This window comes from Sebastes umbrosus, chromosome 15 (genome assembly GCF_015220745.1).
Source record: "Sebastes umbrosus isolate fSebUmb1 chromosome 15, fSebUmb1.pri, whole genome shotgun sequence".
NCBI lineage: Eukaryota > Metazoa > Chordata > Actinopteri > Perciformes > Sebastidae > Sebastes > Sebastes umbrosus.
In genome coordinates this window covers 16,201,878-16,265,411 of record NC_051283.1, presented here as the reverse complement: position 1 = coordinate 16,265,411, position 63,534 = coordinate 16,201,878, and the positions used below count along the sequence as shown (strand labels likewise).

General features: G+C 40.2%; 3 protein-coding genes across 3 annotated transcripts; 2 read left to right on the top strand and 1 right to left on the bottom strand.

The window, feature by feature from the left end:
* Nucleotides 1–3,535: 3,535 nt before the first annotated feature.
* dync1li1 (dynein, cytoplasmic 1, light intermediate chain 1) lies at nt 3,536–14,266 on the bottom strand. Its single transcript, XM_037795399.1, has 13 exons — nt 14,062–14,266; nt 13,763–13,836; nt 11,044–11,160; nt 10,689–10,919; nt 10,287–10,441; nt 9,380–9,473; nt 8,089–8,224; nt 7,891–8,002; nt 7,621–7,680; nt 7,435–7,479; nt 7,244–7,331; nt 7,038–7,160; nt 3,536–4,972 (listed from the first exon to the last, which is right to left on the bottom strand). Exons 1-13 carry the CDS (start codon nt 14,163–14,165, stop codon nt 4,854–4,856), a joined length of 1,458 nt encoding a protein of 485 aa, XP_037651327.1. The 5' UTR covers nt 14,166–14,266; the 3' UTR covers nt 3,536–4,853.
* A 5,077-nt stretch (nt 14,267–19,343) lies between these two features.
* Nucleotides 19,344–45,618, top strand: cpne4b (copine IVb). The gene is made up of 16 exons (XM_037795571.1): nt 19,344–19,633; nt 23,516–23,706; nt 26,753–26,932; nt 30,101–30,172; nt 31,509–31,583; nt 32,121–32,204; nt 32,285–32,374; nt 34,078–34,176; nt 34,490–34,576; nt 35,952–36,011; nt 36,117–36,250; nt 36,408–36,462; nt 36,672–36,723; nt 38,490–38,623; nt 39,044–39,280; nt 44,665–45,618. The coding sequence occupies exons 2-16, from the start codon at nt 23,536–23,538 to the stop codon at nt 44,794–44,796; spliced, it is 1,662 nt and encodes a 553-aa protein (XP_037651499.1). The 5' UTR covers nt 19,344–19,633; nt 23,516–23,535; the 3' UTR covers nt 44,797–45,618.
* A 3,371-nt stretch (nt 45,619–48,989) lies between these two features.
* mrpl3 (mitochondrial ribosomal protein L3) lies at nt 48,990–63,129 on the top strand. The gene is made up of 10 exons (XM_037795914.1): nt 48,990–49,063; nt 52,400–52,581; nt 52,678–52,769; nt 53,711–53,809; nt 57,699–57,798; nt 58,492–58,552; nt 58,783–58,894; nt 59,042–59,119; nt 59,244–59,321; nt 62,909–63,129. The coding sequence occupies exons 1-10, from the start codon at nt 48,990–48,992 to the stop codon at nt 63,056–63,058; spliced, it is 1,026 nt and encodes a 341-aa protein (XP_037651842.1). The 3' UTR covers nt 63,059–63,129.
* The last annotated feature ends 405 nt before the right edge of the window (nt 63,130–63,534 follow it).

Genomic DNA, 63,534 nt, shown 5'->3' with positions numbered 1-63,534 from the left:
TACCCAATTTATGCAATTCCAAGACTGTTTAGGGACCCCAGTATGCAAAAATATTGAAACACAATTTTTAGAATAGGCGAAAATAACACATTTATACTGTATGAAAGAAAAACTGCATGGTTTCTGCCCAAAACTGCATGTGATTATCATAAAGTGGGCATGTCTGTAAAGGGGAGACTCGTGGGTACCAACAGAACCCATTTTCATTCATAAATGTTGAGGTCAGAGGTCAAGGGACCCCTTTGCAAATGCCCATGCCAGTTTTTCCTCGCCAAAATTTAGCCCAAATTTGAAGCGTTATTTAGCCTCCTTCCTGACAAAGCATGAAATGGTTGGTACCAATGGATTCTTTAGGTTTTCTAGTTTCATATGATATCAGTACCTTCACTCTAACTCTAAAACTGAACCTGCTACAGCCAATGTTAATCTTCTTTGTATTAAATAAACACAAGCATCGCAACAATTCCAGTTAACCGATAGGAAAGCTTGATTTGACCTATTATTATAGCTATATGAAAAGAAAATGTATTGATATTGAATGGAAACAATCAAAAGGGAAAGTGTCACACACAGTGCATGTTCACGTGTCTGATACGTGCCATAGAGTGGAAAAGGTCAAAGTCCAAAGTGTCATAGGGAAGCATATTGGCCTCACTGCAGGAAATAGAAAAGAAAACGATCAGTTGTTTTACTACAGTAATCATGTGGAACATTTTCTATTCATATCATCTCTCAAACTGTGACAGAAATGTGTAGCAGGCTAATAAAAACATCCAGTCACATGCCTGCAAGGGGTATGAATAATATCAGAGTGAGGAAGAGTAATAACAGACCACATGCTACCAGAGCAAATGGAAGTGTGACAATATATTTTGTTCATTCACTGCTTGAACTGAATCTATCATAAGGTGATGACATTTATTTCCGCGACTGCTTATGGATTTTCATTATTTTCTGCTTCTTTTGTCAGCATATAGGACTAACATCAAACCCTCGGAATAAAACTATATGGAGCTCATCCACCGTCTCCAACTGTGGCGGACAGAGGAGCTATTTAATTTACCCTAGTAATGACACATACAGCCTGGTAAATACAAGAGACAATATAAAGCACAGCTATGTCTGCAGCAAAGTACCATCAGAAAATTAGACTGGCCATCAGGAACGTCATACAAATCATATACCCAGATTTATTTATAAAACAATGATGCGAACCTTTTCTTACACATCATTTTATTTATCTTTAGTTGCACTTATTCCTTGCAATCGGTCATGCAAGTGCACATTAGATTTGAGCTTATGGCATTCCAGTATTCTAATGATAATGATCTGAAATATGTATCTGCTTAGAGCTCATGAAAATACACTGCTTTAAAAAATTAGTAGCCTGCTGGAGGTCATTTTGTAAGGCTCTGGCACTGCTCCTCCTGTTCCTCCTCACACAAAGGAGCAGATACCGGTCCTGCTGCTGGGTTGATGCCCATCTACAGCCCTGTCCAGCCCTCCTCGTGTAACGGCCGGTGTCTTGGTATCTCCTCCATGCTCTTGAGACACAGCAAACCTTCTTGCGACCGCCCGTATGGATGTGCCATCCTGGAGGAGCTGGACTACCTGTGCAACCTGATTGGGCTGCAGGTACCACCTCATGCTCCAAGTAATGACAAGACAAGGACACTATAGCAGAACACAAAACTAGAGAAGAATCAGTCAGGAAGGATGAGGAGAGAGCAATTGTCTGTGGTCACCACATGCAAAACCATTCCCTTTTTCGGGGGTTGTCCTGCCGTTGCCTCTCCATTGCACCTGTTGTCACTTTCATTTGCACCAAAGCAGGTGAAAGTGATTCACAATCACTTGTGCTTCCTAAATGGACAGATTGATATCACTGAAGTTTAACTGACTTGGAGTTATACTGTGAGGATTAAGTGTTCCCTTCATTTTTTTGAGCAGTGTACATGCAGAATGATGCCCATAAACAATATTATTATGAAGATATCATGAGAAATCATTCAGATACGAGGCACTGGTGTCACAGACTGGCTCAAAGTCTGCAACAAAGAGGGAGACAGACACAAAGCGGCGGCAAAAGAACACTTGATTTATTTTACAAAACACAAAAGTAAGTCAAAATAACGTGTGGAAATCAGTAAAGCAGTGGTGCGGAGCATGTATAGCTGTGTGTGTGTGGTGGAAAAAACAAAAAAGAACTTTATGTCTGTGCCATGATGCTGAGGGTGTTGAGTCTTCCAGACAGAGAGCCAGACTGCAGACTGAGGCAGCTATTTGAAGGGGAGAGCACACCAGGCCCCGGTGTGTCTCATCCCACTAACAACCCTCCTTCCTGCAGGGCAGAAGGAGGAGCAGCAACAAGCAAAAGGGAGGAGGGGTCGTCACACTGGATGATTGTACTGTACACTCAGTATAGATAATAGAAATCAGCTCAGCCCACCTTCAGAGCGGTTAGAGACCAGAATCTGCTAGACAGCAGCCGCTACAGTGCCTACACAGGGTGCACAAAATAACTTTTACCACTTAAAACTACCAATAGCCCTGCAGCAAAGAGTGGTGTGGCTCATAAATTTGAAAATGCCAATTTAATTGAATCAAGAGTCAATAAAAAGCATAAGCAACCTTGCAGAACAACTGCATTTTAAGGTATTTCTGTTACTTTGTTCCCCAAATGTCCTGTCCTCCATTACCCTTTTGTTTCTGCCTGAGGAAAAGCACTCCACTCAAGTGCCTCTACGACACTATCTTTTTGCCATATTTCAGTCATTCATGTGTGCATTTTTTTATTTAATCTTTGTAAACAAGAAAATTCAGTGTCTTGCACAAGGTCACGAAAGCAGGTGGATGCTTACCAACATGGACTCGATCCCAGTTATCTAACTCAGTGGTTCTCAACCTTTTCGAGATGCGATCCCTCAGAATAATCAGGTTTGCGTTCACGAACCCCTGCCCGGGCGTAAACAGCTGTTTCTCCGTGCCTGATTTTGAGTGATTATTGATAATGTTGATTAATAAATGTAGGCTAAATAACTAATGCTTTGTCTGTGATGGCATTTTTGTTTAGCTTGAAGAGCTATCACCTACGCGTTGTCCAATGTGCTGCAGACGCTGTGGATTTTTGATGCGTTTCGTGACTTCTTCTCTCCCCGACCTGCTGGAACTCCTCCGTCAGAAACTCATGTACATGCACACTTTGACTCTCACAAACACACTCAATAAAATCTACTCAGGGGCTAATTTGATCACTGGTACAGGTGATGTAATGTACAAAACATTCCCCAGTTTAAAATATGTTATTCTATTTTTAATGTTATTTTAATTCTTTCACTGCAACCATCTGGTGACCCCTAGAAATGATCTCTCGACCCCCTTGAGGGTCCTGACCCTGAGGTTGAGAACCACTGATCTAACTGAAGGAATTTCAACTCTAAGCAGCTTTTGTTCTTCGTAACAATTCCCCATCACAACATATAACTTTTTATTCAGAGTGAGGAATGACAAAAACAAAAACCAAAGGGAAGCCAGGTGGATGAATCCGAATAAATACACCTTTTATTTGACTGATTAACAGATCTGATTATACAAACGCCAACACAGAGCTCTGAAATAACAGGACCAATCAGCGAGACAATGACTGTACATTCGTGGTGTGACCCTCCCTTGTTCTGACCCTCCCTTTCCCACCCACCACCCCGCCCGCGGTAACTATGGAACTGAATCACTAGTGCTTTTTTCTGTACAAGTAAAGCTCAGCTACCCACCCACCCACCCACCTACCCTCTACAACCCTCTACCCCCTCCCTTTTCAGTGCACTGTCTGTTATCTACAGGTCTGAGCAGTATCTACCGTGAGGGGAAGTTTGGCCAATTGAACTGGGTGCCATGATGGACCTTAGGTGGCCCTCTACACTGGACTAATGCTTGAGTTTGTTTCTGAAGTCTATCTTTTTTGTTTGGTTTGTGTAGTCTAGCAGACAGTGCTGCTGTAACAATAGTGTATGCACTGTTTTAAGAGCTTGTAGTGTAAAAGCATAGTAATGTTTTTGCCTTTTGGTTGAAATGCAAACAGCCAAAAATCCTTCGACATACAGATCTAGGTTGAAAGTAACGTCCTTAATTCTCTCAATCTGCCTCTCACTCTCTCTCTCTCTCCCACACACACACACGCACGCACACGCACACACACAAATACTGGTATGTTTGTCCCTTCATCTTAAAAAAAAAAAAAACAAGACCGTTTGCAATTTTGTTTCAGGCATTTTTTTTTTTGTTCTCAATCTCTTCCTCTGGCCAAGCGTGACTTGCCCCACATACTTTAAACACACAATCATCCCTATAGTAGCCTAAGTGCCGTTTCTTCAACATGCACCCTTCAGCAGTTCCTACAGTAAAAACACCAACTGTACCATCACAAGAAATGGATGGATAAAACACCCTCGCTTTCATTCCTGTAATCAATCTCATTCAACCCACCTCTATCACTTCTTCTCATCTCGACCTCCACACCCCGCGTTGGTCCCCCGTACCCATTTACTCTCATGTAACAGACAGTCTTGTATGTAACAGTGACAGATACTCGCCCGCAGCGCAACAGCCAGGAGGAGAAAAGAGAGAGGGGGGGGGAGGGGAGGGAGAAAAAGGTGCAGGAGAAGGGGTTAAGGGAAGAGAGGGTGCGTTCTTCTCCTTGAGGAGAAAGTGAAAGACGATGGGGAGGGAAAACTGTGTGTCTACATCCCTCTTTCTCCCCGCATCTTTGTGATGGAGCAGAGGAAAGGAGGACAAGGGAGGTGGAGGGTGACTGAGGTGGAAAGGGGGAAGGAGAGCAGGGTGACGTGTGTTGGTCTTCATGTGTCCTGGCCGTCGGTGGCAGGAGTGTCGTTGGCATTGGGCAAGTCCGAGTCAGCCTCCCGGCTGGATATGCGGTCCAGCTCCGCCTGTACGTCGCTCAGACCCAGCTTCGAACCTGCATCAAGTGTGGGTAGATGCATGCATAGTTAGTACTATATCACAGCAAACAAGCATTGTAACCAGTGCAATAAATGACACAGCTTTGAGTGGTTAAGGCACAATGCAATAGGCACAAAGGCAATTACACATGGTTAAAATAAGAGCTGGGTGAAATAAGAATATTAGCTAAACATTCACAATAGTATTATTGGGGTAATATTAACAGGGATTTAGTATCGTTGTTATTATCTTTTCAATCTAAGGTTAAAAATCTCAGAAGACATGACTGGTTTCAGCTCAAACTCATCTCATTTGAGAGAGAAAGAACAGCTGCAAGACGACTTAGTTAACGGACATAGGAGTGATAGAGAGGTGGTAAAATAGTTTGACTTTATCTTGTTGATTGGATTAGTTTTTGTTAATGTTTATTAATGTCATATGATGTTTAGATAGTATGGAACAATTTGTGTACATCGATGTTTATTGCAATAATTTATATTTTATATTGCAGTAATACAAATGTGATCATATTGTATTCTACCTCCTCTTCCTGCTTATCTTGTACAATAAGACCTTTAGTAATACTGAATGTATTTTAATTTATTTGCATATTAGTTGTTATTGCACTAAATATGTCAAAAAGTGTCCTTATTGCAAGAGACAAATGTTGTGTCTGTTAACCATTGTATGACAGGCCTGCAAATGAATCAGTATGCTGTATGTTAATCTATTTTTTTCTATCTATTTATAATCATTTCACAGAGAATAAATTAATATTGGGTATACAGTATATAGTATATGGCCAATACATTGAAAAGTATCGAGATATATATTTGTCCCATATCATCCACTCTTAGTTAGAATCATGTGTAATGTTTGTGGCAGATGTTAGTTATGAGAAATGCAATGCAGCATGCCCAACAAAGATGTAGTGGAGCAGAATGGAGACAGGGTGTTAAGACGGGAAACATTAGGGGGTGCAAATATCATTAAATCATCAGTCAATCAAATAAAATGATCCTGGCATGACTGGCACTGTCCCCGGCCAAATAGGTGTAAAGAAAAGAGTGCAGCTCTGAGACATGTTGGCCTTTCTGTGGATGTTTTTTTACATAGATCTGGATCTTGCCACTAATATGAAATTAATACACCTATTCTGAAACAAACTATAAGAACTGAAACACTCATGTTAACAGCAAAATTCAGGCAAACGGAGCAAAAGTAATTCAATAGCCATGGGATCATCTCCTGAACCACAATTTCAGTTCTCAGAAGTTCCTGATTTAACATAATAATCTAATCCAATAATCTAAATAAAAAAAGTTAAAAAGGGAAATTTTGCAGATTTTCCACCGGCTATTACCAGCGCCCGGAGCTCCCCGCTCACCCGCCGCTCATTTGAGCGCCGGACGCCGGTAACAAGGGAAGCCGAACATCTTTTATTTGCACATACCACCTACAATGCAATGATACAAAGCCGGTTGAAAATCTGCAAAGTTTCCCTTTAACATAAGTTATAGCCCACAGAAAAGTCCATGTGTTTTTGTACAAGGAAGTAAATGGGTGATACAGGAAGCTTGATCCTGGCATTGTTCCTTCTCGGATGCTGGAGAAAGCTGGAGGCTCAGGGGAGGGAAAGGATCAAAAGGAAATATAGGGATGAACAGTGACATACACAAGCAATAATAAACGAGGAATATCTCTCTGACACACACCTTAGCGTGGCCAGCATCCTCTGACTAGTGCATTACACACACACACACACACATGATGAGTGATGTTAACAGTGAGATTGCACAACACAGTTAATGAATGTCGCACAGAGCTACGGACAAAGATGATGAGTGTTTGTTTGGACTCAGACCCCTTTTATGATTTTCTCTACCATGTGTTATGTTCATGTCTGGAGCACAGGACAGGAGAGCAAAGACATGAGAAAACGAAGGATGGCAGACGGGAGGTTGAAACCAAAAAGAAGCTGAGTAATGAGGAGTAACTGAAAAGGATTGAATAAATGAGCACTTTTTCCTCTATCCAACAAAACAATGTAACAACCTCTACCACCTAGTGTGTATTCTCACCTGACTTGCGTACTGTTCCCGGAGTATTGTTACCGCCACCTGGCGTCCCGGGCCCCCCTGTCCCTGCTTTCTTTGTCAGTAGACTGTTGAAGAAGTTGGCCAACACACCCTCATTGGTCTGACCTGCAGCACACACAGACTAGAGTTAAAAAACATGCACCGACCGAGCAGCGCTCATGTGTGGGGCGATGGAATGCATGACGTACCCGACTGTGGCATTGCGTTTGCTACGTTGGCCGCTGCGGAGCGGTTACTCGTCCTGGGGGAGCCGGTGGGTGCTCTACTGGTGGTGTCCTGTGAACGACGACAGTTTGTTTCACACATACGGACACTGGAGGGAGATTTTCTTTATCTTATGAGCCTAAACTAGAAGAGAAAAAAAAAAAGGAGCACTCACCACTGGCCGCCCTGCTGTCACAGCGGGCTGTTTGGCGAGCAGCGACTGCAAATTAGAGCACAATATGCACACTCGCTCCAATTAGTATTTAATTAACATATCAGGACCCTCAAGTCGGATTTAATTGGGGTGTACCGACAAGCAGCAATCCAACTGGCATTAACACAACAGGAATGTTTTTCTGACCTGCAGTTTTACCAGAAACACTTGGTCATCTTCTGCTTGAATCTCCTTTTCGTGTACAATCTGGTGACAGGCAAGAAAAAATAAACAATTGTTTTTAAATCGCCCACAGTCCTTCCTTATAGCGCTACAACAGCTAATAAAATTAGATTGGATAAAACTCTCATGATGCTTGCGGGGATATTGGGTAATCACAGCAGTAATCAATCTGTAAGCTTGGCTTGCTTAAGAAGATCTTTCAAAGTTAGATGTCTTTTTAGCGGGAGCCGGTACCTTTCTGACTGGCGGTTTGACTATTACTTCCTCAAAGATGTCGTCTGCTTTTACTGTCTGGAAGTTCTCGTGGAGTATGGCAATCTTCTTCTCATTGTCCCATCCTGATGGACTGAGAGAGCAGAGGAAGGGTTACGAACAGGTGTCCCCCCACAGTCTTAGTAGTACGTATACACACACACACAGAGGCAGGCTTACATGAAGACGGCGTCTCTTTCCACCACTTGTGCCGGGCAATGGAAGGGAAAGCCGTAGAGTCTGTGGACCAGATATTTGTACAGGATGTCCAGGTTTTTCATCTCCTTCACTGATGTGTAAACCAGAGACGCACCGTCTGACGTGGCTGTCAAGGATGTTTTCAACACCACTGTTTCTAAATACAGGAGCAAAAATAAAACTAACAGTACGGTGACAGAAAACCTCTTAATAACAGTAGCACTACAGAAATACACATTCTAGCTTTGACTAATTGGGACCAGCACTCAACAACAATTACCCATTTGTGCCATCAACTGATATTTTCTATTTCCTTTGGCGGAAGTCTTCTCTGGGCTTGCCTTTAAGCACAAATGTGAAGAAACTTTCAAAATCAGTCAAACCGTTTGGCTGAAAGGTTACTTTTTCTATTCTCTACTACTGTTTTTGCAATCGACTCCATTATATTTTAGGAAAAAACAGTAGTCCCATATGCCCAAATACTAGATATATAGTATGATAAGAAATTGTCTGTATCACAATCAAGTATTTAGTATCTATGAACTCATAACAAGTTGAATATCAAAGATATGCACACATAGGCAGCGTAAACAAAAAATATCATATGAAAAACATTCAACGTTTCAAAGTTGTACTGTTAGATACTTGTCCAAACTATGCCCAAATTTCAAGACTTTTGACCAATCAGAACAAATGTTGTGGCATTTTTCCTTATCATACTAAAAATAGTCTTTGGGCACAAATGGATTAAAGAACTAACACAGTGTGCAATCTTTGCTATTTCAAGTGCAATAACCCCTTGGAAATCCAATAGCATTTCCACTCAGCACTGACTGGAGAAATGATTCTGAAAAACAAACTACTTCAAGCAGTACTAGGTAATCTACAGTTTGACTTTTATGGAACTCTCTTTGCACCAAAGCAATTATCAACAACAACAACGGTTCCTGAACAGCTTACAGTGGCCAAAATACTGCAATAACAATACGGCTGGGAACTCTGCTTTTGGCCTGAGAACAAAACACCTTGTACTGTATCACCATCCTTCATCACTGGACAGTTAGGAGAGTACAGGCCAAACTGTGAATGAACGCCTTAAATTTCAGCATCTGACGGGAAAACTGCAGAGTCAGTGGTATTGATCAACAGCCCCATTAAAATTCCTGCGTATACGGTTCGGTGACCAATACTTTCGTTTTGTTTTCTGACACTATTAATATTTTGTTTGTGCACTTCTTGGCTCACGGCAGGAACAATGTTCAGTGAAGGATACACTGCAGACAGAAACGTCTGATGTGAGACTGGATGAGGTCCAGGTGTTCGTCTCTGTAGTCGTGCTCCTTCTCCAATGTGCTGATGGCATCACACTGAGGACAGAGAAGTAGGGGGTCAGACACAGGTGAAAGTGTATAGGTAGATGCAAAAAATGCAAAACAAAACAAAGACCATTCTATTTTGAAATTATTTAAAAATTCAACATATGTCTCATAAGTCCCAGAATAATGTACAGCACACAGAGAACCGAGTACACTTAAAGGTAGGGTTGGTAAAGATTTTGGATTTTTTTTTTGTTATATTTGTTGAAATTCTCATTCTACATCCCGACAGCAAAAGTAAAATGCTCTGAAAAAAATAAATAAACAAGTCCTGTCTCAGAACTGTAATAAGCCTGTCCAATCATTTCTTTTGGCTTGAATGTAAGGATTGGACGGGCGATTTGCATGTCTACCTACCTGCCTGCGTGCACTCTGCCTGTGCACTCATTGCACATCACCGGAGTGTTCCACAAGCTGCTAGCTTGACAGCTGTGAGTACTAACAATGGCCATTTACATTCATTATGATATGTTTATGTTTGTTATGATAATAGTGGGGGAGTGGCTTTGGAGGGAGACCTGAAGTGACGAACTGTCAGTGTTGCCGACTGTATCTCTAGATGTAGTGACTTTTGGAGTTAGTGCTGCTAGCTACATGGATTGGAAAAGAGTTGGCAACACTGGGTTCGGTTTTTCGGTTGGATCATTTTTTTTTTTTTTTTTAATCTAGCGTACTCTTGCTAGTTTCTCAAGATCGCCCACCCAGCCTTTAAAATATTAAGGTAAAAGGAAAATATGTTTCCACACATAAGCTATGTTCATAAGCCAGCAGTGAGTGTGTGTGTGTGTGTGTGTGTGTGTTTACCTTAGTGCAGACCACCACCATTGGTATTCCCAGGTTGTGTGTGAGTGCGTTGTCTCCTAACGGCAGCAGCACACTCTCCTCGTCTTCGCTCCTCCTCTGCGGGGTGCCATCCTCCCCACTGCCTGGCTCTGTGTACTCCTGGAACTGTTTTACAACTACACACACACGCACAAATAACATTAACGCACACAATAATGAGCAAATGACATGGGTTACAATTTTAAACATGTGTGGCATTATCATTCTCATAACTTGACCTAATAAAAAAACCCTTAAAGAGTTAGTGCTCCAATGTAAAGCTTTTAACAAAAGGCTTTGATAATATTGTCATACTGCTGAGAGCATTTCCATGAAGAAAAATTGGATATACTTGAATGGCTGACTGCTGTCAGTATGACTCACGTCTGTGCTCCAGCTCCCGCAGCGTTTCCGGGGCGACCCGGAGTTTGTCAATGTGTTCCCTAGCGACGGCCGCCCACTTCTGGAGGGAGTCCAGGGCGTTCCACGGCCGCGACATGTCAACCGTTATCAGAAGCAACGTGTTGCCGATGGAGTCCACTGGCACAGCTACTCCCTGCAGACCTTTGTGGTAAAGGTCTCCGTCTAACACCCAGGCGTTACACCTAGTTTGGTCTAAACATACACACACACACACAAAACGCATCAAGATAAATGCATTACTTTAGAGGTACTCTGTAGTGGAAAAAAAGACAAGATTACATGGACATTTATTGGTTCATTAACTGCAACTGGTTACCATCAATGTCGTCGTCATGGACACTGAAGTAGAGGTATTCCAGGCCCCGCCCTTTCATGAACTCTTCAACCCCCTGCAGCTTCGCAACCAAGGCTGTCTTCCCCGAACCCACCTCACCTAAACACACAAACACAAAATCAGTAAAAAACACAATTATGCATAGTAGACAAATTATGGCTAGTAGCCTTGTCAATGCCAGCATCCACCGCTATGATAATAATGTTGTAGTTTAGTACTTAAACCATAAATGCTTTCAGTTTGAATAAGAGGGAGCAGGAATTCAAATTGGGCAAAAGCATGTTAAGTGGCATACATGTACTAACTGAAGACAACACAGCACACCGCTGCTGAAGGTGTACGATTTACTGTCTATGCTATATGAGCTGTACTAGTAACACACTACAGGGTTAATGGAAAGGATATGGTGTGCAAAAGTGTGCACCACACACTATCCAAAGTTAGGAATGCACAAAACTGCACAAATACATGGCTGCAACAACATTTTTTCATATGAATTAATCTGCACATTATCTTGTTGATTAATTTATTAATCATTTGGTTTAGAAAATGCCAGAAAATATTGACAATTCCCCATCCCACTAGACCAAAACCCAAAGATATTCAGTTTACTGTCACCAGGGACAAAGAGAAGCATCAGATCATACCCAATTAGGGCTGGATGGTATGAGGAAAATCAAATATCACGATAATTTTGACCAAATACCTTGATATCGATATTTCGACGATATTGTATAATTGACTATTGGTGCTTTCACAAAATATTTCCACAACAAGATTTTTGATAAATAATCATCAGTAATGTGGATATATTATGACTAAGTGGGTAGAGGCAAATAATAGAACAGCTAGAACAGCCTGCTATGTTCAGAAAATCACTTTACTGTAATGCAGCCTTTAAAACCAGGAAAAGACTATGCCATATTACGATATCCAAAATCTAAGATGATATCTATTCTCATATCACAATACTGATATAATATTGATATATTGCCCAGCATCAATTGAGAAGCTGGAACTGGGAAATGTTTGGCATTTTTGTTGGAAAAATAACTTTAGTGTTTAATTGATTAGCAAAATAGTTGCAGATATATTATCTGTCAATCATCTAATTAATTAATCAACTAATCACTTCAGCACTAATCAAATATCAATGTGTAGCACACGAGGGATGTACCAATACTGGATCGGATATCGGGCCAATACTGACTCATATAGCTGGATTGGTGACAATGGGGCTGATCATTTAAATTCTATGTTTATATACTGTACAGATTATATACTGGAATTTTAATTGCTGTTTAAGTTTTGAATAAAAAGGTTTACACTTGAATTGTAATACCTGTTCATTTTGAAGATTTTTTTTACCAAGTTGCTGGTGTAGGATTTATCATTTTAATAATAAATTACAATTCAGTAAATTTACATCTATGTATTCATTTTGTTTTACAAAGTTAGGAAAGCCATTTTTAAGTCAAGCCTGATCCAATCCCTTCCACACAGTGAGGCATACAGCTTATTAATGAAACACTGGCATCTGATCGGTACTTGGAATCGGTCGATATACCCAAAGCCCAGCTATCGGTATCGGTATCAGGACTGAAAAAGTTGGATCGGTGCATCCCTATATACCACGTTATAGACTGCACATATGTACATCTTACATTTATTTATTGTACATATTACATGTATTTATTGCACATACTACATTTATTTATTGACAGACTGTACATACTATGTTCACCCATTCACTCTGTATCTTTTATATCTCTATTATTATTTTTATAATTGTTAATAATACCTTTACCTCTCCTGTGTTTCACTCTGTTTGCTGATGTTGATGCTTTGACACCTGAATTTCCCTCCAGGGATTAATAAAGGTTCATCTTATCTTATCTTATCTTATCTCTATAGCACACATATACTGTAAACAATCCACTTGACTACAGCCATGCAGCTCCATTATAGAGAGTTTGCAGTTTTCATGAAGGATAAAGCGCCCTAATATACTATAAATATCTACTGACAATGGCCTGCATCTGCATTTGTCCTGGCATTATTGCAAACCTCAATGCTGACAAGCATGACATTATTATTGTTATTGTGCATGCTATATAAAGGTCAAGGCTGCATCCATTCCTGCACCATGCCATATTATGTCGACAGGGGGGGGACTCAATCAATGCATCATAAAGCAGAGCTTGCTGATGTTGTCATGGGATAGTATACACAGGCTGTTAAAGCCACACGTCGGGTAACCAAATCGCTGATTAGCTGGAATGGGTTGCAGGCTGCGGATTATCTCAGGCTGGACGTGCAGTGTAGACAGAGAGTGTGTGTGTGTGTGTGGAGGCACCCTCTCCCTCTCTCTCTCTCTCTGCTAAAAAACACACACAGGCTGATGGTTTGTCTGGTCCCCTCAGCATCATCATCTCCACCACCACCTATAGCTGCTACTAGCATCACTGGATGCTAGAATGACTTGCAGTGTTTCATAGCAAATGATGAGGCTGTATGTGTAGGCGCTCAGTAAAACACATTTGTCTCTCTCTGCTAGCACGCTTTGAACACAAAAGCACCATCAGTCCAGAGAGCAGGCTCATATTATAAGAGTAAACCAGGCTGAGATGAAGCTAAGGATGCTTATTGGCTAGCCACAGGAGAGACTGCAGACATACACAGACACAGAGATGATACCCACCCATGACCAGGACATTTTTCCCAGACGGTAGCTTAGATCTTGAATGGGTCGACACTTCACTCAGGATGGTGGACCTGCAGACACACAGCCTCCAGTTATACAACACAACCAAAACAAAGGCTTCTTCATTCATTAACAAAAACAATGTGGATGCTCAGTCAAGTCTGGTGCTGATGCTAGCTAGCCTCGTTAGCTTGCTAGCTAGCTGTCAAACCCATCCTCATCCACACACAAAAGGAGCCTCTTCGTCCACAACTATCCGCTCACTATAACACATGTTAACTACACGTTTCGCCCACCACAAGTCCTGTCCGTCTTCCTCCTCCTGGTTGGAGTTCTCCAGGCTGCTCTTAGGTCCAGTCGAGGTGGAGGATAATAAAGCACTCCTCCCTGAAGTCGCCATCTTCGCAGAGGCTTGTATGTAAAACCCCGAGCAGAGCAGAGCGCCCGGATGTTGTTGCTATGCTAACCTAGTAGCCTGCTGTACTGCTACGCAACGCACAGCACGCGGGGGCCGGGGCGTGGTCCGGTCGCCCCGCAACAAAGATGAGGGGTCTACCTCACTCTGCTCCACATGACCTCATCCACATAGTGACAGACCATCCAACATAAAGTTATATGCACAGGAAGAGAGACTGAGTCTGTTGTGAATGCATCAAAAATAAATGGTATAATAAGGGTACATCAATTAACAGTTCAATTACTGTTAATTACCTGTTAATTAAGGCTTATTAATGCATTAACTAATGTTAATTAATGCACCCTCATTGCTACAGATATATGACATGATCTCATCCATAACACTTTACAATGAGGGTACATTAATTAACATTAGTTAATGCATTAATAACGTATTTTAAAGCATTAAATAATGTATAAATTGTTTCAAATATTTGTATTAGGAAGCATGTGCATGTCAGTGATACAGACTTCTGTTGGGTGTGTATCATGCCTCATTTTTGATATATAGCAACAAAAACAGACTAAGGGCAAACAAAAATGGAGACAAGCAAATACAGAGAACATAAGTAGTTAAAGGACCCTCAGCTAGTTTAAAGGACCCTCACTGCTCCAGATATATGACATGATCTCATCCATAACACTTTACAATGAGGGTACATTAATTAACATTAGTTAATGCATTAATAAGCCTTAATTCATACTTAATTAAGGCTTATTAATGCATTAATAACGTCTTTTAAAGCATTAAATAATGTATAAATTGTTTCAAATATTTTTATTAAGAAGCATGTGCATGTCAGTGATATAGATTTCTGTTGGGTGTGTATCATGCCTCATTTTTGATATATATCAACAAAAACAGACAATACTAGGAACTAAGGGTAAAAAAATGGAGACAAGCAAATACAAAGAACAAAAGTAATTAAAGGACCCTCAGCTAGTTTAAAGGACCCTCAGCTTTGTTGCGGGGCGGACCACGCCCCGCAACAAAGCTGAGGGTCCCTCACTGCTCCAGATATATGACATGATCTCATCTGCATAGTGACAGATCTTTACTGACCATCCAACATAAAAGTTATGTGTACAGGAAGAGAGACTGAGTCTGTTATGAATGCATCAAAAATAAATGGTAACACTTTATAATAAGGGTACATCAATTAACAGTTCAATTACTGTTAATTCACTGTTAATTAAGGCTTATTAATGCATTAACTAATGTTAATTAATGTACCCTCACTGCTCCAGATATATGACATGATCTCATCCATAACACTTTACAATGAGGGTACATTAATTAATATTAGTTAATGCATTAATAACGTATTTTAAAGCATTAAATAATGTATAAATTGTTTCAAATATTTGTATTAGGAAGCATGTGCATGTCAGTGATATAGATTTCTGTTGGGTGTGTATCATGCCTCATTTTTGATATATATCAACAAAAACAGACAATACTAGGAACTAAGGGCAAATAAAAATGGAGACAAGCAAATACAAAGAACATAAGTAGTTAAAGGACCCTCAGCTTTGTTGCAGGGCGTGGTCCGCCCCGCAACAAAGCTGAGGGTCCCTCACTGCTCCAGATATATGACATGATCTCATCTGCATAGTGACAGATTTTTACTGACCATCCAACATAAAAGTTATATGTACAGGAAGAGAGACTGAGTATGTTTTGAATGTATCAAAATAAATGGTAACACTTTACAATAAGGGTACATCAATTAACAATAGTTAGTGCATTAATAAGCCTTAATTAACAGTTAATTAACAGTAACTAAAGTGGTTACATTAATTAACATTAGTTAATGCGTTAATAAGCCTTAATTAACAGTTAATTAACAGTAACTAAAGTGTCCAATAAGCATTTACTAACGGTGTTCATGTTCAATTAAATTTTCAATTAAATTCAATTTATTTTTATATAGTGTCAAATCATAACAGAAGTTATCTCGAGACACTTTATATATAGAGCAGGTCTTAGACCGTGCGCCATAGTTTAGAGACCCAACAGATTATGTTAACTAAGGTATTAATTTATACATTATTTACTGATTTAAAAGACGTTATTAATGCATTAATAAGGCTTAATTAACAGTTAATTAACAGTAACTAAAGCATCTAATAAGCATTTACTAACGGTGTTCATGTTAACTAAGGTATTAATTTATACATTATTTAATGCTTTAAAAGATGTTATTAATGTATTAATAAGCCTTAATTAACAGTTAATAATTCCTAAATCCGGATCATGATGCGGATCGCCACCAAAATCTAACGGATTGTTCATTGTGCCACACCCCACCCCTCCAAAAAATTTATTCCAATCCATTGCGGACTTTTGGAGTAATCCTGCTAACGGACAAACAAACAAACCAACGCCGGTGAAAACAAGCCTCCTTCCAAGGCCTTTGGCCTTGGTGGAGGTAATTAATTCAGATTTTGATTCTCACTAACTGTCGTTTTGGTCACATGAGGTTGGCACGGGTTACCATGGTTACACGTCTTGAACCAGCAACGAGGCTCTGCTCAGTGCGTCCGAAAAGATACATACTACTGCTTATTCACACAAAAGTATGTTGAAGGATAGTACACATATTGAGCATGTAGTGCATAGTATGAGATTCCGGACGAAGCCTGCAACTGGAAATAATCTGGGACATATTCAGAATGTTTACAGTTAAAACTGTGAAATGTCTAAATATTGCAGAGTTGTGACATCACAAAGTTACAGATATCCCGACAGCTTGTTTGAAAGGTGCAGTTTCTGAATATGGGCTGTGTATATTTCTCCATGGATTGAGCATTTTGATGCTTTCACAGTATTTATAGGGCACTTAAACCTGCTTTATAATAAAAAAAAAAAAGACATATAAATCTCACATTTTACAATATGGGACCTTTCACATGATTATGTATCATATTTGTTTAAATTGGGACTGCATGAATGAAATAATCTGGTGTTACAAATCACAGGGTACAATGACAATTATAGGCTTTTATAAAATATTTTGCTACAGCGTATGCTTGTCCTGGTCGATTTATCAGAGTAAATTATCAGGATAAATGGGCTTACAAATCCGTTTCAGACTAAATATCCTCTTAAAATCGTTGCCTCATAAGTCAGTGCCTTGATTTGTGAATAATATGGCACCAGGCCTAAGCCCATGGATGGAGATAAAACTGTAATACCATGCAGGAATTGGATACACTTCAAATTGACTATTATGCATAGACTATGTAAAGTGATTTTACAACAGATTTAGAGAATATGATAATAACACAAGTAAAAAGAAGTTAAAAATCTAAAGTAAGTCATGTAGCCCTATTAGAAATCTAAAGTAGGGCTACAGTTAAATACACTTAGATTTGAGTATATGCAGTGCACGTTCATCACAGATAGAAAGAATCAATCAATATATGTGTATAGCACCCTTCATACAGGTTGGTGCAATTCCAAGTACTTTACAGGTGGCTGATAAGCTGATGATTGGAAACCAATGTAGTGCCTATAACCTACATGAAAATATGAATGATAAAACCAACAAAATGATTAAAAAACATTTCAAAAAGCACATATAGAACCTAATATTGTTTGATTATTTACATTTTTCTGTTTATTTCTGATGCTTCACACACTGCGCTCAAACGATTTCAATCCATCTGAACCAATGAATCCGGTGGGCACAGCGTGAACTTTAATTTAACCAGCAACCAAGTGGGTCTCAGGTGTGCGGTCATCGCTTATTATAAAACCGCTGAAGCACATCGCAGCCAATCAAAGCTGAGAACCGGAAAATCAGTTTTTTTTTTATACTTTATTTTGTATTGCTTTTCCATAACAGAAAGACAACATACACATAGAAACATGAAAGGACAACAAAAAACATGAAAGGATATAGATTGCCCTGCCTCTACAAAGTTTTCTTATTGCTATGACTATATTCAATGGTTCATTCCCTCATCTTGTCGTTGACATGTAAACATTGTCCATTTCTCCCACTTCTCTCCACATTGCTCCTCTTGTGTTCTTATCCTTATGGGTTAACAGTTCCACATCATATATTTAATTCACAATTTTCAGCCATCCATCTTGTGTCGGTGGTTCTGCCTTTACACCATCTTTTCGTAATGGCCTTCTTACAGACAGCCAACAACACTTTTCAGCAGGTATCTGTCTTCTCTACACATAGTATTTCCAGTCATATTACCGAAATACAGTACTATACACCTCCATACCATTATTAACACACAGTACACCTGAACTGAATGGACTGTAATGCTGTTGCAATATGCTGCCTTCCACTGTGTAATTGTCTGAAATATATTAATTATTTCTTTTTAAGATATTTTTGAGAGTTACAAGTTATTTTAACATGGTCATGGAGCATATATACTGTATATTTGTATTCTGGGGGTATCGTTCCTATGCAGAGGGTAGTTTCATTTATTTATTGACTACACTGAGGGCGTTTTATATATATAATTATTATATATTTTAATTATTTATTTATTTATTGTGTTGAGTTGAATATGCTACTTATTTTGTACTGTAATAATTACCTTGTGCCTTTTCTACCTTTTTTCCTTCCTTAAAGCTGACTCGGTGTAAACTGCTCAAGAAATATTTTTAGAATTCCATGAAATTCTTTTTTTCTAACAAAAAATAATTGTTAAAATATAGTCATAAACCTAAGAAAAAACAGAATCATTATCTTTAAAAATGATCAATTACGATTGTGATTACAAAAAATACTGTAAATCTAAGACCATTTACATATAAATTACAAATGAAACATGTAATTTTTACATTTTTTTCTGTCATTTTGAAATACAGACACAAATTTAAAATTTCTTGAAAAAAACAAAAAAAACAGGGTTTTTTTTACAGTGTAGCCCAGAATTTTGCAAATAACTTTCTGACCAATTTCCCCATGCAGGAAAATCAGTTTCTTTTTATACCAAACGTGGTGTCAGTTCACTGTACCGACCACCAGATGGCGCTGACGCACTGCGCCACCGGAGCGCACTGTGGTCCCTCTGGTGTAGCAGCACGGTGGAGCCCAGCGGATTACAAACTCTAGTTAAGTGGCGCACCGTCCTCCTCCTCCTCTTCCTCTCCATCTTTCACCCAGAGTGAACCAGGAGCCTCTCCGTGCTCTCACCCTGTGGGAATTAGAGAGCAGCTCTGTGTTTGGCTGTCAGCACCCGAAACCTCTGCAAGCTCTGCAGCAGCGTTAGTGGAGTGGAGGAGACTGAGAGGAGAACATCACATCACATACAAGACACAGAGTGAGGAGAGAGGGAGATGGGTCCGGAGGCGGTGAGGCATCCGTGATTGTCAAGTGGGCTAAACGGCGGTGAAGTTGTTCGACTCTGCTCGGATCTTTTCTCCAGGTCGTTGAGGTGAGTTTTCATCTCTGCAGCCTGGACGGTGCATGTTTTACCCTGCTGCATGCATGAGAGGTGTAGCAGAGGCTATACTCCTATAACTGGACATTTTTGTGTATTTTCTTATAAATAAAAGATGATGTTTATAGCCTGATATATCACATTATATTGTTTAACAGCTTGTGAGACTTTTCATCTTTAGAGTGAAATAAACTATGTATGAGGCAATAACATATTATTCTAAGGAAATTCACAGTGTCTTGAGAGATTCTCTCTTTGGAGGAAACCTTCTTGGAAAGCCTCTGCTTTAATTTATTTCAGCTGGAGTGCTATAAAACAAGATAAGCCCTATGGGAGGGGAAGATCTGCTTCGTTCTCTATCTCTCTCTTTTTTTTCCTCACCATCCCCATTCATTCCTCTCACTTGTCTGCCTTTCTCCAGTTTTTTTCTCTCTAATCCCTTCTCTCACAACCTCTGGCTGCCTCACTCCCATCCCTCTCTGTGTCAGCTCTAATAACACTGTGAGTTCAGCAGACTGCTTCACTTCTGATACTCTGTCTTTTTCTTCCCTGTGTCCACTCTTTTGAGTTCGAGCATGTCACCTGTCATGATTACATGCATAACATGCCACATTCTTTAGCTTTTGCTGCCTGTGTATACTGTGTCTGGATGGGCGATGTCACTCCTCTGTGTCTGATAATCAATATGTGGCCCGAGAAATTACAGTATGGACCTTACTGTGGCTGAATCATTAATGTCACATCTGCCACATGCACACGAGAAGGTGAACGGTCACACTGTATATACACATTTCGCACAAACACACACATAAGTCAAGGGTCATGGCAATTGAGCTCTTGAGCCGTGATTGATTGTCACAGTGTGGAGAGCTGACAGTGAGGAGCCTTCGAATGACTTTTAGACATCTTACACCGCCCCGGCAATCAATCACTACGCTTCTGGTTTTTGTATGGGCATTATTTTTGATTTGCACACAAATTTCCAACCACTCTTGTTACAAAGCCTCTCATTCTGCAATTTAGCACGGCTTTGTTATTGATGGTAGCTTCTATCAACAGTAAAGCAGTGAAACATGGCAATTTTCTGCAGTCGTATTTCATTAGAAACACCAACATTTAGTCAAAGTACAGCTCCTAATACTTCAACCCTCCTCACTAATGCATTTGATTGGTGCTTAGATATGAAATAAACCAGTTGTCAGCTTTGTGCAAAACCACTTTTGGGACTTTTCCCCCCCCTAATAAGCTATTGCAAGATCCTGTGACGAAGTGTGATGGGAAAATTCATTGTCACCTCTGGCAATGTGCAACACAGCATGTGACAGCTTATGCTTTGCTGTGCTGTAAAAGGCCGATCCGGCACACAGCTCTTATACAGTATATGCTCTAGAAATCGTTCACATCCTCTGTCACTTATCAGTGTCATCTGCTGTCACCCGGAACAGACAGGCATCTGCTGCTTCCCGCACACACACACACACACACACACACACACACACACATGCAGACATGTCACCACCGTGCACATACAGAAACAGCTACAACACGCCACCTACACACACCTGCCCTGTGGCTCTGTCCACGCCCGTTTGTCTTCTGTACAGTATACAACACATTCAGTGAGCTTAGCTAAAAATAATCACCAGCAGCCAACACACACATGGACTATGAATTATGGAGGACACAGAGAGAGAGAGAGAGAGAGAGAGAGAGAGACATCCAGGTCAGATTCAGACCCAGTTCTAAGAGCTTCGCTCCCTAAGGATGATACTACGAGACCGCTGCATTATTATTCAGTTTGTACAATCTAGCACATCAGACCTGCGGTTTAATCTTTAGTGTGGAATAGCTGGACTTGAGGCCACCCAAGGGTTCAGCCCAGTTCTCCGTGTACATTATGGGCTGGGAATATATATATGGAGCCATGCATTTTGAGATTAATTATACATTGCAATGTATAAAGTGTTTCCAATGTAATAGTAATAGATTTATAGCAAGTGTCAACTGGATTTGTAGGCTTTGAGTAAAGAGCACAATTTGGGAGGTCGTTAAAGTATTATTGATTACGCTACAATGCATTAAGTGTACTATCTACTGTACCATGCTAAGTGTGCTGTTCTGTACTGTACTGATTGATATCAGTGTCATATCTTTCCATTACATGTGAACCTACAGTCAGGAGATGGTATGGTTAGATTAGAATAAAGACTGGAGGTAGTGGAACAGATACAGCTGTATCTGTACTATATACTGTGTAGTGTAGCATGGCTTTGTCCAAAGGTAACAAAATCCACCTAATGCACACTCAAAGTTTTTATATAACACGTTAATAAGTGAGCATTTTTTTAACCTTTAGACAGAGTCAGGCTAGCTGTTTCCGAATGTGGTATCGATCTTCTCATCGAACTCTCGGCAAGAAAGCGAATAAGTGCATATCCCCAAATTTCTGACTATTCCTTTTAAAACAGGGTCCAAAGTGGGATCCATAAGGTCAGATTTGGACCGCCAGATGTTTGTAGTGGAAAGAAAATAATAGTAATTTAAAAAAAAATTATAATATAAATCGCTGTTTTTCATTTTTTGTGAGGTAAAAATGCTCTTTAAATATGTAGGATCCCTAATTATGAATCATTTTTCATAATCTGAGCAAGAAGTCAGTTTGGCACGAGTGAGGTAAGAATCAAATGGAGAGGCAGAGACAATGGCATTTCAATGAGAACTTGGGATCCTAGCACCATTTTGCATCTTAACAATACAATACAATAGGTGTTTGCGTTTGGCACATGGACCCACCATTAAGGCTCTGTTTTGGCCTCTCCCCCCCCCCCAAGTAAAACATTTTGGGCACCCCTGCACACAGGTGTTTTCAGTAAGTACATCTCTGGTCAGGTTGGAGGTGGGTGGAGTTACGCTGAGAATTACATCAAGTCACAAGAGTCCATGTATTATTAAGAAGTGTAAAGGTGTATCGAACAGGTGCAACAAAACTAAAAGCAGAGTGAGGAAGATACCAATCAAGCTGAGGCTGCACACACCTACGCAGGTCTAATTAAGCCGAGTAATTGAAATCACCCGTGTGGGCGGCTGATGGATGTGCAGCGGGGCCTTTAAGATCAAGTCCCTTGTAACACGTTAAACATTATTGCCATGCGTGTGTCATATTGACCGTCACTGCTGCTGTATACAGAAGCTCCTGTGAGATGCGTTATATTAGTTTACAGTAATACCTGGGAGAAGTAACTCGATTTTGTGTCGGGAGTACAAGAGCTCTCACCTTGAACACAATAAAATGCGGCAGATATTTTCAGCCCTCGCTGTAATGATAGGGTCATTTTCTTTGTAGCTTTTTTACTGTAAAATGTGATTTAAACTCATTTCGTGATTATCATGGTAGGAGATGTCTGTGTCACAGCGATTAGATGCTTGACGGTATTCTATTTAGGGACTGTGAACATTATACACTCTGTGGAAACCTGAGGAGAAACCCTGCCGATTTGTTCTGGTTACTCAGCAGAGCTCGTGTGTGTGTGTGTGTACGTGTGTGTGTGTGTGTGTACGTGCATGCGTGCACTTGTACATGTATACAGGATGTGCACATACATCCAGATGCGTGTTTGCATTAAATGCATAATTGTGCGTGTTTGTGTTCATGCTGTAAGGTATATGTGTGTATTTGGAGGACCTTTATCTGATATTCAGTAGCTTCAGAGTCCTGACCTTGAACAGTTTGAGTGCTGTCTGCTTAGTCAGGGCCACTGCATCTGCTCACGTCAAAGCAAACAGCAGTCTAAATGTACTGCAGTGCATGTCATCTATCTATCTATCTATCTAGAAGAAAGTAACCCTGTCTTTTGTCCTCTCTCCCTCTCCATTCAGTGTGCGATTGTGTGTTCAGCATGAGTAACATCTACGAGTCTGCAGAGGCCACGCTGGGCTTCATCAGCTCCCCATGCCTGGCCAAAGTGGAGCTCAGGGTGGCGTGCCGAGGGATCTCGGACCGCGACGCTCTCTCCAAGCCCGACCCTTGCGTGGTGCTGAAGATGCAGTCGCACGGGCAGTGGTTTGAGGTACATTTAATGGGTGTGGGATGGGGGGATTTTTATGACACAGTTTCATAAACAAGTGGTTACATCAGTCAAAGTGTTCTCAATAAGATGCTATGCTGTATATTGCTGCTCTTTTATGAATCAGGGTGCTATATGAAAAAATGTTTTCCCTATAAAGTGGAAGTCCATAGAGCACATAGAAGCGACTGGCATTGACAAAAGCTTTCCAACAAATGATATAACATTTTGGCATTTGAAGCTTTTCATATACAATTTATCTTTAGTTATGTAGGTCTTTTTGGCTCTACTACAAAACCTCTAAGTGTCACTTTCATTGAAAAGAAGTGTTTTGCGAGACCTTTGTCGATGACCTGATGTACCAGTCAGACTGTACATGTCTTTATCTGCTCTCCATGTTCTGTTCCTTATGAATTTCTCTGCAGACAGCACTTGAAATTATTCAAGAATTCACATTTGACTAAACGATCGTGTGCAATCAAGGAGCTGGTGTGATGCAGAGCTGTGATTGGGTCGCTAACCTTTCTCACGATAAATCGCGGGTTAAATTATGGATGCTAATTGTCACAGGAGGCAACAGAAATCATACCCTTTGGAGATTTTTTGTACACATTGCATTTATCTATCCAAATGATTTGTGTGGTGGTTTTGTTTCTCTGCTCATATGAGCTTTCTAAAACAAGTTCTCTGCCCCCAATAAAAAGTTATATAATAATGTACCAAACTCCTTTTTCCTGGAATCATGGGCACACTGTACACAACAAAAGGTGTCAAAAAGAAGGCATCATTATCCTCTTGGAATAGATTGTTTGAAATTTGAAAAGAAATGCTGCTTTCTGCTAGCAAGTGTCCCACTTCCTCTCCTTTTATCTCCAAGACTCGACCTGCTCTTTCAGGCACTTCAGATGGAGTCTCCTACTTTAAGAAACATCTTATTCCCACTGTAGTCTCACCGGTGGTGGTGGCACGCGTATTAGCCGTATCTTGTAAGAACACAGCGTGAGGGAAAAGATAAATCTAGAGGAATCTCAGGAAGAGCTTTACATCTTTTTCTTTCCCTTTATTTCTGGGAGAGACATATGCTGAATGCACCGTCTTCCTTTTTAAATATGTACTGTAGATGCACACACCCACACATGCACGCACATCCTCACACATACAGTGACCCACTCTATCACTCGTACATGGATTCACACACATCACTCATTCACACAAACTGTCACAGGCACAAGCTCTACACTACACACATACACACACACACACACACTCTATTTCCACCGGGGCTCAAGATCAAGTGCTCAGAAAGTAGTGCAGCATTATTCAGTCTTTGGAGACGCCATAAAAAGCTACTTTGCACTGGTGTGTGTGTGTGTGTGGGTGGGTATATGTGTGTGTGTTTGTGTGTGTGTGTGTGTGTGTGCATGTGTGTGTGTTACAATAAGCCTTTTTGTGGGAATGTGGGAATGGACACATGTTATCACTGCCCATCAGATTCAGAGTCTCTTAATTGGATAATTGTTGAGAGAGCGCCACTGGGCTGTGTGTATGTGCGTGTGTGTGTGTGTGTGTTCATGATACTATTTGCTTTGATGAGATGCCAGCCTCTTGAGGTAAGTGTCAGAAAAAGGCCAAATCTGTTTGTGTGTGTGTGTGTTTGTTGAGTCTGCTGGTGTGCCATTCACTTTTGAGTCTCCATGTGTGTGTCAAAGGGTTATCAACAATAAAAGGGACCCAGTTGTTGCTGCTAGTGTTGGATAGGTTTTTTTTTTTGGCAGCGCTGAGCCAGACTTTTGTTTGGCTTTCTATTACTTTCTCCGTCAGGCAGTCAGAGAGAAGAAAATGTGAGATCAATGTTATGGTCGCTTCTTTGTGTCATCAAACAGCTTGTGCGATTCTAGCCAAAAAAAAAAAAAATCCATAGTCCTCAAGTTGATAAGTGTAAACAACGTGGTAATAGCTATTTGTGGTAATTGCTGCGGTGCTGAAAAGTCTGCTGAGGTTCACAATCAATGCGCTGTGGCAGTGTGTTGAATGAAATCTTCATACTTCAGTCCACTTTTGAAAGTCCATAAAATACTCAATAATAGCATAGTTTTATGAAACAACACTTTCACACAGCCAGACCTTTACAAATATACAAAACTATGTATTGATTTCTAAAGTCTGTATAACACAGGAATTGTTTGTCATTAGGTGTTTTGACCAATATGTATGACAGACTTTGGTGGTCTTACAAATTGTTATTAAGTAGTTCATTGATATTTAATTGGGCAATAAAAACAAGATAAAATCCCTTACCAAAAATAAGTTTATTCAAGTGTGCTATCAGTATACTTCTTTTAAACTTAAAATAAGAGAGTGTACTTTCAGTTTATTTTGTATGTACTTATCAGAGATATACTTAACAAAAGTATACATAAGTATTCTTGGCTCATACTGACAAGTATACAGACAAGTCTAAGTATACTTGGCTCATACTGACAAGTATACAGACAAGTCTAAGTATACTTGGCTTATAGGCCTACTTATACTTAATCTTTTGATCGAGATATACTTAAGAAAAGTATAATTAAGTATTCTTGAATTATAGGCCTACAGAAAAGAATACTTGGCTTGTAGTTGTGCTTACGTTTTGATATAGTAGCCTATTAAAGTGTGTGAGAGTTAATAAATGAATAGGTCAACAAATGAATTACATTATAAAAACATTCATTTACATTTAATTGGACATAAAAAGTAATAAAAACAATGAAACAGACTGATTCATACAGAAATAATAATGGAATCCATTTGACATTTTATTATTATATTATATTTGTTATAACATATCCACCTACCAGATGCTTTTCCATTTATCAACCGTGCTATTATTTATGTGATCCTCGAGGGGTTTCTACTGTGGGATCTTTGAGAAAATTGAAAACCACAGTAATAGTGGTTGTCTTTTTTAGATTCCAAAAATTCATTGGACGTACAAGGGTTAACCTGGAGTTGTGTGTGTGTGTCCATGCACCTCTGTGCACGTGCATGCACACGTGTGTGTTTGCAGGTGGACCGTACAGAGGTGATTCGCAGCAGTAGCAGCCCGGTCTTCTCCAAGATCTTGCTGGTGGATTACTACTTTGAGGAGGTCCAAAGGCTCCGCTTCGAACTTCACGACATCAGCTCTGGTAACAATGGCCTCCGTGACGCTGACTTCCTGGGAGCCATGGAGTGCACCTTAGGACAGGTCAGTGTGTCCTTTTACAGCTCAGCTGTGCTTCACCAGATGGGGAGCATGTGTGAAACATGCAGGTTGGAATCACGCCATGTTACACTCCTTGCCATTACTCCACTGTACACTGTTCAATAAATGAGACATCTGCTAGAAGCCAGACTTACATGAATGAATATGAAACATCATGTTAGGTGGGTTGCTGCACATGCTAAGTGGTGCATGTGAGTGAAGTTCGGAGATCACATCTGAACACGCATAAGAGTGAATTCACCGTAAGAGCCAGGAGTGCGTATGATGAGAGCATGCAGGTGAACTTATGTGTATTTATGTGCATCAGTGAGTGCACTTACAACCAGAAAATTGCATTTATCCAGCATATCACTGACAGTAAGTGTAATGTTTACCAGTGCAGAGTATGGACATCTGTTAGAGACCCATGCATACATGAATGCAGCCTATGCATTGAGTGTAAGAATTACAGACTCAAGTATATAATCCTTTGTAAAGTTAACCGAGCTTGTAGGGGTTTTAAACGTCTGTATCAGGCAGTGTGTACTAATTAGGGTGAGAGAGCAACTTTAAGATTAGAGAAGCCAACTTTAGCCGTGGATGGAATCCTAATGTGATCTTTTCACTTGAGGTCGTCATCATCTGCATTTACACTGAGCTTTCGTTGTCCTTGAATCCTTAGTTGCATAAAGCCCTGACAGTGCTTTAAACTGTTTTAAAAGCATTAAATGTGCATATGCTAATACATGTGGTTTCTTGCTTAAAGGTGACGTTTCTCCTCTAAATGATGTAGTTGTAATCAGTAGGCGATTTGTTCATTTGTTTAAAGAGGACCTATTATGTTTATTTTCAGGTGCATAATTGTATTTTCGGTTTCTACTACAACATGTTTACATGCTTCAATGTTCAAAAAACGCTTTACTTTTTTGCTTTACTCTGTTCACCCTCTGTTTGAAACGCTGTTTGAGCTCCTCAGCTCCTTTAGCCACTCGTTAGCATCCGCCTTTTTATGACACGCAAAAGCTTCAAAATTCACAAGTGGGATATTTACTGATGTATTTTATATCGTAGAACAAAACGTTAAGATCTCTTCAGCTTGTGTTAACCACAGACCTTATTTCAGGCATCTAACTAAAAACCCATTCAAAAACACATTGACTTCCAGACGAGGGAACCGGAATTGCTAAAACGTTAACTCATTTCCGGGTTTTAGGACTCATTCATGCAGCGCTCTATTTCAGAGACATGCTCGGGGCCATAGATTCTAATACAATAGATTCTAACACAAACCTCTGTCAGATATAGCACGATTGAGTCAGGCACTCCGGACTAACGTATTCAACTAAGCAACCCCTTTGGGCACCCACTCCCCTCAGATCACCTACTGGTTGTAATCAATATTTAAAGATTTCCTTTATTTACTTGCTTCACTTAGTAGCCAAGAGCATTTAAGAAGGAATTTGCAATCGCAGTAGTACTAATTAACAAGTTGATTTCAGGAAATCACCAGCTAAGTCACGCTGAGAAGGAAATGGAGAGAAAGCAGAGAGGACAGGAGTTCCAAAAAGTACAAAAGTGTTTGTGTCCACTTCCCATTGTCAGAGACGCTATCAGCAACATAAAGCTGGTGGATTTACAATAGTTGGGAGAACTGAGATAATTGCCATGGACAAAGGGAGGCTTAGCCAGGGGGGTTTACTGAAATGGGATAACATGCTGCCAACATTTTGTCTGTGTCTAAACAACAACATTCTGGGTGTTGCTGCGTATCCAGAGGGTTGTTAAGAAAAGAACAGCAATATACAAGTGTGATATGAAAGCAAAGCATGAGAGGCACATAATGGTAATTTCAGTAAGCGATAGCAACTGATCTGTTAATATATCTACGTTGTGAAAATTGAGACAGATAACAGTTGTGATGGAATTGTGTGTCTTAAATAATGCCATTTGTTGCATTACTGTGTTCATTTTGGATCCTTTTTCTATGTGTACAGTGACAGACTACCCCTATAGTTACTGGTGTCATCACTATGTGTAGCCAAGGGGAAGGCATGTCACAGATACTGTACATTGTGTCACTGATAGCATGTACGTAGGCGATTATAGCTAAGTGTCTCAATCAATATTTATATTTTACCAGTGGATCACGTGGCTATTTATATGTGATAAAACCACAGAGAATTACCCCCCAACTCTGCAGTGCCCCTCTTCATCGCATCTTTCAACTTGTTTTTTTGATTAACCGATGAACATATTTGAACATTTCACAGCTTAAGAGACAGATATTTTTCTCGGGAGCTGGTGGAGACCAAACACAGAGCAAAAAGGAGAGTGAATATTGGACTGACATTCCTTAATTGGCCAGAAACACAATTCGAAAATGGATACTAATATTGATGTATAAGGCAACTGCTAACAAGTTAGCCATATCAACTTAAAAGTAATATGTCAGCTTTGTGTTTACAAGCTTGCTTCTGCTGCCCCCATACATTATTGCAGGTTTAATAATCAATAAAGTTGGAGGCAAGCAATATCTGTTTTCCTTGTTATGATATTTCATTTCAAAATAAAACATATCTAGAGCTTTCAAAACCAATTTTCTAAATCAAAAGTGTACACAAAATAAAACACTCGGATCTGTGCACTCTGTACAAGCTTTTAATCAAAATGAAAGAACACAAGTGTATTTAGCCCTCAATACAATCCACCTGTGTATCACTTTTGTTTTTTGAAAGCATTGATGATACTACAGATCCCACTGAGAATCAACACCTCTCTCTGCAGCTCTTTGCAGTTTTTAGATGCTCATTGTTTTGGTTTGTGTGTCCGTGTGGTTGAATCCCAGTGGATCTCACCAACCTCCCCATGTAAACTTGAGCCACTTAGCTTGTGTAACAACTGGCCGTCCCAAAATAGTAATATAGGTGAAAAGAGCCGAGGTGCTGGCAGATCAAACGAGGGATACAACACCTGAGAAAATTACTTTTGACAGGTAGTGAGAAAGGTGACTCCACCATGCTGCTTTCCTTTCCTTTGAATGTGTAAAGTGTGCAGTTGTATGATAGCATTAAGGAGAAGTGTGAGATAACACCGGGGTGACACTATCAAGGCAAGCTTGTCCCTCTGAGGAGAAACACTGGAATATGTGAGATGGTTTTCTGTTTGTTTCAGATCGTCTCTCAGAGGAAACTGACCAAAGCTCTACAAAAACAGGGAAACACTTCTGGGAAGTCCTCCATAACGGTATGACACTTTCCAAAGTCAGACCACAACAGTTACACACACACATGCATGCAGTGGTGTAGCGCAGTGTATACGCAGGTATACGGAGTACTTATTTTTCAGTCAAAATTGCGCATACCTACTTCTATATCCCCTCTGATGCAAATCATTCAGTAGTGGCTGAAATGTCTCTGATTGGTTGGTCATTCAGAACTATACTTTCCTTCAGATCCTCCCTCTCCTACCTGCTGTGTTGATTTACCTCATAGACAATATCGAAGCCAAAACATCTTGATCGCCCCCTGGTGGCTGGCTGCAGTATAGGTCATAAAGCCGTCCTCCTCCAACTCCAACTGTTCATTTTTCTGATAAGTTTGGTTTAAATTAGTTATTAAATGCTATAAAAAGGAGGTGAGACGTCATGATTGACAGCTGTGATTGAAAGCTGCTCTGGGCGATGTAGTCGCGCAACCGGAGGCTCGGAAATTGTACGAGAGACGAGACGTAACTTTAACTTTCCATAACCACAAGTCTGTTTAATAGAATAGATTTCAAATTGATCATAAATGTATTTATATTATGGTTAGTTGTTGTGTCTTTCTAGCCAAACAGATAATCGTGGTACTAACGTAGCAGCTAGGTGGCTCACGCTAGCAAGCTGTGGCCATGCGCGGCTCGTGATTGGCTCGGGCGGGTGTGTGGGCGGGACCTCAATACCGCGGCTCCAGCCCCCCCCTGATCACTACTGCGCAGACTCTGGCTCCAAATGACGTCAAAATCTCAAGATGTCAGCTCCTGTATCCGGGATATTTTGGCTACACTTTTGTACAGTGGGAAGCGGTGGAGATGTGTCGTCCATCTACATAAACAGTCTGTTGTTTACCTCAAATAATACAACAATATATCGCCTTCAAAATACGAATTAACTTAAGAGGAAAGATGAAGCAAACTACTCAAACAAAAAAATTGTTTCCAGAGTTACAAACAACCTTGTGATGCAACATCGGGGCAACAGTGACATGCAATTGTAGTCTTATATGTCACTGTTTATAACACAGGGCGTTTATCCTTTGCTGTAGGGGTCACTTTAAAAAAAAAATTGGGCCATAAATTAAGAGTAAACCCACTTCTTCAGGCACCACTACACCTCTGCACACACACACACAACTCACACACGCACCACCTCTTGCACTCAGACACTCTGAAGGTAATTAATTTGATGATGTTGCCTGTTCAATCTGTTCTGTTCCTCATTTCCATCTCATTTTCTCTCACCTCCTTCCTCTCCCCCCTCCTCCTCTTCTTCTTCCCCCCCTGTCTTCTCCTCTCCTCTCCTCTCCTCTCCCCCCCTGTAAAGGTGACAGCAGAGGAGTTGTCTGGTAACGACGATTACGTCGAACTCTCCTTCAGCGCTCGCAAGCTAGACGACAAGGTTCGTGCGATTGTGTGTGTGCTCTTTCCAAAAGATTCAAAATCTGTGGTTTTTCCCTTTAGATATGAGAGGAATTAATATTCAGAGATTTGAGTTTGCGCGCTATCGGGCAGGTGTGTGTGTGTGGGTGGAGGGCTGTGGGAATTGGCGATGAAGCAACCCACACACAATACACAAAAGTACAATCTGGCATTAGAGGAGGCCTGCTGAGATAGGTGGGCACCAGCCTCTCCCCAATAGCCCCCTCCTATCTCAGCCACCCCACCACACACACACACAGATAACTATATTAATTTTCAGCCTCCACACGCACACACATGCACAGCCACGGATGACTAATCCAAACAAGTTGTGCCTTAGGGGAAAGACGGGAGAAAGCAGGGGAGGGGCGGTTAAATTGGAGAGGACAGGAAAGTGTTGGGTGGAAGAAAGGGAGAAATAAGGGGTGAAATAATGATTCTGTTAGTGTATGAATGATTTATGGTGATCAAAGGCGGTTCTGAAGCAATGCCTTACACGCGTGTTTTCCCTCTAAAGGATTTCTTCAGCAAGTCGGACCCTTTCCTGGAGATTTTTAGAATAAATGATGACGGTACTGAGTCGCTCGTACACAGAACTGAGGTAATCACGTGCACACACAAAGTGTTATTTACTGCCTCGAGCCTGTGAGTAACAAAAACTGATGTTTGTGTGCACTGCAGACGGTCATGAACAACCTGAGCCCAGTTTGGAAATCCTTCAAAGTTTCCTTCAACACACTCTGCAGCGGTGACCATGACAGGGAGCTAAAGGTGAGTCTGCAACTGTAATTATTTTTTTGCAGGTCATAATAATGGCGACATCATTTTTTATTTAACTTTTAATATAATACGATGTGAGTGTGCAAAACCTCGAGCTAAAGCGCCCTTCATTATTTAAGTTCCCCCAGGATGCACATTTAGAGGGAGAGGCCAAACAGCACCCAAAGGCCTGCAGGTGTTTCTATGCAAGGTGGTTCATTTGTGCAGCATACGAATGAAAAGTGCCCACACGTATATAACTGGATGAGCAAGTCACAAAGCGGCCTCAATCATCTCCTTCCAGAGTCATGAGTTGAGTTCAGGTCATGTGCTGTCCTTTTCCTGATGCCTGATGTGTTATTTAAAGAGCCGGACGGGTGTGAAAGAGCTCAGTGGTCGTCCTAAACTCTCAACCTTTACTTGCCAGAATGAATCAATGCGTGCGCGGTTGTGCATGAGCGAAAGCGACGGCCACACATCGGCACCGAACAGTTATTCTCCCCATGAATAAACATGAGCTTGTTCATTAAATATTCAGAGGCGTCTTAACTCTGCATGGCTCCTGACAGCAGGAGAAAGGGCTCACACACACACACACACACACATGTGCGCCATCGGCTATGGTTTCCAGGGCTACCTGTTTGAAGCATCAGAGCTATAGTGAGAAATGGCACGGCAGAGATTTCTATTCAGACCGGTGCTTCCTTTTCACAGAGCTCTTAACTGACCAATGCATAAATGCATAACCCTCCTCTACAGCGTCTGTCTGTCTCTCGCTTTATATCTCTCCTCATCCGTTTTTCCTCCACCTCTCTACTTTTCCCGTCCGTCGCTCTGTGTGTCTCCCCAACTGTTAGTATTCATTGAATGGAATGGAGATCCTTCATTTTTACATGACTCTCTCACTCTCAGCAACTTGAAGAAGAAGCAAGGCTGCAAAAAAAAGCGAGCGCTCGCTCCTTCACACGCAAAAATGATTGCCAAAAACACAGACAAATGATCACACACACACACACACACACACACACATACAGACACAAAAGGCACACTTCAGGTGCAGGCACTTGTCAGCTTAAGTGGGAGATAGGAAATAAGGGGATTACGGGCGGTCGTTGTTTTTAATCAAGCGTTGTTGGATTGGTTCTGAACGCCAGTTGTTGGAGTGACCTCAGGCAAGAAGGTCACAAAGCTTGACAGCATAATGACTCATTCACAGCCATTAAAGCCTTTGTGAAAGCTTTCTCTCTCTCTGTGTGTGTTAACAAGTGTCTCCACTGACCGACCGAATTGAGTGATATTGATTGTAAAACAGTCCAGATATCGGTGACATTGTCACATTTTTAAATGATAGGGTTGTTCCTTTACAATGTTCTGAGCCTTGGCCTGCTGACCCGAGCATTTCACCGGGGATTGAGGTCATTTATCTCTTCTGGCAGCTCCTTAGAGAGATACAAACTATTACGCTGAAACACACATATACAGTACACACACATAAAGCGGTCTCTTAAGCCACGTCCCTCTCAGCATCTTCAGATTAATATTTCACCGCTCCACTGCCCCCCCACCAATGCCGCCTTATCAATCATTCAGCATGGCATTTCCCTGCATGCCATTTGTGTGTGTTTGTGTGTGTACGTGTGTGTGATGGTTTAGAAAGTGTTGCAGCTGCGCTCTAACTGAATGATTGTATGTGTGTCTCTTTGTGTCTGTTTCAGTGCACAGTTTGGGACTGGGACTCTAATGGGAAACACGACTTTATTGGGGAGTTTCAGACCACCTTTAAGGAGATGAGAGCGGAGCAGGAGGGCAAACAGGTGAGCACAAGCATGTTAAAAAGCTGTAAAGGTATATTTTGACAGAAAAATGTCCACACATGCATCTGTTAACAAACACTAACATACGACACTAACATTTTAACTTTTTATCTTTCTTGGTTTTACTGCGCTGTATCACTAATTCAAATTGTGACTGTGTTAAACATTAGCAAATAAAGCGATTCTGATATGTAAATTATAACCAGAATTGTGGACGGCTATCAACAAGCAACCACATCATAAATAAATGGTTCAGACGTCTCGGTTGACATGACGTTGACATGAATGTGTGTGTGTGTGTGTGTTTGCCCAGCTTCAATGGGAGTGCATCAACCCTAAATACCAGATGAAGAAGAAGAATTACAGAAACTCTGGTGTTGTCATTATCAACCACTGCAAGGTGAAGTAACACAACATCACATCCCTCTACTTCCCTGCCATCCCTCCCTACATCGGTCTCACAGGTCAAATAATGATTTTTTTCACTATCGATTAAAGATGCCCTGTGGAGTTTTGTTATAAACAAACAAAAGTTATATTGATAGTCAGTGTTTCTCACCAACACGCATGTTTTTCTCCTTCTTCCCTGCCTTTATCAGCTGGGTGCGACTGCTTGTTTGCATGCAATGTGCATCCTCAGACGTGACCAGTGGGCAACCTACAGTTCTGAGAAGTGAAGCCAATGAGGAAGTGCCTTAAACTTGCATTCTTTCTAGTAGCCAGCAGGGGGCGACTCCTGTGGTTGCAAAAAGAAGTCTGATTATATAGAAGTCTATGCGAAAATTACCTTACTTCTCACTTGATTTATTACCTCAGTAAACATTGTAAACATGAGTTTATGTTCTCAATCGCTAGCTTCAAGTCCTCTTCAATACAGCTTGATGTTCATTTAGTAAATTATGGTCCCATTTAGAGTCAAATAGCTGATAATGCAGCTTTGTGTCACCTAAAAATGTCTTATTCAGCGTTCAGTTGTACTTAGCTCCTCCCTCTCGTGTCACTTCTGGTTCCGAAAAAACATGGCGACGGCCAAAATGCTGAACTTGAGGCTTCAAAACCAAAGTCCACAAACCAATGGGTGATGTCGTGGTGACTACGTCCACTTTTTATATACAGTCTATGGTTAAAAAGATGCTAAAGGTCACTACCATGGTGTTGTCTGGTCTGGACATAGCTCCACCTTCTGGTCAGTCGCCAAAAACCAAGATGGCGAAGACTAAAATGCCAAACTTGAGGCTTCAATACGGAAGTCCACAAACCAATGAGTGACGTAGCGGTGACTACGTCTTATATACAGTCTATGGACGTGTCCCACTCATAAAATCATTGCTCTATAGCTCTACTAGTGGACAGAAACCTCCACAGGGTAACTTTAATCTGCCAGTTAATTGTTTAGCTGATTAGTTGTTTACGGTTTAAATGTCACATAACAGTGAAAAATGCCCATCTCACTTTTCTCAGAGCCCAAGGTTATGTCTTCAAATTGCCTGTACAAAACCAAAGATATTAAATGTACAATGAAATAAAACAGAGGCTAGCAACAAATGCTCATATTTGAACTGGAACCAGTAAATGTTTGGCATTTTTTGCTTGATGTCACTAAAACTATTCATAATAATATAACATTTTGGTGTTATCTAATCGATTAATTATTTCCACAATAATGTTGAGCATCACCTTGCATCAAGCACAGCTACATCCAACTCCCTTTCAGTTTTTATTAAATCTGATCTTGACTCTGTGACATCCATAAATCTCAACCTCCCCCCTGACAGATCATCAAAATGTATTCCTTCCTGGATTACATCATGGGAGGCTGCCAAATTCAGTTCACAGTAAGTTTTGTCACATATAATCTCCTCAATATTTATAGCGGCAGCAGCATGTCATTTGTCTGTCGGTGCCCATTCATGCTGCGTGTGTGTGTGTTTCCGTCTCAGGTGGCAATAGACTTCACAGCATCCAATGGGGATCCTAGAAACAGCTGCTCCCTCCACTACATCCACCCCTACCAGCCCAACGAGTACCTCAAAGCTCTGGTGGCTGTGGGGGAGATCTGCCAAGACTACGACAGGTAGACTACACTCCATCAATCATCATTTATCTAATCCTGACACACACACACACACACACGTAATACACACTAGCTTCTCCCTCTCGAGGCTTTCGTCCTTATGTGTCCTTGCCTCTGTGCCATTTTCAGTGAATCATGTGCCTTTCTCTTTCTCCAGTGATAAAATGTTCCCTGCGTTTGGTTTTGGAGCACTGATACCACCTGACTTCAAGGTAGGACATGTGGTCTGTGTGTTTGCAGTAGCAGGAGGGAGCTCTGGTTACTTTATATTTCGGTTTTAGATCTCTCTCCGAGGCACAGCTTGCTTTTGATCAACATGAAAAGAGAATGCATCTGCCAACCTGTAAATTGGACTGAACATGTTGTGCTGAATGTTACGCGGCGGTAAAAAAGGCCCTGTGTTTTCTGCCTCCACATGAAGGTTTCGCACGATTTCGCCGTGAACTTTGACGAAGACAATCCTGAATGTGCCGGTGAGCTATCAAACACACACACTTCATTCATTCACACAGACTTCTTGACTCACAGTGACTTGTATTCATACACCACAGGACCGAAACAGTCGCACTGCTGCACGCCTCTCATCTCTCCCCCTCGCCGTCAGTCCCCATATTTCTCCCTCTATATCTGTCCCCACTCTCTGTTTCTTCCCCTCACACATAAAAATACACACACTTAAAAACACACACACATGCAGCTGGGAGATTTGTCACTATGCTGCAGGAAGTATTTCAGGCTCTAAGATACAGAGACAAACAACACTAATCTGTATGTGTGAAATGGGCTTCTGCGCTCTTCTCCCCACATAGCTGCTTTCCTGCCGTGAAGGTCTGGGTGTGTGTGTGTGTGTGTGTGTGTGTGTGTTTGTTTGTGGACTATGTTAGAATGCTTTTTTTTTTTTTTTTAAATGCCCAGTCACCTTGGAGTGCAATCACATGTGCAGAGTCTGATGTATTTTAGCATACTTTTGCAAGTACAAGAATTTTGGGTAACACATTATAATAATCATCATTTTTAAATGGTAAATGTATAGGTTATAGTTAAAGCAACAGTGGGTAGAATTGGAGCAAATATGATTCAAAAAAGTTATTTTTATGAAACGGTCACTATATCCTGACAGTAGTGCATGAGACGGGTAATCTGAAAAAAAAAATCATGTGCCTCTGTGTCCTCCGGTGCTCCTAATGGCATCTGCAAGCTTTCACAGACCGGAGGAAAACAACCAATCAGAGCCGAGCTGGAGCCTCTGAGCAGCTGTCAATCACTCGCAAACTCCAATCAAACGGTCAAACTAGGCAGCGCTGATCAAATATGAATCAATATTCTGTTACTATAATGCCTATTTCTCTCTTCTAAACATCTTGTGGTGTACTGTTTAGCTGTAAAATGAGAAAGTTTGTGACCCGGCAGCCATGTTGAGATCAGTTGAAGAAATACAAAGCACAATAGGAACGCTCTCTCTGAAATTACCTGTGATTGGCCAAAGTCTCCCGTCACAGGTTAGATTTTTCAAAGCCTGAAAACAGAGCCATGAGGAGGTGCAGAAGTCTAGTTATCTCTCAGAACACTTGAATTACAATATACTGAAAGGTTATTATGGAATCTTTGCCAGATGAAGCCAAAAAATGTCTGCTTACTGAAGCTTTAATATGGATTATGTAAGGGATAATGTACAGCGAGCCGGTCATTGTTGTGAAATAAAGCCCGACAGGGCAAGGGATCCTGCATTGTCATGAAGGGGTTGATTTCACAACAATGACCCGCTAGCTGTACATTATCCGGCTTATTATACGGCTACTTACTTAAGAAATCAATAATTTGACACAAAAATGGTCCTCCAGAGTCCGACATCCGAACTGCGTCCATAGCAACGGTCTGTTTTACATATTAACTGCTATAAAGAAATAACAAACCGTAGAACGCTGTGATTGACCAATCAGAATCGAGTATTCAACAAAGCAGTGTAATAACATTTTTTATAATGTGTGAAACAATAAGCTGTTAAAATAACATAAATTATAGCATTAATAATAATTAGAATGCATTATTAATTATCACTTCATTGTTTGTTAACAGTAAAATACCTATTAACTAAAGTTTAATGAATTATCAATTTACCATTTATAAATTATGTTTTTTATAAAGTGTTACCAAACTAAGACATGGAGAGGTCAGTGCATTACACACATAAATAAGTGCATGGCAAAAGGACATGTGTGTGTGTGTGTGTGTGTTGCAGGAATCCAAGGCGTGGTGGAGGCCTATCAGAACTGCCTCCCTAAGATCCAGCTCTACGGTCCCACCAACATCGCCCCAATCATCCAGAAAGTGGCCTCGTCTGCCTCCGAGGAGATGCACACCAAAGAGGCCATGGTGAGAGAGAGAGATTGAGAGAGATTAAAAGAAGAAGAAGTCTTGTTTCTGTTGTTGTGACTGATGGTGTTTGCACTGGTTCACATGGGCACAAGGGAGAGACAAATGGCAATGAAAGTGAGACACCACAGCGGGTGAAATATGGGACAAAGAAGGGCGGAAAGAGATGCATAGAAAAGAGGGAGGAAGTGATTGATATTAATTTAATTCCAGTCATAAATTTTAGAGCGCAAATTTCTCTCTGCCTTAATGCCTCCCGCTTCTCTCCGGCTCTCCAGTGGATTAGAATGAGTTTTATTCAAATTAGCCCCTGACAAGAAGACACTTTTAAAAACATAAAAGTCATCGAACATCTATCCCTCTCCCTCCCTACTTCCTCCTGCCTTCCCACCCACAACTCTCTTCTCTCCCTCCTGCCAGGAATACTTCATCCTGCTGATCCTCACAGACGGCGTCATCACCGACATGGCGGACACGCGGGAGGCCATCGTGCACGCCTCCCACCTGCCCATGTCGGTCATCATCGTCGGGGTGGGCAACGCGGACTTCACGGACATGCAGATATTGGACGGGGACGATGGGATCCTGCGCTCACCGAAGGGCGAGCCCGTCCTCCGCGACATCGTCCAGTTCGTCCCTTTCAAGGACTTCAAACACGTGGGTGGCGGCTGGGAGGAGGGGTAAAGGGCGAGGGATAGGAGTTTCTGGAAAAACCATAGAGCTTTGATAAATGCAGGGAGGTCAGGCAACCTCAAGACACATGCAAATTAGTCACTATATAACATGCTTTTGTACTAGATGCTATTTTTTCTACCTTGTGTAGTTACTTCTTCACAACCTGCATAACTATAGCGGATACCGAGCTGTTTACTTTAAACTTTTACTTTTAAACAGCACTTTAAACATTAAAGGGCATAAGAAATATGAGGTTATAAAAGAGTATCTAATCATCAAACGTTAAGGAATTTCACATCAAGGCCACATATTTTAAAAAAGCCTCTAAGTGGCCCTAAGTGTTATTCAATACTTTTGCCAGAACAACGCCTGAGGTTATGTACTGATATATATATATATATATATATATATATATATAAAAATACATGAGTTTTCACACATCTACTGCAGATAACAGTGCACGCACAAGGCTCACGTAAACCGCATAACCTCTAATAATAATCAATGCCCCACATAAAGACAAGCATACAAATCAACCGCGGCTACTGTGCTTCGTTCGGCGGCAGGCTATTTTGAAAGTCTTGTAAATTTAGATGGAAAATATAATCCACCATAATCCATACAATCCCCCTCTTACAAGATGGGAATTCATAAGCAATAAAACACACACCCTTGTTCAATTCATACTCAGGGGGTTTGCTAATACAGCCTTACTTGGTCGGGAATAGCTTATGGTGGCTAAACTTTGATAGATATTGCTATATTGCTGACATTATTGAGTTAGTTTGCTCACTTTATGACACTTCTCTTGTGCTTTTGTTACACTATGTTTTCTGTTATCCTGTAATGGCCCCTTGCTGCTGTTGAGCAAAAGTTACATAAGATCCCTTTGAGTTTAATTCCACAGCTGTGGCCTATATAGGTCCTATTTGACCATGACAGATCTGTGTCTCACAAAAACAAATAGGGGACGGTTTAGCACTTTTATTCAACCATAAATCAAACAGCCCACTGTTTTCTCTAGTCTGTGCTGCAACAGAACAGAACATATATCACATATATGAGTATTTCTTTTGCCAAATGAGTATCAACACAAGCTGCTGTGGCTCTGTCAGCTCCTACTTACTAATGTGGAAAATGAAAATCTGCCGTTGGATACAATCCTAGAACAAACAAATGTATACATTTTAGTCTTAAATTAATTACTGTAAAAAATATATAAACAAACAAAACATATTTACATTTAGACCTTTGTCTCCACCGTGCCTGTAAAACATTGACTCCCCAATGAACATGCTGAAAAAAACTGGCTGATAGTTGAACTTAATTGCTGACCTGATTTATTTTATTTTTGTTTTTATTTTACTTTTATTTTACCAGGATGTTCCCATTGAGGTTTAAAATCTCTTTGTCGAGGGACTCCTGGCCAAGACGGCAGCATGAAAGTTTCACATAAAAGCATAAACAACAGATGTAAAACAAAACACTAAAAGGTTGAAAACAACATAAGAAATTTCACATAAAAGAAACAAGCAACAGACTTAAAACAACTTACATCAAACAATGAATTAGCAATGTTGTTCAGTAATGTACATTCAGTGGTCAAGTAGTCCTTAATGCAGTTTTCAAAATCTTCCATGCTTATAAATTAATCTAGTTTAAAGTGACTCTGCAGCTCACACCAAGAAGACGGTGCAAAAACTTTAAAAGCATTTTCACCAAGGACAGCTCATGTTTGAGCCGGAATGACGTGCGTTATTTGTCTGCATGACCGAAGGTTGCAGCTACTGATAGTTTTAGGAGTCAGTAAAGAAATGTTTTTTAGCATTTACAGGAAATATGTGGAAATGTGTGAGTAAAGCTTGAGTAAACATTCTCTGTCATTCCTCAAAAAGTATCGAGGTTCAATACCAAGCCGTCAAGGGCAGACTTCGGGCAGACCAAGCAACAGCATTTAGAAAGTTCTACTTCATTTGCGGTATAGGGACGATGCAATTTAACATAGTTCCAATACAGGGCATGAAACTAATGCGCTGCACGGAGAGTTTATAGCTATTGCTAATTTTCAATTCTTGTCCCTTGTTGGGCTTTTACATGTACAGCGTAATTAAAATATGCAGCTTTCTGATATGATAAAACCACAATACACTACAAATATGGAAATATAGTAAAATAGACATCACACTATACATGGACCACAATACACCTATACACCTTGGTAATTTACAGTATATTTAGCTAAAATTGGATACAGCTCTGTTTTACTTTTAGCAATCACTTAACCTTTGTTGTGAAGGACTTTATATCTGGAATTCAGCAGTGGTTCTACCCTTGTGAAAATATCCAGTTCACATGTGACATTATTTGAATTTCACATGTTGAAATTTAAGCTCACATGTGAAAATAGCCAATTGCAAAATGTGTGAAAATGTGGAATTCACATGTAGAGAAGCAATTTCACGTGATTTCATGCGCCAGGTGTCACATTTACATGTGAATGTATGTAATTCACATGTGACAAATTTCACATTTGGAAATTTTCATGCATATGTGAAAAAAAGCCAATCATTTGTGAAAATTTCCAGTTCACATGTGACATCATTTTCTTTTCACATGTTCAAATTTTTGTTTACATGTGAGAAAATAGCCAAGCGCATGTGAAAATGTGGAATTCACATGTGAAGAGGCAAATTTTATGGGATTTCGAGTGCCATATTTTGTTTCCACATGTGTAAATTCTAAAGCCACAGCATGTGAAAAAAACAATCACATATGAACATATGTAATTACACATGTGAAAATGTAAATAAATTTCACATGTGAAAAAATTTTCATTCATATGTGAAAGTAGCCATTCACATGTGTAAATATTCAATTCACATGGCAAATTGTGGTCTTCACATGTGAAAAGGCAAATTTTACTTGACATTTTCGTAAGAGTATCTGTTTCTGTGTGTGTGTGTGTGTGTGTGTGTGTGTGTGCGTGCGTGCGTGCGTGCGTGTACACTGTGTGTTGGGTGGCAAGAATTGCTGTATTCAGTGGGTAACGCAGTGTGAGTGTGTGGGCGTAATATGCTTGACGTGCTCGTCAAAACACATCAGCTATCTGCTCACTGCGTGTGTGTGCATGTGTGTGTGTCTCTCTGGTGGCATTAATTTTGCCTGACTTTGACAGGGCCTATTTGGCCGGGTCTGTTATGGTGAGTTTGGTCTGTGACAGGTTGAGACATCAACAAATTACAGCTAAACAGAAAGAGAGGGGGGAGATGTAGGAAGGAGAAGAAACACCTAAAAGTACACAGAGAGTCAGTCAGAGAGGAGAGGTGAACAATGAGTCTGGAGGAACAGGAGAGGAAGGTGGAGGGAGAGAGGCAGCGCCCGGTGGTGGAGGTGCTGGAGGGGGGTCAGTAGGAGACCGGAGCTAAAGACAAAAGGGAGCGAGGGAGTGTGTGACAGAGGTGGAGAGGTGATTTTCTGCTCTGTCGTTTCTTTTCAGAAGGGATTAGCAGGACGGAGCTGCTGTGAGACAGGCAGAGTGGGGGATAACAGGTAGATAGGAGAAAGGGAGAGAGAGAGTGGGAGGGAGGGTGGAAATGAGAGGAGGAAGAGGAGAGAGGGGGGTTACACTTTGATGGTGCATTGTCTCTAGGAATTATGTGAGACGGAGTACGACAGACTCTCTGACTTTGAGGATTCGGAAGTGTGTGCTGCGTGGGAGCGTGTGTGTGTGTGTGTGTGTTCAGGCAGACAAGTGGCTGACCTGTATGTGTGTGTGTTCATGTACGCATAGGAATATTTTACTCCTTTTCTGTACTGAATATCATTTCTTTTGTGTTTTGCATTATCTGAATATTTTGTACTTTTACTGTACATTTAACAGGAATAGTCTTCATTTACTCCTCAAGTCCTTTGATGGAATAAAACATTGAACTTTTTATGAATTAACAAAAATCTGCCTTTCACAATGGATTCTTGACATCATCCTTTGGATTTTGAAAGGGCTTTTTTGTGACCAGCTCTATTTTATTAGTTATTTATTGCATATATATAACAAAAAAGCAAACAGGAAAAAGAAAAATCATGCACAGACACATAGAAGTACAAAAATAATTGCCCCAGTGTTGAACCATCCAACAATCCCTCTCCCATAACCCTAAATGTGAAGGACATAATAAATCAGAATTAGGGCTGTCAGTCGATTAAAATATGTAATCATGATCGCAAATTAATCACACATATTTTATCTGTTCAAAATGTACCTTAAAGGGAGATTTATCAAGTATTAAATACTCTTATCAACATGGGAGTGGGCCAATATGCTTGTTGTATGCAAATATATGTTTATATTTATTATTGGAAATCAATTAACAACACAAAACAATGACAAATATTGTCCAGAAACCATCACAGGTACTGCATTTAGCATAGAAATATGCTAAAATCATAACATGGGAGACTCAAGCCCAACAGGCAACAACAGCTGTCAGTGTGTCAGTGTGCCGACTTGACTATGAGTTGCCCCAAACTGCATGTGATTATCATAAAGTGCATGTCTGTGAATGGGAGACTCGTGGGTACCCATAGAACCCATTTTCATTCACATAACTTGAGGACAGAGGTCAAGGGACCCCTTTGAAAATGACCATGCCAGTTTTTCCGTGCCGAAATTTACCGTAAGATTGGAGCGTTATTTAGCTTCTTTTGCGACAACCTAGTATGACATGGTTGGTACCAATAGATTCCTTAGGTTTTTCTAGTTTCATATGATGCCAGTATCTTCACTCTAGCTTTAAAATTGAGCCCGTTACAACCTAAAAATCGCAATTTGCGTTAATGCATTATTGAAATTAGTGGTGTTAAAACAAGGTTTTATTGGCTGCAATAGTTCCTGATATGAAAAATATACCTTTTCCATATTTTGATTGAGTTTCTTGACCTTTAAGTTATCACAAACATTTGCCAACCCATCAAAAAATTGGAATTGCATGTTTTTTCAAATAATAGCAAAATAGGAACAAACACAACTGAACTATTTTCCAGCATAAACTGTACCCAGGTGATCATTTACTTTTGCATAGTGTAAAGAGTTGTTTTTTTATGAATGGACAGGCTCTGATGTGCTTTCCTCCTGTGCCATTTTGTTGAGCACATGTATAGCCACTAAGCTATGCTACTAGAGGTCAAAAAGGTGAAAGCAGGGATGTTTTTGAGTTCGTCAAATGAGCCTGTCTGATCAAATCAGTCTCACTAGTCCAGACCTTTGACAGCATCGGGCTCATCAGTAAATCTGAGCATCCTACAATCATGCATGGCTGGTGATGTGTCTCTTCCTCTCTCTCTCTCTCCGTCTGTCTCCGTGTTTCCAGGCCTCCCCAGCCGCTCTGGCTAAGAGTGTTTTGGCAGAAGTCCCGAACCAGGTGGTGGATTACTACAACGCAAAAGGCATCAAACCCAAGTGTATGTCGGACTATGAGTCCACAAGAACCTTCAGCCCCTGACAATGGACAACATGCAAACACACACTCCAATACACACATATATATATCATATATATATACATTTATGTACTGTAATACATATACACATGTTAAAGCACAAGCACACACAAACAAACATGTACACATATTACATGCATACAGTAGTCTAGCTCAGAGAATTAGCTCGTTCTGGTGAAACAATTTGAACTACTCCATTGATGACTATTGCATGTTTGGCCACAGTGGCACATGGGAAATGATTACTATCAACTGTATATCTAAAAGACGTTTATAGAAATAAGAGCTGAACCAGCATGCAGACTCAGAACATAGCCCACCCAAAGAAATGACACTCCTACCTTATTTAGATAACTAGCAAGTAGTCTACGTAAACCTAAAGATTTGTGGGTAGTAAGGCCAAAATATGTGACTGCGTAGCCCAAAATGATTAGAATTAGCATTGCAAATGTTATTTATGGGAATGGCAGCATCCCTGTTAGTGTACTGCATAAATGCATGAATAATTCAGCTCCTGCTAATATCCAATCTCCGGTCCCCCCCAGCTTGCTAGTTATGAAATAAAGTATCTCTGTCATTTGAGTGACATTCAGGGTTGCCTTGGGTGTTTTGGGTTCTTTTCTACAGATGTGTTTGAGATTTTGCTAAATGGAAATGAACAACTGAATAATTGTAACAATTTCTTATTAATAACCTTCTTACATTGTAAAGAGTTTTGGGATGGATAGCAAAGCGTGTGTGGTAGACACTCATCTGTGAGCTGAAAAATGTTTTTTTTTCTGTATTCTGCATGTTGATTATAATAAAGACACTTTGGTTTTCTCATTTTTGTGTGATCCAATGTTTGTGGTTTTTGGAAGAGTTTAGGGTTAGGAATGAGGCTAGACCCGGTAGTGATTAAGGTTAAGTCTCCAATGAATTCAAATAAAACAATGTAACTTCCTCCTAAGTGACAAAAAATGTATATATATCTTTGTATATGCAGACTGAGGTTAGATATCACACACCCCTCTCTCTCTGTCTCTCTTATCGACAGCTGATGTGTTATTTGTGTGTGTAAGGGAAGTATGTGTGTCAGTTTCAAATATTGTGGAGAGCTGGTTCGTGACATCTTCATCCACAACGTCTCACTACGTCTCCCAGACAGACATTAAAATGCAAGAATAAATTAACTCACAAATCTCCATATAGTTAATTGGGCTAAACCAAAGTTGGGCTGTCCTGAGAGTATACTCAATACGTGCCTCGGTGTCTGACAGTCAGATCAGTATTCACCACGGGAGCCTCCTGATATTTGTTTCAGAGACCACCCACATCCGAAGAGCTGCACTGAGAGGATCAGTTGAATAAAGGCTGAGGAGAAAACAGTTAAAATCATATTGTAGCTACCTATATTCTTTAATTCTCTTCTATAATGTTTATGAGACAACTATAATAATAATAAATAATAAAAAAACAGTTTCACATATTACACAGTATATTATTAAACTTCAGGAGACCATCACACAGAAGCCCCAAATCAATGGGACTTGTTTTACTTCATCATTTTCAGATTTTAATACATTTGTGGCAGCTGCCAATTCTCTGGTGCTTGCTGTTGTTTCCCTTTTCCCTGGTGTTTTTTGGTTGAGTTGCTGAGTGATTAGAGGGTTATTCAGTTCACCTGTTGCGCAGGGTGTGGGGACTGGCTCTTAAATGATAGTTGAGAGCAGCTTGGTGCATTCCCCTCTTGGCCAATCAGGGTGTAACGACGCCCTTTCTGTAGGGCTTAAAAGAGGAGGGAAACTGCACACCCAGGGTCATTCTGATCTCTCCTTCACTCAATGCAACATGTGTTATCAGCTTTATCAGAAACTCTGGTCTGTTTTGGGCCCTTTTGGGATTCTGTGATCTTTGTGTTTTGTTTGTTGAGAGTGTTGACTCCTAGTTGGGGAAACAAGTTAAGTGCCAACCAATTGGGTTACCTGCACTGGGACGATTAGGTACTATTTGTGCAACGATCTGGCTTGCCTTACAATAGCCTAACGCCTGTAGGCTGTATTTTTGTATTCTATTCATTTGTTGATTTTCAATGAAACCCTTTATACCCATTTCTTTTAGTGTATTTTATTTGGGAAAACTTTAAAGGAGGGTAAAAGGAAAAACACAAACCAATATTTCAGTTTCCTTAATTGTTCATTATTGAAGAGGCATTTGTTCATTATTATTATTAAGAAGGCATTTTATTTTATATTATTATGTGGATGGGAACTGTTTTTCAGTTCTGACTGAACAACTAAAGTCTGGGGAACTCAGTACCGCCACACATTTATCGTGCTTATTTGTTTTATTTATCATTGTTCTTTATTATTTGTATCCATTGTATAGAGCTAAGAAATTGAAATCCATCTGTTGATGAAGAGCAATGTAATATGATTGAAAACTCCACCAAAACCAGGCTACTAAATGGACCCAATGTCAATTGTTGTTTCCAAGGTCAAGAATGAACCATGACACTCAATAATATAAAATATTTTTGTTTCTGTTGGGTTATTTGTATCAAGCCATCAACAACATTACATTTTATATAAACATAATAGTTTGATCCCTTTGTGGATACCAGATTGTAGTGTAGATTGGAGTGCCCCTTCAGCCCAATATTTCTAAGGATATGCAACATGTTCTCGCTTTTACCACCTTGTTGGCAAGGCGACTTATTCTGTTCAAATGGAAACGTGTTCTACCTCCGACTCACAATAGGTGGGTGAAAGATATGTTATTGTCCATTGGTTCTGAGAAACTTAGATTTTCCCTCAATTTTTTTGAAAAGACTTGGAAACCTCTTCTAAACCATATTGAATCTCCTTGCCTGGCTGTAACGACTGAGCCTCCTTATTTGTTTTGTTGGATTGGCGTTGTGTTTTTTTTTTTATCTCTATTATTTTATTATTATTATTATTATTATTATTATTATTATCTTTTTTTATTTTTTTTTTATATGTAAATATTGTATGTGTTCTATTATTGTTTCTAGTGTGTTTGGTGTCATTCCTGCCTTAGGTCTTATCACACTTAATGTTATATTGATTACTTCCTTTATTGTCGGGGGTGGGAGGGAAAAATGGATGAAAATTAGAAGACTACTTATTTTCTCTGTAATTTATATGCCTTGCAATGCTCTTCCAATTAAAAAAATAAAACAAATACTAATTTAAAATATTTTCGTTTCTGTTGGGTTACTTGTATCAAGCCATCAACAACATTACATTTTATATTAAACGTAATAGTTTGATCCCTTTTGTGGATACCAGATTAAGCAAATTAAGCAAGTTTTTTTTTTTTTTAACAATGTCTTTATTGCTTTTTTTTGTTATACAAACATCAGCATTATTATGCAATATATTCAATACAGGATTTACTCTAACAAACATAACATACAATCACCCACCCACCCGTTCTCTCTTAACTTTTCCCTTTCTTACAGGGCCAAAATCAATACATAGCTTCACAGTATCAATCATACAATTAAACAGTTAAATGGCACCTCTAACAAAATGAAGATACACATAGGCAGAAAATAAATAATAAATAAAATAAAAAGATTTTCAAAAACAAGAGTCCATTCGCAAATTAAGCAAGTTAAGAAAAAATGTGTTGCTCGGAACCTTTTTGATGACCCTCTGTGCAACTTATCACACTTAATGTTATATTGGTTGCTTCTTTTATTGTCAGGGGTGGGAGGGAAAATAGAAAAAAATTATATAAAATATTTTCGTTTATATTGGGTTACTTGTATCAAGCCATCAACAACATTACATTTTATATAAACATAATAGTTTGATCTCTTTGTGGATACCAGATGTAGATAGCCTACATATGAATTGAATGATGAACTGCTGTGGTCTTATCTAGTATGTTTTTTGTTTCTTTTTTCTTTTCTTTTATTTCTATGGACCCTCCTGTGTGTCCGAAATAAAGTTTGAATAATATAAATAATACCAGATTTAGCAAATTAAGCAAGTTAAGACAGAAAGTGTTGCTCGGAACCTTTGTGATGTCCCTCTGTGCAGCGGAACTGTTTTTGTCCCGTACCGGAAGCAGCCAGGGTGACATTTGGAAGGCATGGTTGAGCATAATGTTGTGACTCGTCGTGACTCCTTTAGTCTGCGTGTAATTTCTCATATTTATATGTAAGTGTATCTATATTAAAGAGCGCAATGGCTTCGTGGAGCTGTCGGCTTCTTCTCCTGAGAGGATCAAGACTCATCTCTCCTCGAGCAGCAGCTGAGAGGTACATCATGATGATGCTAAGTGGCTAGTGGTGCTAATGTGGCTGAAGTGAACCAGTATGTGAGCTTCTCTAGGTTTCTGTGGTGAATTAACACTGTTTTGCAATTTAGTTCTGTCCTGTCCTTGCTGTTTTTTTTACCTGAGCTTTTTATTTGCCAATAAATTAGCTAATGTTATTATTTACTCAGTATAGATAATCCCAAAGCTTTGCTTAATTGCCTCTTATAACTAACATATACCATTTAACTTTACAGTAATTGCAAATATTTCCTAGGGATTCTAAATTTTTTGTGTTTTTTTTAATTTTTTTATTGTTTAGTCCAGTTCAGTTCAGACAACTTTATTTATCCCCAAGGAGGCAATTCATCTGTAGCATTCCCAGTCCATACATCAATACATACAACAGACAACCAATAACTAGTTAAGTCAAAGGAAACATATATATATTTTTTTTATACTTTATTTTTTCAAGGCTGTTTTCATATATGCAATCCACTGTTTGTAATTACAACAGTCTATAAACCAACGTTTAAGTAGATGAGCTTTACAGACAAACCCATCAAGTACACTAGAGAAAACAACCTCAACATTCAAAACCAAGAAAATAAACAACAATAATAATAATGACAAAAAGAAAGAATATAGTTAAAAAAACAAAACAACAAAGCCAGCAAAACAAACCCCCAAAAAAACCCAATAATAATACAAAAATACGAGAGTAATAATAAATTAAATCAACAAATAATTTCATACACATGCATCCTCCTTAATGTCAGGTCACCTCCAAGCATTTGTATATATGTGCATGCGTGTTAACCCATGTATCTATATTTTTCCTTCTGTTAGATTCCATCTCTTCTCAAAAACATCCTCCATATTCCTTATTTTGTGAGTTCCCAAAGGAAACATATTAAAGGCATGGGGCAGTTGAAGGGACAAGTTACAATAAGAACCATATAAATACATAGGATTATAGCAATAAAAGCCACATTTCTTTTAGAAATAATGTATGAGAACAACATATCTTAAAGTTCCTCTAAATAACAGTCATTGAAAATGGGTCTGATCTGTGTTCAGCAGCTTAACAGCAGAAGGGATGAAGGACTTGGAGTTAGGATTTGTTCTCCTTAAGGGCACATTATAAGGTCGGCCTGAAGGCATCAGAGAGGATTCAGCAGAAACAATGTGATCTGGTTGGCTGATCATTTTTTTTTGCTTTCTCAGCCGCCTGTTTCTCCCAAATTGTGCCCAAGTCCTTCTGCTGAACTCCACTAATCCCGGAGCACACTTTGACTATACTATTTAGACTGTTCTTGTCCTTCACAGACAGCCCGTTAAACCAGCAGGTAAAAGAAAAGGTTAAAAGGCTTTCAATAAAAGAATGGTAAAAGTTACATAAGATCGTATCACAGACATTAAAAGAATGTTATCATTTTCTCAGTATAAATAACGCCAAAGCTTTGCTTAATTGCCTCTTATAACTAACATATACCATTTAACTTCACAGTAATTGCAAATACTTCCTAAGGATTCTCCATTTTTTGTGTTGAATTTTTTATTGTTTAGCACAGCTGAAAGGTTCTCGAGGTCATTCGTGGGGTGTTTTCACTGTAAACATTTTTTAAGATTTTAGATTTTCAGTGTTATACTAGAAATTGTGAGTCACCACTGTGAGTTGTACTCTCGGGTGGGATGGCCTGCACTGGCAACCCGTAGGCTCTCCCATTGGTACATCCTTATATAAAAGGTGATTCAGTATTCAGATTCAGACAGTATTCACTGCGTTCACAGGACCTCTTTGTGCTCTCTGTCCCAAAAGCTCGGACAAAAATTGGGGAAAGGGCTTTTGCATATTCTGCACCCTCAGCCTGGAATTTGCTCCAAAATGACCCAAAAATCAAGGAGCTGGTATCATTAAACATGTTTAAATCTAAAATGAAGGCTTTAGAAGCAGACTCTATGGCATGCCAATGTTTTTAGCCCCCTTGTTTTACAGCTGACTCCCAGAAAAGTTCCTTTTTGTCCCCCCATTCGTCTTTAGGTAGTTCTCTTTTAATGCAATTTGTAGTGCTTTTAATGTTTGTGAATTGTATTTTATCTCCATTTGTGTCTCCATCTGCATCTTTGTGTTCTTGCTGCTGACCGTCTTGGCCAGGTCTCCCTTGGAAAAGAGGTTCTTAATCTCAATGGGACTAACCTGGTTAAATAAAGGTTAAATAATAATAAAAAATAATGTAATAATTAATATAGAGACCAGTATAAAAGACAAAGTGATGAACCACTCCTCAGTCTACAGTAACAAATGAGTAATGTGTTGATAGCCATCTGCGAGCAGACGTGGGCAGACTTTAATATGACAAAAGGTCACCAAGGTCCTGAATTCAGTCCTGCGTAACTTGTTTTTTATTTCTGTCTTTGTGCTTTGGCACTTTGATACACTCATGCCAATACATCATATTGCATTGACTCGTCATTTAGCAGTGACATTTATGCACTAAAAATGCACAAACTGTCCGTGTGAGTGTGTGAACCTGCTTGTTACTCACCAGCAAGGACACTGCAAGTGACTAAACTGACTTAGTAAACTAAAGTGACAGAGTAGTATGAGGCAAGTATCAGTGTAGGTTATAGATAGATAGATAGATAGATAGATAGATAGATAGATAGATAGATAGATAGATTGTAACTTTATTGATCCCCAGGGAAAATCAAGTTTCCAGCATCACAGTTCCATAGTGAAAAACATGTTAGTAAAGAGCCAGTAAAAAAGTTAGTTGTGCAAAGTACAAACAAATATACCAGATATAAAAATACAAGGAGATGAAGAAAACTGTTAAAAGTGAATATAGGGCAGAAGAGACTGTTAAAACTGAATATAGCGCAGGGTAACTCCAGTAGCTCAGTCTATGAAAATGCACTGTGTGCATTATTATCTGTCCTGCAGACCGTCCTCCTCCTCCCTAGAGAGGTGTTGTACAGTGAATACATAAATTAGCCCTGGAATGATCCTCAGATAATTAAGGAGCCACAATTTTGATAATCAGTTATTTTATTTGATTGTCAAAAATAAAAAAATGTCAGCTTCTCAAATGTAAAATGTGCTGCTTATTGTTTGTGTGTGTTATCATTGTAAACTGCATATTATGTTTGACTTTGGGGCTGTTTGGCAGACTAAATGAGCTATCTGAAATTGTTACCTCGTACTTTTTAAATTGTGATGTGCATATCTAACTATTTTCTGACATTTCACTCACTCAAAATGAATTATAATTTTTATTTTTAACATTAATCAACAAGGTGTAGTAGCACCTGACTCCCTGATTTTCTTTTCTTGCAGTCCTGCCCATTTGGTAGGTTGTATCAGGACAGTAAAAACCACAACATGGTTTGATGAACACCTCACAGAGGACAACCAGGAGTACATGAGGAAGAGCATGGCACAGGAATACAGGAGCCAAACAGCTGACAAGCTCAACCCACTCAAAGATGAGCCCTGGCAGCGTCACGAGTGGTCAGAGGGTAGGTGTCATGATTAGTGAGAGCTGCGTACATCATGAATCTCCTTCCTGTTCGCTCACACTTCAACCTTCTGTTCATCTGTTTCCTTTTTCTCAGGTAGTCGAAGAGTTGGGTTAGTAGCAGTGAAGTTGGGAATGGCTCCTATCTGGACAAAAACAGGAGAGAGACACGTAGCCACCATGTTACAGGTAACACACACACACACCTGTTGCCTTTTCTGTTGTGCCTTAGCTTTGCATCAAAACAGCCGCAGCCCAGTATTCTTCAGGAATGATAATGTGTTTGTGATCTATAATGAAATGACCAGCAGGTCAGAAAAGCAGTGAAATAAATTGGATTGTTCTGTGGAGTGTCGGGGAAACAATAGAAAACATTGAACACCTTGAAATCTCACCTGCAGGCTTTCATCATAAGAGGTGCAACGAGGAGATATTTGTTTATTCAGATCACGTTTTAATCTCATCGACTAATTTGTCAGTGAAGTATATTGATGGCCAACAGCGGCCGCGTGTGTTCGCTCTCCTTTCATTGATATTGACATACTGTAGCGGGTAGCATAACAAACACCTATTGCAATTTCAGTAAAATGTTAACAGTCAGACTTTTGTTTATTTTGTCATCACCTCCGCTTGATATCAGATTCAAAGACACACAGAAACTTTTATCCCCATCTGCTGATTCACTTTTGTCGCATTTAGTCATTTGTTTCTTTTCAGCGGATACAGGAACGGTCTGTGCTTGATGAAAAGTAGAGCGTTTGAATTACTTTCTCAGGATGAAAGTACTCCCACCACTTTGGCTCATTGTGGTACATGTTCTGTCTGGAGCAAAACTGAAAGTGTGTCATACTGCAGTGTTTGTGTACTGTTTTTCCTCATCTTCTGATTTACTGGCAATGCATCATGTATTGCTAAATGCCGTGTGATGTCATCCTATTGTTGCATTTGGCCCAAAATGTAGTGATAGTCAGGTCTTGTGAGTTAGCCTGTGGCCCCGTATTAAAATGTTTTACACAAGGGACTTTCATCGAAATGTGTTTATGTTGTAGGTCAGGAGCAAACGAGAGGCACAGTGAACACTTCAATCGGACTATGACTATTGTTAATCCAGCGTCTGTTGTTTTTTCCAGGTGCAGGACTGCCATGTAATAAAGCACCTGTCCAAGGAAGAATATGATGGACACACCGCCGCCCTCCTTGTAGGAGGGAAAAACGTTTCACCATTCCATGTAAGAAATAGCTGTTTATGACCTAAAAAATACATGTGTAAGCTTTTTATCATAGACCCCCTTTCTACCTTGCATTAAAATGCATCTCATATCCAGATTCTATCTAAATATGATTTGACCTTATGACATTATACCTGGTGTTAATATGTGTTTCCAGTGTCCACACTTTTGAGAACCGAATGGGTCAAGTCAGCGATTATTTATTTATTTCTACCTACTAGTTATCAGGGTCAGGGTCTTTACCCATTCTAAGAGACGATCTGCACCGCCCAACCCACAAAAATAAGCGTTAATCAACCACCTGAACCCGACCCCACCCGCAAACCTCCAACTTCATGCATTATAGCAGCACAATTGTCAGGACTGAGGGCAAAGACAACTACTGGCGCTCGCTCTGTTTGTGTCTGTGTTTGACAGAGAGAGTGAGAGTGACAGAAGAGAAGGTGGAAGTTGGACTAATAGCACACATTGTGTCTGTAAGTTATTGATAAACACTTGTGTTCAATGTGGTCACAATGCGTCCCTGACCATCTGGAGGTGGTCACAATCCATCCTCAATGCGTGCTATACTTTCATGCGGTCAGCACTATCTGAGTGCAATCCCATCACCCAAAACGCATTTTAAAGCCAGGTGTAAAGGGGGTATTAGCTGTGAAATTGGATTAGTTGACACATTATTATGTTATTTAGAAAATATGTGGTAAGTGAATTATTATTGCAGCTGTCTTTTGGTCCAGATTTTCAGGCTCAATTCTCTTTAACTGTCTATAATCAATATTTTTTACAATAGAAATGTATCAAATGACAATGTGAATAAACTGTATGAGTATGTGAAAGGGTTGCTCGTAGTGATGAACCCACAGAAAATGATCTCCTGAATCTGCTTCCCTCGGCTTTACAGAGCTGTATAATGAGTTTCAGCTCATTGTTTAGCTATCTGACTTTGGTTCACTCTCACTGCTCTCATGGCGTCGTTTTCAGATGCAGCAGAAAGGCAGTTTTCACACAAACAAAACCCCACTGTACACTACCTGCTCTGCACCAAACAGCCAACAGACAAAGTTAGAGACTTACTGTTGAACCTAGTGGAGCAGTTAGCAGCTAAAGAGACAGATATTTCCCTCAGGAGTTGATAGTTATTGCAGGTTTTTTAAAAGTACTATTTAGGAAGAAGTAAGAAACCTGTGAAGTTAATCATAGAAAACTGAAATGCCTCTGCTTTGTTATACCAAGAGAGGCCCAAACAACAATCATGTGAAACATGAAAGAAGCACCTGATACTGTTTTTGATATGTGAGTTTGGTGGGGTGAGAATAACACATTTAGACTTAAAGCAGCTTAGTATTTAGCTAAAATGCTAAGCTGCTGTATCAGTAGCACAAGTGGAGAAGAGTCGTAAAGACGGCAAACTGACGGTCTGTTATAAAGCTATATTTACCTAAAGTTTGCTAACATTAACCACCATGAGTTACTGGTCCTACCAGACCACGTTAGGCTATAGCAGAAACCCTGAGTGTATTGAATTCAGCAATGGTATGTTGGTATACTGAATTCACCTTTTCATTTTTGAAAAGGGGAAGAATGTGTTATTTTTCTCTCAGAAGTTACATCGTTTTGCTTAAAGCAAAATAAAAGGATTTGAAATGAGGTGGAAAAATGTATTTCTAAATATGAAATTTGGGCTGGGGGTGGGAATATAGTAATTAAAAAATAATTGTGTTTTGCGGTATTTATAATCAGCAGCTGTCCCGAAACAGAAGCGCCATTTAATTATTATGTGCTTATTTATTTTTTCCTTCGAATAGTTTGTGAAATTGCCAAAATTTCATTAATTCACAACGCAAAAAAATTAAAATTAACTTTTTATTTGTTTTAATTATTTATTAAATAACCCTCCACTAAAAAACTCAACATTTTAGACAGTTACTTTACATGCAATATTAAGTACATGAATCATAAATAAGGCTGAAACGGATGACTTGTTGAGCTGTTCGATATGTACTGAATTGTAATGTTTGAGAATATCATATCTTATCATACCAGTCACTATGCTCTTCATACCAGCAGAGCAGCCAGTGCCAAATACTTAATCACATCACAATGTCCATTTTTGCTCATTTTAGTTCTGGCTTCATTTCATAATCATGCAAAAAAAATCTAATCAGTGTGACAGCTTTATGGAAGTATAACAGAGTTTTGTCATTTCCCTGTTGCATTGAGCTCGCATCAGGCCTCCCAGTTATAAGACCGTTTATGAATTCAGCTCTACAGTCAAGAAATTATACTCACCCACTAAACCATCAGTGACTATATTTCATCTTGGGTGTCTAAATAAACGGAATCCAATAGATTTCATTGCTGTTATGTCCCTTTAACATTGACAAGTGACTTTCTATGCTCGTAATAAACTCGTATAGTCCCATCACTGCCTCAGACTGCACATCTGACCTCCAGAAGTCAAACGCTGCAAGTTTAATCTGTGAACCAATACTAGGTTAGACAGTTTTAAAGAACTTATTTTTGAATGTTTCATGTAGGGCTGACACAAATGCTTCGCAGCTTCAACCGTCGCCATGGTAATCCCTTTTCTGCTTTTTTTTATACATCAGTATGTAATAAGGTATAAATCCCAAAATAGCCCGTGAGATAAGGAATAACACCACAACATTATTCATATTCAACGCCAATTATTATTAGTTATTCTCAGACGGATATCGCTGTTTGTTATGTGTAGAGGTACGTGTGTGCACAGCGGAAGCGGCACTGTCCCGAAGCTTCGAGTACCTTCGAAAATATTTCCCACAGAAGCCTTGAAGCCCAAAAAATGGTATTCGGATCAACCTTAGTATGATGTATGATAAGGAACTTCTCCTTTTTAAAGGTACAGTGTGTAGGATTTGGTGGCATCTAGTGGTGTGGTTGCAGATTGCAGAGTACCCCTCCGCTCACTCTTCCCTTTCCAAGACTGCGATAACATCGCAGTCTTGGAAAGTGCACCAAGTGCGAAACCGTGGAAACACCGTTTGCCTCGCTCAGAGGCCATCATTACCATAATAACACGACTTTAGGAGCAACGGAAGTCAGACGGCGGCTGGCGGTACCACGGTTTTGCACTCTGCAGCTCACGTTACCGCAGTTTCACAAACGTGTCGTAGAACTACGGTGGTCTTCAGGTTACGTAAAAACGTGAAAGTCTCTCTCTAGAGCCAGTGTTTGGGTTGTCCGTTCTGTGCTACTGTAGAAACATGGCGAGCTCCGTGAAGAGGAAGAGGAAGATGACTATGTAGATATGAAGGGCTGATTCTAAGCTAATGAAAACACAACATTTCTTAGTTTCAGGTGATTAAACACTAATGAAAACATCATAATGACTATATATATATTCCCTTTCTGCTAATAGATCCCCCAAACATGCTACACACTGGCCCTTTAAATGTTGCACCCATCCCTTTAAGGTTAAAAACAGATGAACTAGGCTGAACAAATCAAAGTGCGATTTATTCCTTGAGTCTTGATAGATTGATGGGCCGGTGTCAAAACATGAAGTTGTTTAGAACCCCTCTCACACAGACGCATCACTCTTCAGTCAGAAGAGTCGGAGTGAGAAGCTTTGGCAGGCTGATTTTCACCCTTCTGTTGAAAGGGAGAGAGAGAGTTTAGAGTGACTGGAGGGGCTGGAGGAGATGAGAGCGAGCCGAGTGAAAGCAAATGTCAGAGATGCTCACTGCCAAGTGTGCGTGCGTGTGTTTGGCTCCCGTACAGTCATAACAGGCCCACGGTTAATTTGAATATGCCAAAGTCCAACTGCTGTTCGTTCTTCTTTTACCACTTTATTTCCTTCCCTCCATCCTCACAATTATCTCTCTCTCTCCATCTTTCTGACTGACAGAGGTCTGACGGGGAAATGGAGATGTTCAGGAATGCAGGGGTGCCTCCGAAACAGAAAGTCACCACCTTCAAAGTCTCAGACAACGCCATCGTCAAGCCAGGTATACACGTGCATTAGCTTATAATTAGGGTTGTCAAAGTTAACGCGATAATAATGCGTTAACTCAAATTTAGGAGGCTAAATAACGCTCTGAACTTGTGCTAAATTTTGGCTAGGAAAAACTGTCATGGCCATTTTCAAAGGGGTCCCTTGACCTCTGACCTCAAGATATGTGAATGAAAATGGGTTCTATGGGTACCCACAAGTCTCCCCTTTACAGACATGCCTACTTTATGATGATCACATGCAGTTTGGGGCAAATCATAGTCAAGTCAGCACACTGACACACTGACAGCTGTTATGATTTGAGCATATTTTGTATACTAAATGCAGTACCTGTGAGGGTTTCTGGACAGTATTTGTCATTTTGTGTTGTTAATTGATTTCCAATAATAAATATATACATACATTTGCATAAAGCAACATATTTGTCCACTCCCATGTTGATAAGAGTATTAAATACTTGACAAATCTCACTTGAACAGATACAAATTGTGTGATTAATTTGCAATTAATCATGATTAACTATGGACAGTCATGCGATTAAATATTTTAATCGATTGACAGCCCTTCTTATAATTAAAGAACTACTCATTCACTACATTTTCACACGTCACACAATAGAACCTAATATCTTTTTTTTGGCAGTTTTGTACACATTTTGTTATATAATCTTGTTTGTGGTGTGTTTCAGGAACTCCCCTGTATGCAGCACATTTCCGTCCGGGCCAATATGTGGACGTCACAGCCAAATCGTAAGTTCCGTTCTGCCAGAACTCGCTGGCGCTTCCTCTTGGCTTTCCTCTCCTACTTCTTGCCCTCTTTCATCTCCAGCATCACGTTTTTGAAGAAAGATCATTTTTTTTGACTTTACAAGAAAGTCCAAACCTCTTTTCTTTTTTCTTATATCATTATCCTCCGAGGCAACAAGTCAACACACGAGAAAGTAAAAATATCAATTTCTTGTGTTTGTGTGTGTGTGTAGCATCGGTAAGGGTTTTCAAGGCGTAATGAAGCGATATGGGTTCAAAGGTCAGCCAGCCACCCATGGACAAACCAAAACTCATCGTAGACCAGGAGCTTCTGGACCTGGAGGGGTAAGACACACACACACACACACACACACACACACACACACACACACACACACACTGTTTAAGATGCTCACCCATGCCAGACATGAACAGTTGGCTTCCCATAATCCAGACATTTGAGCGTGCGTGTCTTTTATCATCTGCGTCTAGGATCCAGCCAAAGTTTTCAAAGGGAAAAAGATGCCCGGCAGGATGGGCAACACCTTCATCACAGCTTACGGACTGAAGGTATACACACACACACACACACACACTCACAGGGACACACGCACACAGACGTCGTTTTGAACTTGTTTGTCCTTGACTGCAATTTCGGTTCAATACTCTCTCATCTGCTTCCTCTCGCTTCCAGATATGGAGGGTCAATACCAAGTATAATGTGCTGTATGTGAACGGCTCCGTCCCCGGCCACAGGAACTGCGTCTTGAAAGTAAGAATAATCATGTACATGCACGCTCGTGAAGTGTTAAGTCTAAGGTCAATCCCAGCATGCTCAGTGTTCTGGCAGACACGAGTGACCTTGCACCTGGAAAACACCGTCACACCTGCAAGACAGTGTGATCCATCTTCATTGACACTGTGCTGGATCAGCAGCATGTGTGTGTGTGTGTGTGTGAGTGTGTGTGCTTGTGTTTGTGTATTTTTCTGTGAGGGAATGGGAGCGCGCACCTTAATGATGTTAGTAATATCCACAGCATCCATCTCCATACGCTGCATTTTGTGTTCTCCTTTTGTGTGTGCTATTATTTGTTTTGCAGACAAGCGATAATGAATACAAATGTGCATTGTATTTCACCAGCTCAGCTCTCTTACACACACACACACACACACACACGCACACACACACACACACACACACACACACACACACACACACACACACACACACATACACACACATACCTGGATCCACTTATATTACATTACCCTAAAGGGCACACAAGCAGGTTAATAATGTTTGTACATTAAAGTTTGTTTTTATTATTCTGTGCAGCCCTAATGTCCATATGTAAATGAGGAATGTTTTATTGACTCAAATTAAGAGGAAGAGCTGCAACTAGTAATAACATTAATTATTGATTTTCTTTAATTAAAGAAAAGCAAAATGTATGGTTAATCGATTAGCCCAGTGGTTCTCAGACTGGAGGTGAGGGGCCCCTTGGGTGCGTAGACCCGCTGCAGGAGGGGGTGTGTATGACCACCAAATGGAAAAGTAATGAATATGATTCACGTGGGAACACTAAACAAACACTAATCTTGCTAACCTAAATCTTTGTAGTCCCATCCATCCATCTTCAACCGCTTATCCGGGATCGGGTCGCGGGGGCAACAGCTCCAGCAGGGGACCCCAAACTTCCCTTTCCCGGGCCACATTAACCAGCTCTGACTGGGGGATCCCGAGGCGTTCCCAGGCCAGAGTAGAGATATAATCTCTCCACCTAGTCCTGGGTCTTCCCCGTGGTCTCCTCCCAGCTGGTCGTGCCTGGAACACCTCCCAAGGGAGGCGCCCAGGAGGCATCCGTGCTAGATGCCCGAATCACCTCAACTGGCTCCTTTCGACGCAAAGGAGCAAGGACTCTACTCCGAGTCCCTCACGGATGACTGAGCTTCTTACCCTATCTCTAAGGGAGACGCCAGCCACCCTCCTGAGGAAACCCATTTCGGCCGCTTGCACCCGAAATGGGTTTCTTTGTAGTTTGTTTCAATAAAATTGGCTTGCCTTATTTGTAGTTTCCCCAATACTGTTGTAATCCTTAAGATTTAAATCCTGGTCGATTTGGCGACATCTGTGGTGGCCATGGTAACAGCAAGAGTGGTTTACAGCAAACTCTCCCAGAAGAACAGCTGGTCTATCCGTTTACAGTGCAGCCAAACAAACTTGGGTCGTCTTAATAAAGATTCAGTCAATAGCAATTGCAACCGCGATTTGATTCCATGCTGCACACGGCAGAAAGTTAAGCTGTCGCCTGCAAATCTTCACCTTACTGCTCACTGTGGCTGCTCCTTCTTTTGCAGAATTTAAAGATCTGCTGACAAAAAATCCCTGCTAACCTCTGAGACAAATATTGCGAAATTCCGTTTCCTCTGTTTTTTTCACAATTAAAGACACCCTGCTTTTTGGTGTTTCGCCAGTTGAACGCTTCTAATGTGAAGCAGCAGCAGTAAGATTTTGCATTTATGATGTAAAGAGAGCGAACAGTATATCAGTAACGCTGATGTCAATGAGATAAAAGAACGCTGGATTGCATGCATGCCGTTGTTCCCCTGTGAATTCTAGGGCTGTCTCGAATACCATTTTTTGGGCTCCAAAGCTTCGGTGATAAATATTCGAAGGTATTCGAAGCTTGGTGGCGCAGCGCGGCAGGCCGACGTGCTCTTCTGTCTGTCTGTCTCCATCTCCTCGTTTCAACGCAATACTGTACACACACGCACCTCTACACACAACAAACAGCAATATCCGTCTGAGAATAACTAATAATAATTAATGTTAAATATGGACAATGAATAATGTTGTGGGATTATTCCTTATTTCATGGGCTATTTTGGGATTTACACATTATTATTACATAATTATTATTATTATTACATCAAAATATAGGTTTAATGTCATGAAAATCAGGAAAAAAGATATGAGCAAAGTCTAGAGCTAGCCAGTGGGTCATGCTCATATGCTCAAAAAGGCGCGCTCGGCCGGCTCGCTTATGTCAACAAAGCGTGAGAAGCTGATTACAACACACACAAAGGGAGAGTGACTTCATTCTCTGCTCAGGTGGACATCTCTACTATATCTTTACATAGCAAATAGTTGTTTGCTGCTATATTACTGCTCTGGATTTGGATTGAATTTAGCAAGTTTAAGGATTCTAACTTTCTCTCTGTTTATGTGGAAAGGGGCGGGGGGGGGAGCATGAAAGTTTTTTCTGCTTCTGAAGTGGGGCATGACAGAAAAAAGTTTGAGAACTGCTGATTAGATTTGAAAAATGTTAGAAATTAGTGGCAAACGCCTGCAACACATTTTCCTGTCCCCAAGGTGACATTTCCAAAGTGCTTGTTTTGTTCTGCTAACAGTGCAAAACCCAAAGATATTCTATTTAAGATCAAATAAATCATAGAAAAGCAATAAATCCTCACATTTGAGATTCAGGCATTTTTTGCTTTGACTAACTAAGTTAAAGCAGCAGAATGTTTTTGGCATCATTGGGCCAAAAATGCCATAATAAACTTTCAGCATATTGTAATTCAAGTGTTCTGAGAGGAAACTAGACTTCTGCACCTCCTCTTGGCTCTGTTTTCAGGCTTTAAAAAAAATCTGACGGGAGACTTTGGCCAATCACAGGTCATTTCAGAGAGAGAGAGAGAGAGAGCGTTCCTATTGGCTGTTCATTCAGCCGAGGCAGCTGTCAATCACTCACAAACTCCAATCAAACGGTCAAACTAGGCAGCGCTGATCAAATATGAATCAATATTCTGTTACTGTAATGCCTATTTTCTTGCCTCAAATGTTTTCAGAAACATCTTATAGTGTACAGTTTAGCTGTAAAATGAGAACGTTTGTTACCCAGCAGTCATGTTGAGATCAGTTGAGGAAATACCAAGCACCGCCCACCAGCCGGAGCAAACTTTCTCGTTTTACAGCTAAACAGTATTTCATATTTGATCAGCGCTGCCTAGTTTGACCGTTTGGTCGGAGTTCGCGAGTGATTGACAGCTGCTCCGAGACGTCAGGCTCCAGCTCGGCTCTGATTGGTTGTTTTCCTCCGATCTGTGAAATCTTGCAGATGCCATTAGGAGCACCGGAGGACACAGAGGAACATGATTTTTTTTTCAGATTACCTGTCTCATGCACTACTGTCAGGACATAGTGACCGTTTTTTAAAATCATATTTGCTCCATTTCTACCCACTGCAGCTTTAACAACTAGAAACACTTTCTGTCACTTAATTATTTCAGTACTAATTAAGAAAAGAGCATCCTCACAGCTACTACAAAAAGTGTGTGTGATTGTGTGTTTTCCAGATAAGAGACACTATACTGCCGACCAGGAGCTCCACCCTGCTCAGCCCTCCTTTCCCCACCTATTTCACAGAAGAGGAAGGCGACCTGGATGAAGACCTGTACGACGATAACTTGTTCATTCACACAGACCCGTCATTAACACTGACCTGAACACACATCATGTTTTCATCTAAACCCACAAACTGTATCTGGATCCTGTAATAAAGAGTAATTGCTTTGAATGTCTTGAGCCCCTCTATTATTATTTTTTTTTTTTTTACAGTGAGATGCAACAGCACTGAGCCTGTCTGTTTGATCCAAACAGTTATTACGTTCTCTTTCCCCCCGAAACCATGGTAACTGTAGGAGTGATGATGTCACTAGAGGATCCCCAAGCAGAGAGAGGAGGGAAAAAAGACAGTGAAACAAAACAAAAGAGAAGCAGATGTGCTGGAGAAATGTGCAATATCTATGCAGGACGCAGGATAAGGGAAGGGAGGAGGAAGAGGAGGGTGAGCTGGATACAATGAGTTGCACAAAGCAGAGTGAAAGAGTGAGAGGAATACAGACTGAGGAGGCAAAGGGTCTGTGTGGGTAGGGGTGGAGGAATGAATGGGGTGGAAGTTATGGAATGAAATACAAAGGAG

Excerpts from the sequence above, each read along its gene's own strand:
- mrpl3 (XM_037795914.1), top strand. The coding sequence starts at position 48,990 with ATGGCTTCGTGGAGCTGTCGGCTTCTTCTCCTGAGAGGATCAAGACTC. Across the intron at positions 49,064-52,399 it reads CCTCGAGCAGCAGCTGAGAG|TCCTGCCCATTTGGTAGGTT; the intron begins GTACATCATGAT and ends CTTTTCTTGCAG. Across the intron at positions 57,799-58,491 it reads CAACGCCATCGTCAAGCCAG|GAACTCCCCTGTATGCAGCA; the intron begins GTATACACGTGC and ends GGTGTGTTTCAG.
- cpne4b (XM_037795571.1), top strand. The coding sequence starts at position 23,536 with ATGAGTAACATCTACGAGTCTGCAGAGGCCACGCTGGGCTTCATCAGC. Across the intron at positions 23,707-26,752 it reads CGCACGGGCAGTGGTTTGAG|GTGGACCGTACAGAGGTGAT; the intron begins GTACATTTAATG and ends GTGTGTTTGCAG. Across the intron at positions 32,375-34,077 it reads ACCATGACAGGGAGCTAAAG|TGCACAGTTTGGGACTGGGA; the intron begins GTGAGTCTGCAA and ends TGTCTGTTTCAG.
- dync1li1 (XM_037795399.1), bottom strand. The coding sequence starts at position 14,165 with ATGGCGACTTCAGGGAGGAGTGCTTTATTATCCTCCACCTCGACTGGA. Across the intron at positions 10,442-10,688 it reads GCGGGAGCTGGAGCACAGAC|TTGTAAAACAGTTCCAGGAG; the intron begins GTGAGTCATACT and ends GTGTGTGTGTAG. Across the intron at positions 9,474-10,286 it reads TGGTGGTGGTCTGCACTAAG|TGTGATGCCATCAGCACATT; the intron begins GTAAACACACAC and ends CTCTGTCCTCAG.